The following is a 68,857-nucleotide window of genomic DNA, read 5'->3' as shown; positions in this document are numbered from 1 at the left end:
TCCTTCAGAGTGGAGCCAACAAGAGAACTGAGCATTTTATCTCCTTGACCCGTTTAAATACCTGCAGAAGCTGGGCTATTGGGGGGAAGGCATACAGGCAATCACTGGGCCAATCGTGGGGCAAAGCATCTTGCTGTATCGAGAAATAAGTTGGGCAGTGAGATCTGTCTTCTGAGGCAAAGAGGTCTTCTCCTACCTTCCCGAAGACAGACAGAATTTCTTAAACCGTATGACTGGCAGGAAGGTTTTCAGAGCCAGAAAAACTGCTAGGAGCTCAGTTTATATACAGGGGCCGTTCCGAAGCTGATCAGTGATTTCTGGAGTTTGGAGGCAAAAATCTAAATATCATGATTGCATCTCAAACATTTCTTGTTAAATTATAAATGTTGAAAATAATTGTGCTAGATTATCATATTATATGTATTTTTTCGGATTGTCTGATGGATAAATAATTTAAAACATCCGCAAATCCTCTGTAGCATTTTAAATGTCATAATATCATTCTGATCAATTAAACGCATCCTTGCTGAATAAATGTATTATTTATACTCACACCAGCTCTTTCTGGTCCTTGAATCTGATTTGCTGATTTTAGTGATGCATTTCAAACAGATATGGGTAGAGAATGAGTCGACTAAAAAGCACACCCTGTTATTTTATTTTGTTGATAATGTGAGTGTACACAAATAATGTTTTGTTAATATTGTTAGTGTACACAATTATGTATTACTCATATATATGATCAAATATGACTGAGAATTTTAAGTTATTTTCGCTGTTATCTTTAAAATCTGCAGATGGTTAAGGATGTATGTAATATTGTAAACTATACTGTATTCACTCAAATTGAATTTCTCTTGTATTTCCTGCTTAATATTAAATGTTCATCTTTTAACTATTGCCGTTACCTCTAGTAATTCTGTTTTATTTATTTATTTATTTATTTTTCAGTCCATTTTAAGCCAGCAATATAATAATTTTTAATCAATAGCCGACTTAAATAAAACAATCCAGCGTGGTGGGTAAAACATTTAACCCAACCAGCTGGGTTATTTATTTATATACATATTCATTTATATATATATATATATATATATATATATATATATATATATATATATATATATATATATATATATATATATATATATATATATATATATATATATACAGTACAGACCAAAAGTTTGGACACACCTACTCATTCAAAGAGTTTTCTTTATTTTCATGACGAAAATTGTAGAGTCACACTGAAGGCATCAAGGGCTATTTGACCAAGAAGGAGAGTGATGGGGTGCTGCACCAGATGACCTGGCCTCCACAGTCACCAGACCTGAACCCAGTCCAGATGGTTTAGGGGTGAGCTGGACCGCAGCAAAAGGCAAAAGGACCAACAAGTGCTAAGCATCTCTCGGGGAACTCCTTGAAGAATGTTGGAAGTCCATTTCAGGTGACTACCTCTTGAAGCTCATCAAGAGAATGCCAAGAGTGTGCAAAGCAGTAATCAAAGCAAAAGGTGCCTACTTTGAAGAACCTAGAATATGACATATTTTCAGTTGTTTCACACTTTTTTGTTATGTATATAATTCCATATATAATTCCACATGTGTTAATTCATAATGCTGATGCCTATAGTGTGAATCTACAATTTTCATAGTCATGGAAATAAAGAAAACCCTTTAAATGAGAAGGTGTGTCCAAACTTTTGGTCTGTACTGTATATATATATATATGTGTTTTCTGATTGTATATCAGACTGGTTTTAGTTCACTTCTCTATTTATTTTTTACTGTTTCATTCTTAGGCATTGTTTAAAAGGAGATGTTTGTTTAAAATGTTAGAGGAAAATAGTGTTTGGACAGATCCAGAAGAAAAATGGTTACAAGTGGACTTAATGGTTACAATGAGTGACTGGATGGACAAATAGAGATTATAGCGCCTTGTTTCTACTGTAGGTGTTAGTGAGAAAATCCCAGGAAACCTTAAGCAACTTTGGATGCAACTGTTTGTAAATGACTGTTCCTACAGAGCAACCAAGGAATTGCCTACAATAACATTTGGTGAAACATGTAAAGTCTTGTAAAGTCATAATATGATGATTAATATGATGATATATTTTTGGCCATGACTGTATATAGCTGACTAATCTTGCTAATCTACCTTTATATACTGTAAGTACTAGCTATATACTGTAAGTACTGTAAGAAGTAGGGGTGACACGATAGATGTATTCATACCGAACCATAACGGTAGGACATCTCAGTTTTGTGCATGAGGCCTTACAATGAATACAGGCAATATACCCCCAATTCAGAAGTGGTCACCTGCTTCAATGCTACACTGATTGATAACCGGCTGAAGAACAGCGAATGCCGTGAGTTGCGTACTTGAAAACAAAGCCCACAAGAAAGTGACCATGTACTAACTCTGCACCTGTCTCTCACAAACTGGCAAAGAAGTATATTTTAAAGACTTGTGCTCTCAACTGTTTGTGAAATGGAGCTTTATGCTCATATATCCCACCTCTCTCATTTGGCACAATAAAATCACCTCTCTCATTTGGCACAAATCCAAATATTCCATAATATTTCCATATTTGCGTTGTAACGTAATCTGAATGATAAACTATTATTTATTAAGGAAAATAAAGGCTTTGTATTTTAGTTTCAATGGTGACACAGAGGTGGGCGTGCTGATGTTTGGTTCACTGTATTTTATTTTGATAAATTACAAACTGTGCGGTCAAGTTAGCAAAGCTGGAACTGTTATACCAAAATCGTATTGAACTGTGACCCCCAAACCGAGGTATGTACCAAACCGTGATATCTATGTACCGTTCCACCCCTAGTAAGTAAGGGTTTGGACCAATTAAGGATGCAAGGCCATTTACAGTACAGTGGGGGAAATATTTATTTGATCCCTTGCTGATTTTGTAAGTTTGCCCACTTACAAAGAAATGAAGGGTATGTATTTTTATGGTAGATTTTTTTTTTTTTTTTTTTTTACGGATAGAGACAGAAAAAAGAAAAATCTTAAAAAAAGAAAAGAAAAAAGGATTTGATCCCCTACCGACCAGAAATAATTTTCTTGGTCCCACAGACTGGTTATGTGCCCATGTGGAACACAGATCAGTCCTGTCACCTTAGAAGTTATTACTAATGTCAGCTTGTTAGGTGTATAAGATCTCCCACCACCATGGGCAAGACCAAAGAGCTGTTGAAGGATGTCAGAGTCAAGATTGTTGATCTGGACAAGCCTTGAATGGGCTACAAGACCATTAGCAAGAAGCTTGGTGAGAAGAAGTCTTAAAGGATTACAATGACCCAAAATAGAACGCCAAGGCAACAAAGGAGTGGCTCAAGAAGCAGTACATTAAAGGGGTATTTCACCCAAAAATGAAAATTCATCCATCACTTTTTTTTTCTCACTTCTGCTGACCGTGGGGAAATGGAAGACATGCAGGCGGATGCTGTAGTTCGACAGTGCTGCGTGGTAAGTGACAAGCGCGGAGAGAGAACAAAACTCTGGTCATGAATTAGAGTGTCATGCTATCTGGTCTCTGTTTCCCTGAGTCTCCACTGTGGTCTTACTTCCCCATAGGCAGCTCACCGTAGGCAATACAATTCCCACAAAGCCTTGTCCTTTCATCACATTAATTGCACTCCTGTTAATTGCACTCAGGTGTCTTTACTTGTTAGTCATTATCCTCCCTATATTAACCAGTCTTTTCCTGTTTGTCTTGATGGAGTCCTTTCATTCCGTCACCCAGTTTCGTCGTCTTCCAAGTTCCTCGTCTTCTGAGTTCCTGTTCTCATTCCTGTTCCTTTCCTGTTTGTTTATTTGTTGGATGGATTTATGGTTATGACCCCTGCTTGTTGATTTCTCCTTGGATTACCCATTAAAACCCATACCCATACCCATAGGGAAGTCGTGGCCTAATGTCGTGGTTAGAGGGTTGTGAAGTCGTGGTTAGAGGGTTGGGCTCCCAATCGAAGGGTTGTGAGTTCTAGTCTCGGGCCGGATGGAATTGTGGGTGGGGGGAGTGCATGAACAGCTCTCTCTCCACCTTCAATACCACGACTTAGGTGCCCTTGAGCAAGGCACTGAACCCCCAACTGCTCCCCGGGCGCCGCAGCATAAATGGCTGCCCACTGCTCCGGGTGTGTGCTCACAGTGTGTGTGTGTGTTCACTGCTCTGTGTGTGTGCATTTCGGATGGGTTAAATGCAGAGCACAAATTCTGAGTATGGGTCACCATACTTGGTTGAATGTCACTTCACTTCACTTCACTTCACTACTGTGATTGGATCTCTCGTCTCCTGTGTTTCACTGTGTCTGCGATCGTAACAGAAGTACTCCATCATGTCGAGATCCAGCGGTGTGGGACTTCATACCCGTTCCCCAGCCAGTATGGTGGAACAAAGGGCAAGATATGTCAAATTGACCACTCCCGCCAAAAGGGGATTGAGGTGTGTGCTATAGCACAAATGTTCTGGACCCTAGCGGATGGTTTGGGATATAATGATGTGGCCCTAAAGGATATGTTCAACACCGGGCTGGATGACCCGGTTCCCAGACTTGAAATGGAGCACTTGGGTGCCTATAATTTTTTTGTATATATATATATATATATATATATATAGGTGGCTATATATAAAACATTTGGACATTATTTATAAAAATTACATCAACTTAGCACCAACAAGCTTGTTAGCTAGACAGTTAGCATCAGCTAACAATATTTACTTATTTTCAGTACGATGAACATTCATGTCTGTCTACTCGTCTAGTTAATCCAAACAATATACATATGTATAACGTCAATGTCGATAAACAAAATAAAAACAGACGTAACATAGGACATTTTAATAAAACTGTTAACATTACGGCAGCGGTGAATTTGAACGTGCACGAGTTATTGTATTTAATCTGTTTAATTTCATGGGTTTTTTGTTGTTGTTTTTTACCTAGAATTGATGTGTATGCATCGTCTGCACTCGAGCATTTCAGTGGGCTTAAACAGATCACTCTTTACAACGAAATTTAGTTTCCAAACAACTGACAGTTTTGACCTAAATATGATATTCAGTTACAATAATTAATCCAAAATTTCGACATTAATAACTTACTTTTAGCAACGTCAGACGCACGCGCGCTCACAAGATCTCCCGGTTCTTACTTCTGGTGACTCGCACTAAACGGTTCATTTGAATCAGCCAGTGGTCGAAACCAGAACAGCTGCAATCGGATCATTCTAATTCGTAAACGAATCGTTTGGTGTGATTCGCGATCCGATTTAAAAGTTTATTTTGAAAAGATTCAGTTCGTTCATGATGAGTCAGACACCGCTTCTGAGTGTCGGAGCACGTGATATTATAGGGAGTAACGATATGTTTTATGAAATGTAGTGAAGTAAAAAGTACGATTTTATGCTTTGAAATGTAGTGAAGTAAAAGTAAAAGTTGATCAAAATAAAACTACTCCAGTAAAGTACAGATACTTGAAAAATGTACTTAAGTACAGTAACGAAGTAAAGCTACTCCGTTACTGTCCACCACTGATGATTTAGAGACAATCTGTAAAGAGGAGTGGACCAAAATCTCTCCTGAGATGTTTGCAAACCTGGTGACCAGGGGCGTCGCTAGGCCCTTTTTAGGGGGGCTTCTGCCCAGACTTATGCCCAGCCCCCCTAAAAAATTATTTGATTAATTAATTAGTGATCGCTTCAGTCCCCTTTAAAAACTCATTTGAGACGGTGGCAAGCTGCATCAAGTTCCGGCATCTCCCCTTATCTGAGTCTGCATGGATTCAGTGCGTTTTTCAATCCACAGGGGCGCCGAGCAGAGCGAACATCAGAGAGTACAAGGTGTGTGTGTGTGTGTGTGCGTGCGTGTGTGCGTGTGGTGTGTGTGTTCTCGCATCCAATACCAGTACGTCTTCGCTGCGTTCACTTTCAGCCTTTATCACAGTGTGACAGATGTTTTTTCTTCCAACAAAAATGAAGCGATAAACACCCATGAAAACATGCTTTAGAAAACGATCATGATTTATTTTAATTTACTTTTTGAAATTGAAAACATATTATTGTGTATTTCGGCATTACATTATGCAGCCATGCAAAATAAATTATTAACGACACACATCATTGTCTGAAAGTACTAAATGGCACAGAGAGAGAAACATCATGTGGAGTTATTTTGTTTTCTATTATTAAACATAATTTTGTATTAAGTAATAATTAATCATTAGTGTATCATGATACATATATTAGAGTAAGAGTAAAGGGATCTGTGATTTTTTTTTTTTTTAAGTAATTGATTTATAGAAGTGGCAAATTGATAATGATGTTATTTTTAATAAATATAAATAAATATAGAACAGATTAAACATATTGCCAATAGACAATTACATTAATACATGTTTTGTCTATATTCTTAATGAATATTAGCTGGTTAGTTAAATGATTTGAAATGAAATAAATGTTCAGGGGCTGACTTGATGTATAACCAACCGTATTGTTGATTATAAAGGCTAAAAAGCTAAAAATTAATAATAATAATAATAATAATAATAATAATAATAATAATAAAATATAATAATTTATATTTCATTGTAGATGGATATACAACATTTTTTTTGTCGTGCGGGAGTAGGTCTGCAAATGAGCAACAGTCAGGTGAGAATAGAACAGACAGCCTCACACACACACACACAATACCACCGTGTTCCCAAGATTCATTGCAGTCATTGAACCCTTATGTTGTTTTAATTTTCTGCCAATTTCCACGTACATTTCATAAGAAAAAGCAGTGGTATCATCAAAGGATAAACATGAATGTCCTAATACTGAATCAGGAAGTCTTTATTGTAAAAAAAAAAAAAACAAAAAAAAAATATCTACATTCCCAATTCAAAATTTTCCAGTGACTGGTCACATCTAAAAAACTGTATTAGTTTTTTTTACAGTGTTATATATGGCTCAGTCAGTACTCCTACTCCCATATATGAAATACAGGGAATACAATGGAATAGTGGATTGCAATAAGATTAGTAGTATACAACCCTACCCTAATAGTAAAATAATATTTTTTAATCATACCCTTATTGGGGGCTGAGCCCCCCTAAAATCAAAATCTTAGAATCGCCCCTGCTGGTGACCAACTACAAAAAATATCTTATCTTCTGTGCTTGTCAACAATGGTTTCTGCACCAAGTACTAAGTCATGTTTTTCTTTGGAATCAAATCGATATCTAACCTTTAGATAATGTTTTTTTTTTCAGGATTTTTTGGTTGGTATTCTGTGTCTCTATATGCTAAGATAAACCTACCATAAAAATTACAGACTCTTCATTTCTTTGTAAGTGGGCAAACGTACACAATCAGCAGGGGGGTCAAATAAATATTTCATAACACTGTAATATACAGATTAAATGGTTAGGAAATTGCTGGTTAGCATTAACCAGTTAGCCCTGATAGACAGATGCCATTCTCGTAACTTAATCATTCAAAAGTAGCCATTTGTGATGAAATTGTGTCATCTCATGACATCATGACAACTGCCACTGAGATGAATGCTAACAGACTTTGATATTATAGATGTCTTCAAAGCTATCAAATACCACACCCTCTATTAAGTACAAAGAAAGAACACAGGAAATTCCGGAGTGCATTTAGTTTAACAGGTCAGAGAACTTAATTCTGAGTTAAATACTTAATTATTAAGGTGTATTAATAAGCTGTAACAGATCATTTCTGTACCACGTGAATCAATGAGTAGCTATTTTAGTTTATTTAATTACAGTTTATATGTTGAGGTTGTTTTCTGATATTTGGTGTGTGTATAAATGTATTTTTTTACTTTATGGAGACATTTTTTTCTATTTACTGTATATAAAAGTTATTCAACATGCATACAGCAACAGTAGCCTATGTTATTATTTATATTATTTTATTATTTTTTTATCATTAAAAACAACTTAATATAAGCTACATATTCAATAACACTTGCTTTGAGGTAACGAATGAAAATATCTGACAACTACCGCTCACTGCAGTGTCTACAGAGGCATTAAACCCATAATTAGGAGCTGCACTGCTGGGCTCAACTGTCACCACAGCTGAGTTCTTCAGTTTTCCAGGAATCATTACTTCTCAGAAGCTCAGGTGGAAATGTGACGTTGTCTTCATAACTAAATAGGCATAACAAAGGTTTTACTTCCTGGGCCATCTCAAGAAGTTCATCACTGAATGTTACCTGAAACAATCCATAAAAATCTGGTATACAGTAGGTCAGTCACAGCATCTGACTCTAGCATATTATATGCTCAGCTAAAGAAATCATTGGCTACAATCTGCCCATTTGAACCACGATTCAGAAAGTGGGCAGTCAAGATCATCAACAACCCGCATAATCATATTCTTCAGGTAGTGCTCATTTTAAGTACCTGGGGCACTTTCTTCGTTATAATTTCAGTCATTATTTTGACCCTTGTATGCACGTCTGAAGGTTTGAGGTTCTAAACTTTTTAACACCCACAGAAGCACTGCACAGAAATATGAGTCGCACCAACTGAAGAGAATCATCAATGATTCAAACACAATCCTCATGTTCTATTTCTCTCTCTCTCTCTTTCTCTCTCTCACTCACTAACAGATACACACACACACACACACACACACACACACACAAACAGACACAAAGACTTAATTGTCCTGTCCCCAGCTTAATCTGAAGAACTATGACGTTTTGGTGGAAAGTTAGGCTATTGTTTATTTTAAAAGTTCTAACTTTTGACATTTGAAAACCTATTTTAGAGACTACATTTAGTAGGTTACTTCAGTTGCTGTAGCTACTGTTGATAACCAACTTTTAATAGACCGGTTTTGTGAACGGTAGTAACAGAACAGTTAATCTTCTAAAGTATTTATTTTTCGAATTATAAACAACTATTACGCACTCAAACCGGCTTTTCAGACTATTGTTCGTGAGTATTGTTTAATTGACGGAATGATGCTATTATCTTAAGAAGTTGTCTCAATGATCTCCGTGAACATTGTTGCCAATTCTCGCAAGATAAATAAGCAACCGCTCCTTCATATATATATATATATATATATATATATATATATATATATATATATATATATATATATATATATATATATATATATATATATATTTACCATCAATATTTATTATAAATTATTTATTACCAATAATGGAGCCTGCACCATATTAACCTGAAATCACTCTTTTATCTGAAAAGCAAAAACAGAAGTTATTTTACGAAAATCAGCCAACTGCAACAAAGTGGGAACAAAACTCATCTCCAATCACCTGTGAGCAGAATAGATTTGGAGAAATGGAAAGGGAGAAAAACACAAGCTTCAAATGGGAACTGTAACATAGCCACCTATTTATAGCCTACTAAAATAAGCGATTCGAACCAAATGTATTAACTCTTATTAATAGTAGGCCTATCGGAAAACTGTGATAATACATTAGCTACAAAAAGTCATCCCACTCCTACTTCTATCATCACTTGGCTTACAGCGTCACGCGAATTCTTTTTGAACGTGATTTTTCTCCAGAGAGGGGGAGGAGGCAGCGGAACATTTGGCAAATTACGCTGCAGCACTTTAACATTATTGCACGTGTTGGCTATTAACTGTGAGCAGTGTCAATCAATGCATTGGAGGAACACGGTGAATATAATGAAACTAACTTGCTTGTCAGATTTTCCTAACAAGCAACCATATTTAAAAAAAATAAACCCCCAAAAAACGTAAACCTGGATTTTTTCACGCAACTATACAAAAGAAGATCTAAACCCAAAATCGCGTATAATACGCGGACTTGGCAACTCTGTCTTTGAGTCTTTACCGTCATATTTATAGCCCAACTCTGCCTAAATAGAAGCGCCGTGATGACGCACCTCAAATGCAAATACCTGTGTCGACAGAGCAAACAACGCACCTGACACTTCCCAGGGGATTTGACTCAGGGAAGGCCGAAGTCTGTCTATTGTTCTAGCGCTTACACTGCTATGGCTGGACCACTCCCTGTAGTGACTGTGAAGTGAGGTTTCGCATATCCCGCCCTCACTGGAGTGATACACAACGCCCCATCTATTGGGAAAACCACCTCGCCTGTTGTGGCAAACGGACAGTTTATACCGGCCAACACCATTTGTGGATTTATGTAAAAGTGTCAGAAGCTCAGAAGAGCGAGGGGACGTGAATTTCACAGACGAGCTACCGGGTTCACCTGTACAGGTAAGCGGCGAAGGGCGGCGTTTCGGTTTAGAAACAGGTGTTACGCGCAACAGTCTTTAATACAGGTGACATAGGTGTGTCTTTTGGTTTCTCTTTTATTTTGCGGAGATGGCTGACATTTAAAGTTTTTGCACTGCATGTGACGTTTTGAAATGTCGGTGTCCATTTGAAACTGAGCTCACTTTCATTATATGGTTTTTATATAAAGGCTAAAATACTGTATCACGATCTGTTATAGTACCTGTCACTTGGTGTTTTAAAATTAAATTGTTTCCTTAAGACTGAGGAACAAGTGAGCGTTCTGATGTGATCTAAAGATTTACCTGTTCATCACTTTTACCTGCCCCATTCATTAATATTTAACAGGCGAGTGATACGCTAGTTTAGCAGGGGCACCTTGCATTAGGACTGACATTCAGTTCCCATTTAACATCCATCTAAAATAAACTAAAATAAAGAGATAATGTCAGTTCTGATTGAAATATCTCTTCCTATTCTCCGTTATGTTTTTATCTGTTATCATAATTTTATTGTAAAGAATAACATTTTTGGATAAGGGGTTACATGTTTATGGTTTGACTCACTTGGCCTGGGACAAGTGTGGGGTGTTTTTACCTAAAAAAAAAAATAAATATTCTTAATTGAAATATGTGTAAAGTGCCTGTTTGGTATATAACTATATAGGGTACTGTTTAATTATACAATTTATAGACCTACAAAATGTTACTGTAAGTCATGTAACCAGTAAAAATCGCTTAAACAGATGTACCCTGGATACACAAAAGTGTACACATATTTTTTTTTTCCTAAATATAAGTTTAGATTTTTTTTTTTTACTTTAAATAGGATTAGCTTAATGTTGCTCCATTTGACTTGAACAAAATGTGCCATTTGATTAAAAAGCATAATAATAATAATAATAATAATAATAATAATAATAATAATAAAATAAAAAAACCTTGATGGTAGTTTAAAGGGGTCTCTCTCTTATGGATTTCTTGTCACATGACAACAAAACGGCTACCTGCATGCATGGTTGTGCTACACTGATTATTCAGACAAAACATTAAAAAAAATTAATAATATTAATACTATATTTAAAATGAAACAAATACAAATAACAGATTATGTCAATCTACTTATGTCAACATTGAATCCAGGCCAAAACATAAACATGGTCAATCTAGGTGAATGCAATGATAATGTTGCTAATTTTAATTTTGAGTTTTTCTTCAAAATCAATATCATATGTGAGTCTCCACTTCAGTGCTGGTAAGTGTCCTGTTTAATGTAATGCAAACTAAATAAAATAATATTAAAAACTGATATTAACAACTCTACACCAGTTATCAGCTCTCATTCATTTTTATCAATCTTGTCAAGCAATATGGATTTAGATGGCATTTAGTAAATGTGTTATGTGTGCGGGGGAAGGGAAGATCCTGTTAGGCCAGTTTAAAGTCTGAGCGCCTGTTGTTTGGACTCCTACAGTTTGCTGTCATGATACCTGTGTGTATTTATTGTGAGATTCTACGAAATAGAACTAGGATTAACCAGAAAAGGTGTGATTGCAGAAGTCCAAAGGCTGGGTTTATTATTTTGTATATAAATATATTTTTTGGACCGAGATTATCCTTAACTCTTTGTGTGAGGTATCTGTTTTCCATGACATTAGGATTAGTACTTTAAGATATGATCAGATGTTTTCTTGTCTTGTGAACAGAGGACATCTTTCATTGAAAAGGATGTGGCCTAGTGGGTTTTGCATTTCTTTGCATATTGAAAGTCCATTCGAACTCGCTGATCACATGCAAAGCATCCATTAACCAATCGCTTATTCTAACTAGCATCATTCTGTAGTGTCTTCAGTGGGGGTCTTAGTGGGGGTTTGTTCATTAAGCTCTGAACAAAGAAAGAGTCTTTTTAAAACGTAATTTCCTAGAATTAGTTTTCCACTGGATGTCTGTAGTATTTCATTTGTGCAGCCATAGTGAAACATTAGCGATTTAGATAAAGTTCATTTGTTGCCTAATTGAGCAGAAAAAGGCCTGTGATGGTCAGTTCACCCCTGCTGATTTTATGAATCATGTACCTTTTATTCAGTCTTAAAGTATCAAAAATAAAACATTCTTTTCATGAGCAGGGAAATCCCCAATTTTGGTTAGAGAAACCCAGATACATCTAACACACATTCACCCTGATCACACCATGTGAGTTGTTTGGGTTTGTTCTAAGATTGTCTGGGCATTGATTATCTCTTATCAGTTATCACAATCATAATAATGTGTCACTTAACCGTAGCACACACAAGTTAATGTGACAAAGTCTTGAAGGCATGTAAAATGCCCTGCTGATAACATCAATTGATTTATTCTTGTATAGATAACATCTCCCTCACTCCTAGAAAGTTCCTGTTTAGTCTATATAGACTGACACATGCACTTTTTTAATGTACAGTGTAGTTTTTCTCTATAAATGTTACTGTAAGATGAGAATCGTGCTAAATCACAAATGCCCTTAATAAAATTATTTATATTAATCCTAACTTTTGGCTACAACAACCAACTACAGGTCTTTGATCTCTTGTTATTAAGAAAAATGGAATGCCATTTTTAGATAATATAAATTTTCTAATAAACTAATTAGACTGATAAACTGAATTTTAACAATGTTTTTATTTGTCCCAATATATTCACTTTTTTTTCCTTATATACACTTTTTTGGACCATTTAGATCACACAAACTATAATAACAACAATATTTATTTGTATTTTACAAACAAAGTATATTATGTTTTTATTGTGGTAGTTTAATGATCATATAATTATAACTGTCAAAAAGCAATTTTGTATCGTCTAAAAGGAGAACAATGGCTGATTTTAAATGCAGAGCAATGCATTATAAACTAAGTTTACAATAGTCTGGAAAATATTCGGTAGCTTTTTCAAGAGAATAATTTTTTATCTGGGTTTTTTTTTTGTGTGGCAGCCTAAACAATGAAGTGATCACATTATCAGCTTTATCATTCATCTCAGTGTTTTCCATGTGTTTAATAGCGAATGTTACTCCTCCTGATGGGCAGGAAACCTGAACCACCCATTAGTAACACAAGCTATGACGTTGCTAGGGTACAGCTTGACTCTGGCAGGGTTGCCATGGCAACCATCAACTGTCTGGTATAAAAAAGTTGTAATAGTGATAGCCCACCTGAAACTGAGAGAGCCAAATGGTGGAAGGGTCACATTAGAAACAACAGCCGTCATTTAAAAGCAAGGAACATGGGAAATTTACCTCAACAGCTGGCTTATATGGCCTGGGAAACATACCTTTCTCAGGTCTCCTTGTTCTCCTCACTGAAGCTTCACTGTGTCTGAACACCACTAAACACCTGTTTGTTATTTACAGGTATGGGTTTTATAGATTTATTTAATCACTCTTGACATTTTAAGGACATTATCCAAGGACAGTCATTCTTATTTGTGGAGCGTTCTGTAAATATTAAATAAAGCAGTAACATTCCTAGCTTCCAATTACATTAATGGCTTCATTCATCAGTTCCTGACAGGGACATTGCTTTTGTTTCCTATGGAGGGTCAAATGCAGCATTTTTGTTTAAGCAGTCTGAGAGATTATAAATGTGGCAAACATCATTTGAATGAATGCCCGAATGAGTTGTTTGTCAATCTATAAATGCAGACCACTCAGGGCCCTGTCTTCCTTAGAGACAACATTTCCTTAGCTTTTTTGTTCTTTACAATGACATACACCTGTTCATTGGATCCCCAGACACGGCCTGTTGTAGGTTATGTTCTTTAATTAAGGTGTGAGACTAAAGAGATGCTTAAAGATGAAAGTCAAGAACACCAAAGCCTTGGGGATTGTTTAAAACATGCTATTAATGTCTAGGACTGCTAAGGCATGCAGATGTTTTTAAAAACAGTGCTTAACTGGTCATTTTAATTGGTTTATTGTATTTTTAAGGCACCAACAACTATAATTATTTAATTTATATGTAATTAGAGAAGTCTTATGACTTACAAGCTTGAAATGTTGAAGCAGAGATTTAATGATTACAATTTTAGATTTAGTAGCTAAAAACAATGTTAGATTTGGTAAGTTTGAGGCACTTAAACAAGATTAATTTGTGTCATTATTTGAAAATGTACATGTTCTGGTGTGTAGGTATATAGGTAAATATTGTTCTTCATTATTTTATTTTGTTAAATTGGTACAAACAAATGAAAAAGTCTGAAATATAATTCTTCCTTGTGTTCAATTGATTGAAAAGAGTGTGGGAAAACTGGACGAACATTTTTTACAGTCTTGAACCAGCAGATTGAATCAGTAACTGATTGTATTTGTACCCACTGCCAAATTGAATGATTAGGTTTTGAGCATCATTGCACTTTTATGGCTATGCAAAAGCTTTTTTTTTTTATGAAGCTGAGATTCAGGTGAATGGCCAGGGCTCATAAAAAACACATTTTACAATCATTAACAATAACAGTTATTAATAACTATTTTTTCCAGCTTAAGCTCATGCAACAGTAGCCTAGTTAATGAGTCCGAAGTTGCTAATTTGAAAACAATCTTAGTCATTCTGAGGCTGTTAAAAGGTGAACACTACCATTAATCTAATTTATTGTTTTGTGATAACACTTGCACTACAATGCTAACTAAAGACCACAATGGACTTTCAGGTTGGGAATATGGTAGTTTAGCATTGCTTGTATTGTAAGATGTGCTTGCATGGATACTAAAATGCTGACAATGGTAATATTTTATTTAAAGGTCCAAATTTTGCTATTAAGAACTATCGACTTTTGCCACAAAAAAAAATAATTTGTTACTTATTAATAATAACGTAGTTGTTAAGTATTAGGTAAGATTAGGCATGTATAATTTGGTCATGCAGAATTTGTGCATTATAAGTACTAATTAATAGCCTGTATGTTAATAATAGGCATGTTAATAAGCAAAAGTGAGAATTGTTCCCTAAACCTAAGTGTTACTTTATTTATGTAGTTGCTCAGTACAAGAGTCAGTGAATGATTGAAGTATCACTAATCATTTGTTGTCTTTTTTTCTACAGCCATGAAGGTTTTTTTCCTGCTTGCCACATTGCTGTGGTGTTTAGCATCGAGTTTCTCATGGGCAGCTAAGATTGTGGTAGTTCCTCCAATTATGTTTGAGAGCCACCTGTATATATTTAAGACCCTGGCCTCTGCTCTTCACGCTGAGGGCCATGACACAGTCTTCCTGATCTCCGAAGGTCGTGAAGTCCCACCTTCCAACCATTATCGTCTCCAGCGCTACCCTGGAATCTTTAACAGCACCTCAGCCGATGACTTTCTCCAGTCAAAAGTTCACAACATCTTCTCAGGGCGTCTCACAGCACTGGAGCTTTTTGATATCCTGGACCATTATTCTCAAAACTGTGATGCTGTTGTTGGGAGTGCTTCTGTCATGGAGCAGCTAAAACGTGAACAGTTTGACCTCCTGCTCGTTGATCCCAATGAAATGTGTGGATTTGTCATAGCTCACATTCTGGGTATTCAATACGCAGTGTTCAGCACAGGACTGTGGTACCCTGCGGAAGTTGGGGCACCAGCACCCCTATCTTATGTCCCAGAATTTAACTCTCTATTAACAGACCGTATGTCATTGTTCCAACGGGTAGCTAACACAGCAGTGTACCTGGTTTCCAGATTTGGGGTCCAGTTCCTGGTTCTACCCAAATATGATCGCATCATGAGGAAATACAACATCCAGCCATCTGTGTCCATGCATGATCTGGTTCAGAACAGTCGACTTTGGATGCTGTGTACTGACATGGCGCTTGAGTTCCCACGACCCACTCTGCCACATGTTGTCTATGTAGGTGGCATCCTCACCAAACCCCCCAGCCCCTTGTCACAGGTAAGAAATAAGTGCTGTTATGTTTAAACGATCTCTAAACATTGTTTTACTATTTTTTTTATGGCACCACATTGAGGTATGTACAGGATATTGGAACTTTACTATAATGATAGGAGCAATTAAGCTGAAAAGCAAGCATAACTTGAGTCAAGTCAAGTCACCTTTATTTATATAGTGCTTTTGACGATACAGACAGTGTCAAAGCATCAATTATCAAAAACAGTATCAAATAGGAAAATAGTGTGTCAATGCAAAAGGACAAAAGTAAACACTCTTTTAATTGTAAACACAATTTTCAGTTAAAAGCAGTTAATCATTGAATTCAATGATGTCATCGTCCAGCTCATTTCAGTTTATTCATTTAGTATCTTTCAAGTTGACGATATCGCTGGAAATTAAGTGTCCCCATCTAAGCAAGCCAGAGGCGACAGCAGCAAGGAACCAAAACTCCATCTGTGACAGAATGGAGAAAAAACCTTGGGAGAAACCAGGCTCGTTTGGGGGGCCAGTTCTTCTCCAGCCAGACGAGCCAGGAGGTTAATCTATGCTGTAGCAAAGTTAGAGTGTATGAGGGCTCCTTTGATTCTGTGGTCTTGTCCCGATGGCTGTCTAGGAGACAAGGTCTACAATGAGGATCTGTCTCTGGGGCTCATCTAGTTGTCCTGGTCTCTGCTGAAATTCAGGGCTGTAGAGGTCGTCTCTAGGAGCTGATCCACCATCTGGACTGGATACGAACTGGATCCGGGTGAACACAGTGGAGTCAAGCAATGGAAATAAACCAATGGAAATGCTCCTGTGCACAAGTGTACTTAACTACTAAATTCAAAGCTAAATTCAACTGCTTATTCATTAGTTACTTAATGCATGAACTACCCCTTTGATTTGAATCAGCTGAGTCATTTTTTTGCCACTTGTAAAGGTGTGATGAATCTGACAAAGGGGATTGATGCTGTTAATATAACTACAGTTGAATAAGTCTGTCCGAGTTGGCCTTTCTCAGCCCTCTTCATGGTTTCTCTAAAATCTCTAAAATCATACACTGTCTAATGGTATGACAAAATCCAAATTTTACATTTGGACTTCTCCTATGGGACATTACACACTGAGCAATTTGTGGTGCTCTTTCTTAGCCACTGCATAGAGTGTATTAACACATGTGCTTCATATTAGCTACAGTGGCTTGAAAAAATATAAATATAGAACTGTTTATTTTTTATGAACGCTAAATGGCGAGCGTGATTTCACCAAGTACAACAAGTTCCTAGATCAACTTCCTTGTTGATCCTGGAAAAAACATTCCAATCAACCAATCAGAACAGAGATATAACTTTTCAGAAAATATCTATTTTGGGCTTGCAATCAGAGTTAGGTGCTTCTACACCCTTATTAATGAGCTATTATTTCCCACTGATTTTGGGAATATATTATGAGTGAGGTTAGGTTTAGGGGTAGGGATAGGGTTAAGTCTATATTTTTGTACAATAATGTTGATCCATGATCATCAGAAGATGTTGTTCCAGGAACATGTCTTACTTGGCAAAATCACGGCAACCGATCACTAATAAACACAAAGTCGGCTATTGTGCAATTTGCTCGTATTGTGATGATGTTTCCTGGACACCATAGAAGATGCAGTAAAGCTAACCATCAGGCTTTATACTAGAGGCAGTGGAATAATGGAATCCAAATTTTCTTTATTATGGACACTTGAACGGAACGGATATTTCATTCATTTAAAACAGTTTTAGTGTCTTTTTTATTTATTTATTTTTAAGTCAAATTAGCACATAATTGTATTATCACCCATTTATCAGTTTTTGGCCATAGCATGAAAATAATTTAGCCTATATCTGTTATTGCCTACTAGTTCACATTCTGGATGGAAAACTAATGAACTAATGAATATTTGGATAAGATTAACCAACAACATGTGTTTGCCTTCTCCACAATTCGCTGTTGGTACTTCAGTTGCAATTTCTATTTCTAAGTTCCCTTGATCTTTCAATAAATGCATGGTGTGCACATGCAGTACTTTTGATGCTTGAGTGCATGAATGGCAGTAAAATTACATCATTTTCTGATAATGGGGATCGACTGATTGCAGGAACCTCATTTTTATTTCAAGATATTCAGGATTGCCAAATATCTCCAGCCTCACACAAAATGGCAAAAATGCCACAACCCACTCCCTCAAACAAGTGACCAAGGTCCACTTACCAGTTTAAAAATCAATAGGCCGAATGTGGTGAAAATAAACAAGTAGCTATAAAAACATTTATCTAGAAAATATCCAGTGTATTTAAGTCATTATTATCTCTGTTTTAGCTCATTTAACTGGTAATAATATGAAGTTTTGATTTTGCCACCAGGGTGTTATGCTCACAAAGGCTGTTCTTATCAATGCTTGTGATAGTGAAGAGCTGTCCACTGAATAGGAGTGGGGGTTTTGAACCTTAGCTTGCACTTTTGGAATACCAAGCGCCCAAATGGCCTCATTGTATGCTGCGGAGCCATAATGCAAATAGCGTGTTTGTCGGTGCAGGGTGTGTGAGCGTGTGTTTATGTGTCTAAATGTGCCTATTGTTGGGTGTGTATGAAAGACACCAGTGTGAGGAGCGGACAGTCAGTGCCAGGAATCCCTCAACCAGTATTTTTTAAGCTATGCTAACTGCTGATACAAAATGCTTACACCAAGTCTCATTAATACCATTAATGTTTTATGTTAACAATTGCACTACAGTGCTAACAATGCCCTTTCTACTTAACATAATGCATTACTTACCATAATGACCAAGAGTTGCTTATCATTGTTAATATTGTAATAGGCCACAGTCATGCCTTAATGAATGCTAAATGCTAACACAAAGCTTTACTTGTTTTAAGATTTTTATCTTGCATTTTTTGGAATATGTGAATATGTAATATAATAATCAACAGCCAAATCTCAGAAATTTGTACCAACAATTTAAAACTAATTAAAAGGTTAAAATGGCAAGCTCATGTTTTTGGTAAAGCACCTATTGGTCACAATAATTTATGTTTATAATTTGACCTTTAAATCTGTCCTTTTTAAAATAGGCTAATAGTTTTTGTTGTAGGAATACTTTCTAGATGGATTAACTTTTTTTACTCAGTGTGATAGAAACATTGTGTCCTTTTCTGGTAATTTTGTACATATTTTGTGATATTGCTTGGTTTAACAACATTATTTTGCAAATGAAGTATCCCTGTTGAATGTGATGACTGACCGCATTTTCATACCCTCACATGGCTTGCTCTCGCTTCAGTGTAGAATTATCTGAAATCAACTGACAAAATATTTTTTGTCTAATACAACTGTCCCAGAGCCGTCTATTTCATGTTCCCATCTTGGAGTTTAATATTAGCCATACAGTACCTCCTTTTAGTCTTAACTTTGTGTTAATGTTCTGCTTCAAGTGGCTTATTAAAGTTAATGTCATATTTTAATACTAAATCCAGCCAAGAGCTTTAGTATCTTTTTTATAGATTGTTTATATATATATATATATATATATATATATATATATATATATATATATATATATATATATATATATATATATTTCTTTTTTTGTGTGTGTGTATGTGTGAACATTAACTACATGTGCACTGTGTGCAATCTAAATTCTTTTAGTAATCCTTTTTATTTGCCCCAGTATTAGTTATTAAAGCAGGATAACGTGATCGTGTGCTTTTTTTAGGCTCCAGATTGCTGTCCATGGTTGTACCGAGGTTTAACACCATTTTTAAACATCAACTGACACAAACTGAGGTTTAGTCCAATCTGGCTCTTGTTTTAAAGTGGATTTGAATCTGGTCTGAAGTCTTATTTACACCACTTAAAAAAAATACATTTGTACATCCTATTTATTTCATTTTCCACTGTGGTGGCATTTCATTGCCGTTCTCTGTGGTTGACATAAGGGGTAAAACAGGTTTTGAGAAATCCTACTCATGATTTTTTTCATGTTGAAGGATTTTTAAACATGCAGTCTGTCTTTGTCAAACGTAAAGTAGCTTGAGACATGTCCACACCTTAAAAACATTTTATATTTTGAACCAAATGTTTTCACATTGTAAGAAATAGAAAGTTCAAAGCTATCAATGTTAAGCATTGGACGAACTATGGTGCAATGTGCTGGTTATCACTGATAATAAGTTGTAATCTTCAGCTGTTTTATTGCATGTTTACAACATCAGAACCTCATAAAAAATGTCATATTGTGTTTATAACAAACCTTATGTTCTACTCTGTTCAAAGTGCTTACCTTAATATCAGATGGTAATACTATGGTACCTTGTGTACTTAGGTACTGAATACTTACCAGATTCATATACAGTGGTTTTTATGTGCAGATGTTATTTTACGGAGATATTTCTAGCTTATCTGAACCCTAAAATAACTTTTATTGTATCCCAATGTAGTCATTTAAAATTTATATTTTCAAGTCAAACAAAACCATTGAGTTTAAATGCTAACACATCTACCATGAAATTTCCATATAATGTTGAATTGCTTTGTCTTGATCTAGGACCACAAATGTCCTAGATCAGTGGTTCTCAAATCTGTCCTGGAGTACCCCCAGTCCTGCACATTTTGTATGTCTCTCTCATCTATCACACCTGATTTACCTCATCAGCCCATTAGTGGAGACTGCAAGACCTGAAGTGGGTGTGCCAGATACTGGGAGACATACAAAACATGCACTGCTAGGGGTTCTTCATGGAGAGGTCTGATAACCCTTGTCCTAAATTGTTTAATTGTCTATTTGATTTGCGTGTGTACAGGAGTTTGAAGCCTGGGTGAAGGATACAGATGAACATGGTTTCGTAGTGGTGTCATTTGGTGCAGGAGTGAAGTATCTGTCAGAGGACATTGCTCAGAAACTTGCAGGAGCCTTGAGTCGTCTTCCGCAGAGAGTCATCTGGAGGTACAGCTGTTCTTTTCTTCTTTCATGTGATCAGTGAACAATTTTTCCAAAAGATCAAACCACGAGCTTATAGGTTTTTTTCTATTTTTTCTCTCTATCAAATAGTATCCATTGGCAACTGACCTGTGGTGGCCGGTTAATGATAAGCGTGTGGCTACAAATAACTTTTGTTTTCCATTTTCGAACCAGTGAACCCTCGTTCAAAATTATCTGATGGTTTCGTTAGACTTTCCAATGGTTTCTATATGCAAAACTTTATGAATTCATTTTGGACTAAAGCATTGTACAGATTCACTTGTTTATTGAGAGTATTGTCAGTAATTAAGATAAATCACAGTATGTTTGTTTTAGATCCCAATAAATCTTCATCCTTTGTTGGCAGTGGAGGGACATTTGATCCTTTGAGATGGTGTCATGTCAGTATCCTCTTAAAATCTTAAAAAGGAAAAGAATATGTGAAGATTATTCTGATTATCATTTTGTATTTTGTTTTGTTGTGTTGTAAGAGCATAAATCTTTCTCTGTAATACACATTCATTACAATAGGCTCGGTGGAAAATACTCTCTAAAATGGTTAAAAAAAAAATTTTTTTTTTTTTTTTTGAAACCCCAACCTTCATTTTTATAGGAATCATGGGGCCCTTTGCCCAAAAATGAAAATTCTGTCATTATTTACTGTACCCTCATGCCATAAACAGTTTAATTTTATTTCTGTGGAACACAAATATAGAAACTCTATAAATAATTGTATGGTTTCCTTTTGCTATAAAATTACAATGAATGGGTACTGTACAAAAAAGTAGAGCATATATACAAATCATCTGAAGCCATATTAAAGCTTTGTTTGAGGATAGACAAATTAAACTATGCTACAAACATGGAAGCACTTTATTGATAATCATTTTGCCAACTTTTAAGCTGGAAAGCCTCACTCCCCATAAGGGATTCATTTTTTGGAAAAGAGTAAACACAGTGAAAGAAATAAAGCATGGAATCACATGAGGGTTAATAAATAATGGCAATATTTTCAATTTCAAGGGAATGATTTATTTATAGAAAATTGTATATGAAGCAGATTTGATAACATAATTTAGGATTTGAGAGTTGATCCTTTTATAAGTTAGCGCAGCTCATAAATATGTCACTAGTACTGCGTTTCTACACTCTTACCATGGCATGTAAACTTTGAATTTCCCTTTGGATTAATTTAGTTTCTTTTATATATATATATATATATATACACTTTTCATAAGTGAACCTGCATGGTTATAAATAGCAGCACCTGTTGTTGTCATAGGTAGTCACATTGTTATGACTCCTGTAGTCATGCCATAGAATCTCAGTTGCGTTCTTGCATTCATGCAAATGTGCCATGATAAGACTTCACTAATGAGGACACAGATGGGAGTGGAAATGCCCAGGGAACACACACATAAACATACTGTACAGACAGACAAACTCTAATGAGTTGCAACAATACAGAAGTCAACATTTGAAGTGGATCAAAAAAATTAATCTTATTCTAGAATCGGTATTGTTTTGGTTTTAGGAAAACTTTGAAAGGTTTTGATCCACTTCAAATGTTGACTACTGTATACCACTCTTGTAACGTATTCAGACATGAAGTCATGAACATATGGTCTAAACTCTTTCCTGTCACACTGCGCATAAATTACAGTAAAGGTAATTAGAGTCACTGACTGCTGTCAGGTTTCTAAGAAACTGTAGAATGTTTGTCATTAGGTTTGGCATATACTGGCCTTCAGGCTGTGTGTGTTTGCTCACCATTGACAGAGAACCCCAGCTCTTTACTATCTCAAGACAGACTTCAAGACAAAGGCTTCATATAATCTCCGCTGGAGTCCTCTTGTTGTATTGTTAGTTTAATAATTTATTTAGTAGATGTCCAAAGACTCTTAAAGACAATATAAAATCACATGCTGAAGTAACATTTCTTATTATTATCAATGTTAAAAACAATTGTAATGCTTAATATTTTTGTGGAGACTGTGATGCATTTTTTTTTTATTCTTTGATTTAAGTTGCAAAGAACAGCACTGGTTTGAATTAGACATCTTTGTAGCAATACATAAACGTTTTAAGTTCACTTTCAATTAATTTAATGTGTTCTTAATGAATAAAAGTCTGAATTTCTTTTAAAATAAATCTCAAAACTTTTGAAGGGGTGTGTGTTCCTGGTGCTTTTATACTGATTTATTAGTGCATCAGACAAATTGATTGTTCTCATAATCTGCTTATGTAAATTAGTCCATATGTTTAGCAAAAAATGCTAATCAACTGCGTTAGTAGCTTTTCAGGCATTGTTTTAGCCTACTGTTGTAGGTAAAGCAACCTTTCAATAATGATGCCAGTAGTTTCTTACCACAGTAATTTAACTTTCAGATCCCATCCCACATTGTTTTTGCTGTTTGAATATTCTGTTTCATTTGGAAAAATAAAAAAGCCATCACTTTACATAGTCAAATGGGTTGTGAATACTGTTTCATGTTGCCTTCAATGCCTTTCTCAAAAGTACAGTGGTTTTAGCTCTTGATGTTTCGTCAAACCTCATGTGTAATGTTTATATGTAGTATAACTATAATTTTTATATATAATATATTGAATGCATTACTGCAATAACGTCTTTATGAGCTTTACAAGGTAGAAGTCAATATGATTCTTGTCCGATTGTTTTTTTAAAATCTTTTTTCTTTTTATTTGCCTTCTCAGTGTAAGCTTTGATTTTAATCTATGCATGCAAACTATTTGGTCTCTGTCTCTCTCATATCTTTGTCTCTAATGCACTTTTACTTTCCAAATCCAAATTCCTGATCTCACTAGTATCTATGACGCTTTAAATAACTAGCAAATTCTTCATTCTTGTCCGCTGAAGATTGTCTAATCCACAACGTTAAAAGAGTTTGTAGAATGGGAAGCTTGTATCTCAATGAGTTTAATCTCTCTGCAGGTTCTCTGGAGTTCCTCCCTCCAATCTGGGCAACAATACTAAACTAGTGGACTGGATGCCACAGAACGACCTGTTGGGTAAGTATCACTGTAGCTCTCACTAAGTGACACTGAGAATTCAGAAATGCATAAAAAGTTAGAATGTTCCCCACTACAAAAAAAAAAAAAAAAAAAAAAAAAAATCAACAACAAAACCATTATATATATATTTTAGATAATATTATTACATTATTAATTATGGAATATTTTTAAGCACTGAATCGGCTTATTAGAATGACCTTGTTTGAAGGCTTTTTATATATTTTTATTGGAAAACTGATTATTTTTTTTGCAGTGTGTGCAGGAGAGAGAGAGCTCATTCTCCTCACTGCTCTTTTTTGCATCTCTTAGGATAATGTCTCTGTTGTATAAAGGACACAAAGCCTGTGCATGTGTTTGTTTGTGTGAATGAGTTTCTGTTTCACCACGGGTTTGTGTTCACAGAGGGCCTTTCTGTCTCCATCATTCTTTCTTTTCTCTCTTTCTCTCAATGTCTTTCTGCTGTCCGCAACATTTCATGTTCTCTGATGACCTAGTTGATGCATTCTGTGCTTTGATTAAATCAGTTTGGATTGATCATCCAACCAAAGAGAACCACAAGAAAAAAGTCTGATACACAAATTTAGTAGACAAGATGGACCCAAGGCATTTCTTTTCTGAGGAAAAAAACAACAAACACTTACTTGTTTAAAGTTCAGCTGTACCGAACTTCAAGGTCAATGACACATGGTCAGCACTGTCACAATAAACAACGGTTGATTTACCATTTTTAATCAGAGTGCAAAATGTGCTTACATACACTGTATGTAGCTTTGTGCATAAAATGAAAATGTCCTGTCTCGTGTCAGTACCAGTGAGGAAGTGATACTCTACAAACCCCACCCTATCCGTGTGAAACCTCGGACAAATTTACAAAAGCGAATGCAAAATTCCCTTTGATTTTCCTATGTGTCTTTAAATGTATTTTTAAAGATATGTAAGGGTACTAGATGAGCTAATGTACAACTAGTGACTCTGAAAGGTCAATTAAACGTTTTGTTCATTCCCTTACGAAAAATAAGTTTATTCAAATGTGCTATTAGTATACTTCTTTTAAACTAAAAATAGGAAAGTATACTTTTAGTTTACTTTTTATGTACTTCTCAGAAATGCTCTTTATGTACTTCTCAGAAATATACTTAAAATTACATTTAAGTATACTTGACTTATACTTACAAAAAGTCTAAATATATTTGAGCTATTCTCCTAGAATCTGTGTTTATGGTAGAGGGTGCTAGTATGCATCTTCTGTACAAAATTTTCAAAAATACACAAGTGAAGAAGAAAAAGAAACACCACCCAGCAGGCACAGTACATCAATGTGACGTCAGGAAGACGTTGGACTCCAACTAATCCAACGTCAGTCAGACGTCATATTTTGGTTGAAAATTAAAGTCAGGTTGACGTCTAAATCCAACTTTGTTTGACGTCAAACTCCGACATCAGACAGATGTTAAATTTTGGTTGGATTAAGCACCACACTGCAACAATGGGTGAAATGCATGGCAGCACATTAAATATCTCAAGATCTCAGTAGAGGAGGATTAAACAACTCCACAAACAGCATTACCAGCTTGACTTATTACTAACCAGACTGACTTTATTTCCGTCAGACGTCTACAAAAGCTCTTATTGAAAATTAACAGGGGTTTATCTCTGTGTTTAATTTCCATAACTGCATAACAGTTAAACACCATAACAGTGATTAGTGCTTCCATTAGTTGAGCTCTTAACACTTATATGTTTTGGCTCTAGTGACAGTTTGTTTGTCAAGCACATTTGCAGCATCAAAGAAAGATAAAGTGACATGAGATCAAGTGATGGCTGTTACCTGTTAATGGTTTTATAATCATCATGAAATAACCTGATTCGCTGATGTTTTTTAATCTAACAATTATGTTGTTCCATTAGTACATTCATATTACAAACCCTGTGTTTCTGCCACATAAGATCCAGCGGTATTATAACAATCAGTTAAAATCTTTTAACAAACTTGAGCTCCAAAAACTTATGCTGATACACACAGACATGAACAATCAGCGTATGAATCTCAAAAATGGTGACATGCTTCATGCAGCAATGCATGCTGGGAGCCATGCGTTTTATACTATGTCACCATTGTTGAGATTCATACGCTGATTATTGATGTCTATGTGTCTCGAAAACTTTTTCTCCCAAATTGTATTTAAAAATAAAAATTCAGAATATCTGATTTGAGGGAAGAAAGTATTGTCTCTTGAATATTGTTCATTAATAATGAATAACCATTTTGGTCAATGACGACAAAAATAATTTTCCTCAATCATTTTTCTTCATGATAATGAAAACTATATCACCTTATCTTTGTTTATGACTCCTTTTATAACAAATTATGTGTTTTGGTAAATATTATTACAGGAACCACAAACTTAGTAAGCCAAGAGTCAAACTACCCAACTAAAGCAAACACTGATCACAATAACGGTGACCAAACATTTTCAAATAAAACATCAACATCTAAACCTCTGTTAATTCTCAAAAATAACTTCTGTAGAATTCTGACAGAAATAAAGTCAAACTGGTTAGTAATAGGTGAAGCTGGTAATACGTGTACTGCCATGCATTTCACCGTTTTTTTATGTTTTATTTTTATTTTTTGGTGGGGGGGGTTCCAGACAAAATTCTGCATCTGGCCAACATTGGAGCTTAATGTCAAACAGTCGTTGGATTTAGACGTCAACCCAATTTTCATTTTTAACCAAAATCCAACGTCTAACCGCTATTATTAAGTTTGAGATATCAATCACTGGTCGATGACCATAATGTTTGTATAAACTGTAGGTAACAGCTGGTAAAATGTACACCTAGGTCATAAAAACCATAATAATACCTACACTTAAATATTTGCTTTCTCAGCCATGTCATCAATTGCTCTTGAGCGAAATCTCCTCATCCGTTGTCTGATTGGAATTTTGCAAGGATTTCTGTGTAGTTAAAGTGTGCATAGCCTGCATCTATCAACTTTTTTTTTTTTGTAACTTACCCCCATTAAAGTGTTTAAAAAAAGAATGCATGAAGCTAGAATGAAATGTTTTTGTTTACAAGCAGATACACTGTTCTTTCTTTGTATGTTTTGCATGCTCAGATATTCATGTAACAAAATTTATACAAATTCAAACCTAAATAGGGACATAGTAGTCTTAAAGTATGATATAAATTTCACTTAAGGAAAACTTAGGAGTATACTTGCAGTATAAGTGTATAAAGTATTTAATTAGTAAACTATCAGCAAATCAAGTTCACTTTTATTATAATTGCAGTACAAACTACAAACATAGAGGTAAACTAGTTGTGTACTCAAAGTTTGCTACTGTTATACTTAAAGTATATTTAAAAGTATATTTTATATACTAGAAAGTTGGCCGATTTAGTCCCAAGGAGTATTGAAACATTACACTTACAAGTATACTACTAGAACACTTTGTATACCTGCTACATAAATCATTTTGGTCCAGTAACCACTCGGAACACAAGGGAAAATGTGTTTTAATAGTTTTAATGGTGCTGTATTTCATATCAAATATTATAAATTTTGTATTAAAGAAATAATAGTTATTAATGCTACCATGATAAAGAGGAGCCATCCATGCCATTCAGCCATTCATGCGATTCATGGCATTTTTTCAGTAATTGAAGTTTTGCTCTAATACTGTATCTGTTGTTCACTCACAGGCCACACAAACACACGGGCCTTCTTGAGCCACGGGGGCTTGAACAGCATCTATGAGGCCATGTATCATGGCGTTCCCGTGGTGGGTGTGCCGCTGTTTGGAGATCACTATGACACCATGACACGAGTACAGGCCAAAGGCATGGGCATAATGCTTGAGTGGAAAAGAATGAGTGAAGAAGACCTTTATACTGCCATGGTTAATGTCATAACAGACAAAAGGTATTTCAAATCTGTATAAAATGTCTGTGTAAACTGAATAAAGTGTAACACACACGCACACGCACACAAACAAACACACAATCATCGTAAAAGGTCTATTAAAAAACAGGTAACACAAATCCAAACCCTCACACACAGAGCTTGGTTAATGTTTAATGACTGTGGAATTGGGGTTACTCAAGTTTAATGATAAACAAGACCTGTTGTAAACCCCACCATGGTGTCAATATTTGCAGACCCATGGTATTTTAACAAATTCAAGTGAGTCAAAGAGCAATGTAGCCTAAAAAGTTTTTATTCTACAGGCTGAATTTTGTGGTATTTCATTTCATGTTGTTCCAAACCTGAATGACTTTCTTCTGACGTGGAACACAAAAATAGATATTTAGCAGAATGTCTAGGCTGTTTTTTTTCTCGATAAAATGGTGGATTGAAGACCATTTAATATTAACATATTACTCAAATGTTTACAAAATTGTGTTAATAAAAATGAACTTTTTTTATTTATTTTGACATAAAGGCCACAAGATGGCACTGTACCATAGCTCCATGAAACCCAGCTTAAAGATAGATCTGATCTTCATATTTTTGTGAATGAAAATATTTTTTTTTTATTAATAACTAGTTTATAATAACTAAAGATCAGATCTATCTTTAAGCTGGGTTTCATGGAGCTATGGTACAGTGCTATCTTGTGGCCTTTATGTCAAATCAGCATCCTGCTATCTCAGATGTTCTGAAACTTCTTCATCTCTCTTTCTTTTAAGGTATCGTGAGCGAGCACAGTTGTTGTCTCAGATTCATAAAGATCAGCCTGGTCATCCAGTGAGTCGGGCAGTTTATTGGATAAGCTATATACTCCGTCACCGTGGCGTCGAACACCTCCGCTCTGCAGTCTATGAGATCCCAACCTACCAGTACTTTTTATTAGATGTCGCTGTGGTGATAGGAGTGTGCATGCTTCTACTTGGCTACTTGCTTTACCGAATAGGCAAGTGCATCCAATCACGATTGGGGCGAAGTTCATCTCCAGTGGAGAAGGTGAACGGACACTGTCATAATGGAATTCCAAATGGCAAGCACAAAAGAAATGGCCATGTTAAAAATATTGAGAAAAAACTAAAGTAAAGCACTAGGAGAAATCAACACTAACGCTTCACTAAAGAGAGGAATTAACTACTCTTCACTCAAAGCAGGGCCTATCCAGGAAATAAATACATGGGTCAATAAAGAAACAAACCAACCATGATAACAACAAACTGTAAGTGGGAAGCCAAAGTAAGGAAGAATGGAAGGAATCCAGAAAACATATATGGAAAGCTTCTGTGGACGTTGTTTTCCCTGTTGATTGAAGTTAATGTTCAGTTGTGGTCCTGAATGTTGAGTTTATACTTGTGGAAAAAGCAATGGTTTAGAAATGTATGTTTTAAACAAGAGGCTATCAAGCTATGGGGCATCAGGTTTTACTACATCCAAATACATAGATCTATTTATATAAATTTCATACATTTTGTTCACAGAAAACAGTTGACTGTTGTGCACTGAATTCAATGCATATTCTATATTTATGTTTTACGCACTCCGTTCCTACTTTGTTTTAATTTCTTCAGAAAGACGTTAGCAAGCTAGCATATTTGCTAGGGTTTATGTTGCCAGCCTTGCCTTAATAATTAATATGCTTTTCGTTTTGCTAACATTACAACCAGAACTAGCTAATGCTGCTAGTTATGCTAACTATAGAAAATGCTAGAGATTTTGTTAGGTATGTTAAACTTTAAATCTTCTATTTACAATAAGTTTGGAATGCTAGGAACCAGTATACTGGTATACTAACAGTCTTAAGAGCATCTTAGCCATTTTCCTGTTTTGTTTTTAGCAAATTTAATTAATTTTAGCTAATTAATTAATAGCAAAACTGTAGTTTCTCTTCAGACAAGCTGAAATCCCTTCACACTATCCTCGTGTTGACAGATATGGGTTCAAATGAGTCAATTTTACCCATTGTGTTGCATCATGGATGTTTAGGATTTGAAGTAACAATTTTTCCTTACTGCAGTCATCTATATTGAAAGGTTTATTTTATTAAGCAAATCATGCTTAGAAGGATTTTTTTTTTTAAACGGGGTGGGGTAGAGGGGTTGGGTTTACAGTAGTTTTTATGTGTGAGTGCCTGTGTGTCTTGAAATGTCCCAAACAAACCATCATTTTTATTAGAACCTTCATTGGACGTGTGATGTTATCAAAGCAAAAGATTGTTTGCTGACATGTTCCCACAAATCAGTAGTCCTAGAGTGACCTGGAGGATTTGGTACTGTAATGATTGTTTCCCATGGTGCTCTACTGGTTCTTTTAACCTTCAGCCATTTTCATTACCATATTTTGGTAACATGTCAATCTAACATTAAGTTGTGTAACTTTTCACCAGTTTTTTTGCGGTGGCAATAAACTGTACTTCTGTCAATTATTTGTGCGTTAAAGTGCATTGTCAGTCTTTGAGGTTTTATTTTATTTAAAAAAAATGCCACTGGACAACCTGTTATAAAATCACATGCTGGTTTTACAACTCAATGTCAGACTGAACTGTTGCCAGTAATACTCTCAGTGTGATTGTTTTAAATGTACCACAAAACTGTTCATATAAACATTATATATCCAAGATCAATAAACAGTCAAATCACCTTAAGAACACTAGGAATCACAACCAAAATGACTTAAAAGAAGATTCACTGACATTTTAGACATTTGAAGCTGTTTTTACCATGAGGTTTAAAGCATTTCTTCAGCCAAGCACTGTTTTAGACTGTCCATACTTGAAAATACACTGGCTAGAATTAAGGCTGTAAATGCATCAGAGCTATGACTGGTTAAACAGTGACACACACTCACACACATAGAACGTTATAGTTGTTTTGTATGATTTTCAGTATTAATATTTGATGGATAACAACAGACGAAAAAGCTACAGATGGGCTCTAACCTTAAAGGCTGTGTCTGTGAGTGGTTATATATTGTAATTTGGTATATGTGAGGTGTGTATGACTGTACATTTGAATGGGGTTGCATGAGCCAACTTGTGTCCAGCTTTGGCTTTATATACTGATCATTTAAAACCAATGCTCCAGTTCACTTACAGTACATCGATGCCTTTCTTTGTCTCTCATAGTCGGTTTCCTGATAAAGTCCTTGCAGAAGTAGTTAAAGGCTGCTTGAAGGAGTTTACTCTATTTTTTTTTTTTTAGGTTTTCTTTTCATAATGATTTAATGTGTGTCTGTGTTATGTAAATAAAAAGACAAGCAAAAATACTAATGGTAAATAAACATAAAATATTTTGTTTGCTTACTCCTGTGGTCTGATGATTCTCTCTCAATTGTGATGTAAAATAAGTAAAAGATGCTGTAACACCAAAGGAGGTACAGTAAGCTAGTCTGAAAGTTACAGAGCACATGTGTGGCATCTCACTTCTGTTCTCAAGTTACACTGTCCCGAAGTGGTTTGTCTCATGACCTCATTGATAACCCTTATTCTGCAAAATGTTCTTGCATGAGCATTTGGTGCTATCAGGTTAATATGGTTTGCTAACTCATTATTTTTATCCTGTGAAGAGCTTTGAATACAATTAACTATTTGCAGTAAAGAACAGCAGGGTACTTTTTAGATGTCTTAGTTAATAAATGACTGCGGCGGGGGGTGAGGGAGTGAAAAACTACACGCAGGTTGGTCGGAAGGTATCAGGTGTTGTCCTAATGTTTTCAGCACTGTCACATTAGACGGCTGTGTATCCTGAAGATGTGTGTGTGTGTTGATTAAGAGATAAACTGACACTTCAGCCCATCTTTCTTTTATTTATCCACTGACAGTTTAGCATGTGATGTATGTGTCTTAGTATGCATGTTTGTGTATGAAGACTGTTTAGTGCTAATTAGGGCTCATTGGAAAAACATGCCTGTGCTGATGTTTCTGCAAACTGATACTATGCTGCTTCTTGTTTGTGACACTTTTAAAGTGTGTATTTAGTGAGCTTATTCAGTTCATGAACAATGTTTTATTGGTGTACATTAAAAGCTAAATGAACAAAAGTGGGAGATAAGTTGTATTTGCTTGTTTCTAAGTCCTTTGAGCTCTTTTATCACAATTCATGTTTTACCGGATTTGCACCCAGTGCTGTACCACGTGAGTTACTGAGCAAGTTTACTATATTAGAAAAGCCAATGGAGATGATGTAGTGATGCAAATGTCAAAATGTATTATTTTACAAATCGTGCACTATGGTTATAACATAATATTGTGTAAGGAACTGTTTAAAAATTCTGTCTTTAAAAATGAATAACCAGGTTGTGTAATCGTAAATGATGTGAAGACTAAAGGTTGTTGATGTTTTACTACCACTAGTGTTCATTTCAGCTGGAAACTGCAGTGAATCTTATGTGTAGGTGTGTTTTTGGAATTTTGCAAAACTGTATAAGTACAGGCACCTGTTTTCCAATGAGCCTTGGTTGCAATTAGAAGATCATGCTTTTGGTAACATAAACAGTAAGTGGAAGGTCCAGGTGTGATGCTCTTAGCTCTTTTGGAGTCCTCTCCCTGCAGTCCTCGAGTCTTCAGTGAGTTCAGAAAATGTATATGTCCTTCAAGGTGGCAAACTTCATTCAATTTCCAGGTCAAAGGCTGAATGACAGAGGAGCGAGCAAATAAGCATCAGTTAGAGTCGTGAGAAGCACTATTTCTTCTTCATTCAGAAAGGTGCAATGATTTTTGCCTGAAAGGCTAATGAGGGCTCAACCTCTATAACCTAGCCTGATCAGCCTGTCAAGCACAAAGTGGGGCACCTTGCATGCTTTTGAGCCAGTTACCTGAGCCGTAAATGCCATGACACCTTAGAACAACCACTTTAGAACCAATGGGAAATTATGTCATGACAACGTTGCCTGGCTGATGGTGTCACAGGGACATGTGGTCCCAAGCACTTCTCCTAAAAGGCAGCAGGGAAAAAAATAAGACCATAGTGTGTGTGTGTGTGTGTGTGTATTTATATATTAGTGCTGTCAAACTTATACTTAGAAAATATTTACATGTATATGTTTATATTTGTATTATTTATATTACAAATAAATATATTTAATATATAAACAACATATCCTTCTTAAATATTTACATGTGTGTATTTATATAAACATAATAAATATACACAGTACACACACATATTATGAGAACAAAAACTAACTTACGCGATTAATCGTTTGATAGTATACTAAAGCTTAAAATGAACACTGCAAAAAAAAATCAAATTGTTAATGACAATAATAGGATATAATCAATACTTGGTTGAGTGACATAGAGTCATGTATGGTGACCCATACTCAGAATTCGTGCTCTGCCTTTAACCCATCCAAAGTGCATACACACACAGGAAAGCCATTTATGTTGCAGCACCTGGGGAGCAGTTCAGTGCCTTGCTCAAGGGCACCTCAGTCATGGTATTGCCGGGCCAAGACTCAAACCCACAGCCTTAGGGTTAGGAGTCAACCTCTCTAACATTAGACCACGGCTTCCTTATTAAATTTAAAAGTAGCACTGTTACATTGTATTTGCCTTATTTGTTTTGGGATGTACTGATTGTTCTATAAAAAATATATAGCCAATATAAACCTTTTTTTATCTTGCTGTCTTTATTTATTTAGAAAGAAAACCACACATTTGTTTTATCTTTGAAAAAATTAATAAGAATAAAAATAAATACTATGTATGCTCTGTAAAGCAAGGAGGACTATAACAAAGAAAATCAATTCATTAGCATTCTCGTTCATCTTGATTACTGTTGCTTTGTTGGCAGGACCCGTCTAGAGCTGAAAATGCCATGCAACTCCTTGTGAAGGAAAATGGTGCCATGACAGCACTGTCTGGCTGATGGCACCACAAGAATGTGCACAGCCTCAAAACCATTCATTAACAGTTATTCTGAACTGTGATGGCAGCAGACAGGTAAAAATATGTCAACTTTGTCCTTATACAGTACAAACTGTTTAAAAATAATCAATTTAAAATGTAGTGCAATAGCTGCTGTGTATATTTTGCTTGCAAAACAACACCAATTGTCAGAATACATGACCACTTTTGAATGGCAATGAAGAATGATGCATTCTGCAGCCAGATGGTGTAATTACAATTGATCAGCAGGGGCTAATGGGGCCATGCTAACCAGCCAATCCTTGACCATTTTGCTGTAAATATTAAAAAAAATAAAAAATATTCAGTCAGTCGGAAAACCTATCCAAATAGAGACTGTGCTCTGTTGTTGGCTTTTACATGTTGGTTTAGCTGATCGGTCTTTTGAGGGTGTGTGATTGTGGTTGAAGTTTACAAAATAATGACAAAATTAATAACAAAACACCTTACACTGATTACAGCTTTTTCACACTCAGAAAAAAGAGAAAAAGAAAGAAAAAAAATGTCGCTGTGCTACCCTTTCAAAATGTAATATACCATTCAGGTAGGCTGCTGATATGTAAACTAACATTAAGGTACTACTAGGCACCCTTTATCACCACAACTATTGTAGCTATTTTGAGAGTTTTAATATGATCTGATTGGATTTTGAAGTTTAAAGATTTTTTTAAATATTATTATTATTATTTTTGTGTGTCCTGTCGATTCTACTTTCCCAATGTAATTTGCAAATTTCTACACAAGGGTTCAGGGTCCTAAAGATGTCGTATTTCTTTGCAAACAGTAGGTGGCACTGTTGAATTATAAATGTATACAGTCAGAACAATATGTTGCTTTCAATGTCAAGTAACAATTTACCTTACAAGTGAGGGATTAGAAAGATGAAGCCATACACTGATATTTCCTGTTTAAGTTCTGGTGCTCTGTTCTCGATTCATTAATGCATCTCATGTCCTCAATGAAGAATTAGTGAAGGGCAGCCTTTCTGATGTAAACTTCTGCAATATTAAGAATAGGCTAAGTGTGTGAGGTATGTAGTGTATTAAGCTACTACCATAATATTGCTGTGCATTTAGATGACACTGCTTTATTTCAGCTGAGAGACTCTTTGCTGTAATCATCTAAAAGCATCTGCTAGCCTAGACACCTCACCTTGTGATTAGACCAGTTAAAGACTAAAGGTTGGGTCAAATACAGGAGCTGCTAATAAAAATGCTAAACTCACACACACATAACTGTTCTCACTATCAATTATACATCATATAATTATAGTTAATACCAGATAATAGTAGCAAAGACATTAGCAACACTTATTTTTTTAAAAAAAGGTCCTTCAGGTGAGTTTTTATAATGAGCTTACTATATTTTCTTTCCACTAACCTAAGGCCAAAAACATGGCTAAATAAAAAGGTCAAAGTAAACATGGTAAGGGAAAGTACGCAAACAAAGGCACAAGCTCTAAAAGTTGCACAGCTGCAAATGCTACGCGTTGAGTCTTATTTATTTATTTTCTTCATAGCGGTAAGCCTTCAAAGGGGCGATAGAGTTACATTCAAGTGACTGATAATAAACCTGATGATCGAAACTTTCGCGCGACCCTATCCTCCTATTGTCTCTTACGTTAAGCCGGATGTGTTAGCCTTCAGGTAAGTAGCTATAAATGCACCAAACACAATTTAGCTAACTTGCTAATCAAAGTACAGTTTACACTACATGTAATTATCTATGAAGATTCGGGAGGAGCGCGTCAGATACTTAGCCTAATCATCACAGGTGGACCACAATCAAGTAATCAATCCCACAGTATAAATATCGCTGACTTACCTCTATCCATTGACGGTTTATCAGCATGCTGGTTCGCTTCGTCAGTCACCTTATCACAGACCCAATTTTCGTACCAACGAAGAGCGCTAAACAGGGGATTTATAAGACCCGTTGCTTTTGCCGGACCCGAGATCATTTCTACCCAGCCAAACACGGCCGTTGAGCAGCATTAAGCGTCATCGCGACAGCTGCTATCCTCGCCAAGCCACACATCGTGGCCAATAGACCGTGCAACTCCGAGCTCGTCTTGCTCGATAGACGATCGTGCCGCCCGAGACCGAGCTCTCGTAGAGCGCTGGATTGCAGCAGAAAGAATCCAACCACGGCTCAGCCTTTCACCACGGCGTTCCGGCCGAGTGGCAGTGTGAGGCCGCTTCCTCTAGCGGCGCAGACTAATACATTTCCAGGCGAAGACGCTAAAAAACAGGTTCTTCTTTTTCTTCATTGGATTTTTACGGCAGTTCGCATTCAAAGTGTTGCATCTAAAAGCAGTTTTGCGGCTAAAGTTTTGTTAAACTACGTCTTGACGTAGTTCTGTCTTCTTCTAGTAGCGTTTTATGGCGGTTTCGGCAAACCAACGTAAAGGTGCATTACCGCCACCCGCTGATCCGGGGCGTGGATCCCGCATAGATTTGGACTACAGATCCACCGTTCCGTCGGATGATGATGCCACTTTTAACCACGAAGCCAAAGGCATTAGGTTAGATTATCGTAATGCCTTGTTCTCAGGCCTTCCAGCTAAATCGTTGAGCAAGCTTCAGTATTCTGCCGCACGCTTGTACTTCTCCTCGCGAACACATTACCGGTTCTTTCACAATTACACGGGCTTCCCGTAAACGTGAGAATTGATTTTAAAATTTCTATCTTAACATACTAGGCACTTCATGGGACTGCACCTGAGCATCTTTGTGAACTCATCAGTCCTTATATTCCATCACGCTCTCTTCGCTCTACTAACTCTTTCACTTCACCAGCCATAACGTGAGCTAAAGACCATGGGGCAAAGAGCCTTTTCATATGAAGCCCCTAAGCTATGGAATGTACTTCTTCTGCACGTCAGATATGCACCTATGTTGGGTCACAAGTCACATTTATTCAAGACTGTCTGTCTTTAATGAATTGTTGTATTGCTTTTGGCGTTCGTTTCTACAAATAAAATGCATTCTTATTATTATTTACTATTATTGTTACATTCGCCTTACCGCGCACGTTTAAACCTCGCCGAAATGATACAGACATAAGTTCAAAAAAAAAAAAAAAAAAAAAAAACTTAAGTCTCTGTATAAAAGCGCCTGCTAAATGCTTAATTTAATTTTAAAATTTAAATTTCCATGCAAGTCTCCTGGTAGGACCAAATCATTTAGGGACCTATTTTACCATTCACTGGCGTGATCACTCAAAATTAATCTAAAACGCATCTGCCCTCGTGTTTAGATGCAGGATAGCAAGTGTGAGTAAAATTACCATCGCCTTTTAAGGACCGTAATACGAAAAAACCGGAAAGTAAATCTCTTTAGAAACCACTTGGAAGCGAATAGCACATAACTGCTGTTAACCCATTTGCTGCAAGCATCGCCAACGCCCCCAGTCTACGTTTCATTTTTACAGCACGTTAAACATCACTCTCTTACTTGATCTGGATAAACCGCGCATCAATTGAAGTCCAAAGACTTTGGCTTTTATATTTGACCAATATTTCGATAAAACATAATTCCAGTGATTAATTTTCCATCATGTCAGGAAAACTATTCCTATTCCTGAACGGTAAACGTCAATGTGTTAGCTCATGGACAAATGTTGATCATGGACCTAGTCAGAAAGAATCATGAACAGAAACATCTTTATTTTGGGTATATAATTTCTGCCTCCATGCCAAAAATGGGGGGTGTCTGGTAAGGGGTTAACGTTACTGCTATAATCATGTCTTTCGGTACAACGCCTTAAAAAGACTAAACATGCTCAATCGTTTCCAAAAGCCTCTGTTTCCACAGTCCATAATACAACGTGAAAACAGCGTTCCAAACGTATCCGCTCGGGAGTCCGTCTAAAGAGCCCGGAGGCCAAATGAGAGGAAAGATGCTTTTCCAACAGGAACATAATAAGGTGGACAAGGCCTGAGGAATTGTCAAATCAGGCAACAAATTGCTAAGCTGGTAACACAGTAGGCTACCCATCCATTTTTAGCTTGCCCCATCAAATATTACTAACACTTTTTACTCTTCCCACAGCCAACATCTACAGCAGCCGAAGCAAGTAGCCTTTTATGTACCTCCTCACTGCCGCAGCAGTGTCTGCTCCCGCAGAAGCCTTTCCTGTACCTCCCCACCGCCACTGCAGTGTCTGCTCCCGCAGGAGCCTTTCCTGCATCTCCCCACCGCCGCTGCAGTGTCTGCTCCCGCAGGAGCCTTTCCTGCATCTCCCCACCGCCGCTGCAGTGTCTGCTCCCGCAGGAGCCTTTCCTGTATCTCCCCACCGCCGCTGCAGTGTCTGCTCCCGCAGGAGCCTTTCCTGTACCTCCCCACCGCCGCTGCAGTGTCTGCTCCCGCAGGAGCCTTTCCTGTATCTCCCCACCGCCGCTGCAGTGTCTGCTCCCGCAGGAGCCTTTCCTGTACCTCCCCACCGCCACTGCAGTGTCTGCTCCCGCAGGAGCCTTTCCTGTATCTCCCCACCGCCGCTGCAGTGTCTGCTCCCGCAGGAGCCTTTCCTGTATCTCCCCACTGCCGCTGCAGTGTCTGCTCCCGCAGGAGCCTTTCCCATATCTCCCCACTGCCGCAACAGTACCTGCTCCCGCAGGAGCCTTTCCCGTTCTCCCCACTGCCGCAGCAGTGTCTGCCCCCGCAGGAGCCTTTCCTATACCTCCTCACTGCCGCGCAGTGTCTGCCCCCGCAGGAGCCTTCCTACACCTCCTCACTGCCGCGCAGTATCTGCTCCCGCAGGAGCCTTTCCTATACCTCCTCACTGCCGCGCAGTGTCTGCTCCCGCAAGAGCCTTTCCTACACCTCCTCACTGCCACGCAGTGTCTGCTCCCGCAGGAGCCTTTCCTATACCTCCACACTGCCGTAGCAGCCCCACTGCTGTAGCAGCGTCCGCTCCCGCAGGAGCCTTCCCTACACCTAAATATATAAAAAAAAAAAATAAAAAAAAATAAATAAATAAAAAAAAAAATAAATAAATAAATACCACACATCACCTCTGCCTAAAGGCATGCAATGCATCCGAGCTTGCGGTGATAGCATCATGTATCGAAAATAGCCAAGACGATATTAGGCCCATTTTCCAACCAACGTTTTTATAATAATCATTAGGCGGCCTACCTTAAATCGGCTATCAAACTGCTCCGTTATCCCATCTCAGCACTGCATTTCCCGCTCGCCCGTGCTCTCAAAGGATGATGTGAGCCCGTAGGTTAAAAAAAAAAAAAAAAAAAAAATTCACTGGACAAGCGAGATGACCGTAGTGCCGACTACATGACCTAGCAGTATTTAAATATAGTACTTATACTTAATACCAGTGTATCAGTACGTCCGAAAGTATATATATTTTTGATTATTGGTGATTCCATAGGCTCTTTTCGTGCATCTGCATGGTCAAAATGGTAAATAGTAAGCTCAGAAAGTATAAAGAATCTTTCTCTTACTCCACCCATGCACGATTACATCGTCGATATGTACCATCGATCTCACGTGCTGACAATGACCACATTGCCGATACATGGCACCTATTTGGGGTACACTGGCACAGGAAATCCAATTTATTTTTGCACTCTTAATTTCGGATACTATGACTGCACCAAGATTTTTTCGGACTCATTATCGGAAGCAGCTCATTGGATTTGCTAAACAATTATTCAAGTAAGCCTCACAGCGTCTACCCTCGTAGACAAATAAATCTTTAGTATCGAACTCCCTGCCAGGCCCTGCAAGAGGGCTCCCGGTTGAACCAACCTTTGCCTTCTCCATTCAACTATCAGCAAAGCTTACTCGTTTGACATCGCAAGTATTACAATCCTGCCAGATGCTTTCCCACTTAATCAATCTTGGACTTTCCATCCGACCACCAGCGAAGCTTACCCGATTAAAATAGGCCGATTAACCAAAAAAAAAAAAAAAAAAAAAAACGACATTTACCTATCGAACACCAATGAGTACATTGCAGCCCAAACAAATTTTCCCTTCGATGGCAAGATGTACCCATCCAATACCGCAAGTTACGCTTTCGCCGAACACTAACGAGCTCTTCGCAGCTAAAACAATCTCAATTTTCCCTCCGATGGCTGGAGAGACTACCCATCTGGTGTCGCAATTTTAATAAATATAATAAATAAAAATAAAAATAAATATAGAAAATAAATAAATAAATGATAAATAAAAAGACACCGGATGCTGGCCATAGCCTCCCGACCAGATAACCTTACCTTTTTCAATCCTATGGCCGGCAAGGCTTCTCTCTTCGATGCCAAGAGCTTGAGCTCCCATCGGATGCTGACGAGAGCCTCCTGGCCAGACAACCTCACCTTTTCCATTCTGCGGCCAGCAAGGCTTACCCGTTCGTTGCCAGGAGCTCACACTCCCTTCGGACGTAGGTGAAAGCCCCCGGCTACCTGCTTTTCCATTTCTGTCTTTCGTACGGAGAAGTTTACCCGCCCAACGCATGGAGTCAAGGCTCCCATTGAACGTAGGCGAGAGCTTCCCGGCTAGACAACCTTACCTTTTCCGTCCTTTGGCCAGCGAGGCTTAACCGTTCTATCCGGGAGCTAAGCTCCTGTCGGACGAAGGTAAGAGCCTCCCGGCCGGACAACCTTTTCCGTCCTTCAGCCAGAGAGGTTTACCCGTTCGATTCCTGGAGCTAAGCTCCTATCGGACGTCGGTCCGAGCCTCCTGGCTAGACAACCTGACCTTTTCCACCCTTGGCCAGCGAGGCTTACCCGTCCGATGTGAGTGCTCCCATCGGACGCCGGCGACAGCCTCCTGGCCAGCCAACCACGACCCTACTGTGTGTTTCAGGTTACTAACCTACAAGCAAGCTGCTTAAATGCTGCAAGTACCTAACACACAATAAACTCTCCTTCCTTCCTATGGTCACCAAGGCTAAACCGTCTCTTGCCAGGAGTAGCAAACTCCCTTAAACGCCGACGACAGCCTAACGACAGCCTAACGACCACGCAAACTTACCTTTTCCAACCTACGGCCTGCGAGGCTCACCCAGTTTGTCCCCGCCGGACGCTGGCAAGAGCCTCCTGGCCACCTATCGTTACCTTTTCTGTCCGCCATCCGGAGAGGCTTACCCGTTCGATGCGCGTGCTCCCTTCGGACGCCGGCGAGAGCCTCCCGGTTAGACAACCTTACCTTTTCCTTTTCTATGGTCAGCGAGGCTTACCCGTTCGATGTGTGTGCTCCCTTCGGACGCTGGCGAGAGCCTCCTGGTCAGACTTGCTTTACGTTTCCACCCTACGGTCGGCGAGGCTTACCCGTTCGATGCGTGTGCTCCCTTCGAACGTCGGCAACAGTCTCTCGGCCACACAACTTACCTTTCCATTTGACGGTAGGCGAGGCTTAACCGTCCGACGCCACGAGTCTCGTCCTCTCGCCAAATCCTGCACAAAAAAAAAAAAAAAAAAAAAAAAAAAGCTACCCTCAGCTACTCTCACATCTTTTAACCCCGTCTGGCGAGGCTTACCCGTTCGATGTTCTGAGTTTGAGGCCCCATCGGATGCTGCGAGAGTCCTCCCAGTCGGGTTTTCCTTTCCAACCCTCCCCGTCCGCCGAGGCTTACCCGTCTGTCGCGTGCGCTCCCTTCAGACGTCTGGCGAGAGTCTCCCGGACGGGCCTATGCTTGCCAGCCGCAAGTGAATCTCATCCAGCCGATGCCGTGAGTCGGGATCTCCCTTCGGATGTTGCCAGAGTCCTCCTTGTCGGCTGGCCCAAAAGCTTTTTATCTGCCTAACCGAGAGGACCCAGACGTCCGTCATCCTGAGTCTCAATCTCCTGTCGGAGGCTTCATGGGCCCTCTCGGTCAGCGTTAGGCCCTTCACCCACTGAATAGCAGGGGCTATCAGCCAGTAGGGCCCGTACGCCGACACCGTGACCTATTCCGGTCGAGGCAACTCGGGTCCTCCCGGTCGGGCACCACAACCACGCCGCTCCTCCTCATCGGCCGGCAGGGCTCACCGATCCAACGCCAAAAAACTCCAGTTGAGCATCGGCCCGAGCCCTACCGACCGGGCGCCAACAACCACGTAGTTCACTAGCTGCAGCTGGTAGGGCCTACTCTCTCAACGCCCAAGTCGCTCCCTCCGGAGTACGTAGGCCCTTCCAGCCTGCCAACGAGATAACTTCTCAGAAACCAAATCAGCCCCCGCCAGTACTCTGCTTTTTGGGGGGCATTCTTTAAACTGGCGGCTGTCCTCCTGTACATTTGCCTTTTTGGGGGGTACTCTAGCTTCGGGCAATTCCCGAGCTCGGAGCCCTTCCCCGGACAGCACGCCAAATACGCATACCATACCTCAGCTAATTATATGTAAGCGTGAACTAGTGAAATGTAATTATCTATGAAGATTCGGGAGGAGCGCGTCAGATACTTAGCCTAATCATCACAGGTGGACCACAATCAAGTAATCAATCCCACAGTATAAATATCGCTGACTTACCTCTATCCATTGACGGTTTATCAGCATCCCTCCTCCACCCCATCTCCTCACTTCAAGTTCACTTTACAATATACGGGGAAGGGGGGGTACTCTAGCTTCGGGCAATTCCCGAGCTCGGAGCCCTTCCCCGGACAGCACGCCAAATACGCATACCATACCTCAGCTAATTATATGTAAGCGTGAACTAGTGAATTACCCTACAGCACAGGGCCGTGCAGAGACCTTTGGAGGGGCAGGTGCTCAAAGTATAAAAGGGGCACATGGAACAAGGCTTTAAATAGCGTGGTTCAAAATAGCAATACAGCAATATATTGTGAAGCATTCCTTGCCGATTTGCGTATTGATATGGATGATTATGTATTGATATGGCAGCAAATGCTGTGATGCAGTTTTGAAAAAGAAAAAGATTAGAAGAGACAATTTTAAGTTTAAAATTAAAAAAATAAAAATTATTTCCACCTAATAATAGCTCTGGGATTAGAAACTGAAATGTCTTAAATTGTCCCAACCTGAAGGCTTTTTCTTCTCTGTTCTACAGAATAATTAAGAACAGCTGTTATAGTAAAAACTAAAGGAAACACTCTACATTTTCCTCTTTCTCACCAGCCTCTGTCTCCTGGCTTGCTTACCTGCTATTTCTGTCACTTGTGTGTCTACATTTGCCTCTTTTTCTTCCTCTATCTCCATCTCCTCATCTGATCTATTACTTTCCAGTCTCTGTCCATCTACAGTAAGAACAAGGCACAATCTACTATTTCATTATCAATCTATTATTTTAACCATCACTACTATTCTTGCACCTAATCAATAAGTCCACCTTAAATATTGATACAAAACAATAAACAACTGAGTCATGCTATGAAAGCACTGTATAACTTATATAGGCTTATGTTTTATTTATTTTTCCTTTTTATTCAAAACAATTCCAAACATGCTTAATATATCAGGAAATATCTCGATTCTCAAACGTAGGCTATAAGTAAACGCGTTTTGCACCTTTATAGATTGTTATTTGATCAATAAATGGAAAGGTGTAATCTATTAACTACACATAAAACCCCGACTTTTTACTTAAGTGCCATATCATGCCATAAAATATTTTTAATACGACTGAATTTGCATTTAAAGTAAATTTTACTTTCATTTCAGAGAGTAAAGAACATTTACATTATCAAATAAAATTTTCATTCAGTTTAGCCAGAGTTCAGGCACTCTCAAAAACTACCATTACAATCACTGAAGCACTTTACATTACATTATGCACATCGGGATTTTTTTTAAGTTTTTTTTCTCTCTCTCTCTCTCTGAAGAAAGAATTCGCTAAATAATTCAGTCAGCGAGCAAGTGAACAAAAACACCGCGTTTCATGACTCTTCTGCACGTCTCCGATTGGCCATTGCATTCGTGCAACAGAACCGTTGATTGGTTATCATGAAGCGTTGTACGAACGTCTCTGGCTCAGCGCCAGCCAGCGAACACAGATTTGAATTTAGCAGCTGATGCTGAACGATCTAATCACAACAGTGTGATTATGTCAAATATATAAAAAATAATATTCTGCTTGGTTTTTTTTTGGTCGTTTGGAAGCTGCATTTAAAATCAACTTGGCTCAGAAATCTTTGAATGGGCATGACGCCTCTGCCCTCGATGCCTGTGAAACATTTCTCCCTCAAACAGCACGCTAACGTTACTCTACACTACAGGCTACACACCGCAATATAAACAACATATCGGCATGTTCTCACATCACGTCGTTCTTGTAAAATAATAATAAGTAAATAAATATAAAAATGACTTCGCTGAGAATGCAACACCACTTACCAGCTTCCGCGGTGTTGAAAATAATATCCTCTGACAATTAAAAAATGCGCATGCAGCGTGACAAATCGTCCCAGTTGGATGAGGAGGTCGTCGTGTTCAGGTCAAAGGTCATGTTGGTCATCTTATTGACGGCTAAGTTATTATTCAAAATTTTACTAATATTTAGATTGGGCATGAACAGGCATTCACAAAAGGAAACGTTATGACAAAAAAAAAAAAAAAAAAAATTAGAGGAAATTTTGCTTTGACAAAAGGGCACTTTGGGCACCAAAGGGCAAAGGGGCAGGTGCTCAACATGACATTTCTAAGTGGATAGACCTATTGTAAAACATACTCCAAAAATACTCCTTTACAACTTTTTTTTGTGTGTGTGTAAATTAGATTATATCATCAGTATTCAAGTATTCAATACAATTTGACACTTATAACATCACAACTCTGCAACATATTCATCATCTAGAATTTATATTTTCCCACTCATAAATATGACTTCGCTCAGTTATTCATGTGCTCAGAACTTAAAATTACAAATCCACTTGAAGGGCACATAACACTCACACAAAGTGATCTACATTTGAATGTTTTTGTATATTTATGACGGTTTTAGTTTTATCGTCCTTGTGTGGATATGTGTGAAATTAAAATTACTATAAAGTATACTGAATTTACCTAAACAAACCCCTATAGATTGTGACAACTGAGTCACACTCGTGTCAAGTGTGTGTGAGAAAGAGTGTGTTTGTGATTTATATTTACAGGTTGTGTGTAGATTGTAGATTAAATTCTTCATTTCCAGCAGTAGTCGTCTTAGTGAGATTTAGCACCGAAAACAGCTTAGACATGACATGCACGTACACACACACTCAGGAATCATCTCTGGGAGGTTTAATGCTGAAATGAGCTGGAACTACACCAGGCGACACACGCACATACTTTCACACACAATAGAGAACTGGAAGAGAACCAGTGGACATGGTCAGCCAACTGTTGTCCTGGCTCTGATTATACCAGCCTCAATTCTGCAGGCTTTTCTTTCCCTTCCCTGTCATCTCATGCAGGGTATGGTGACCTCATCAAGACAAATCGTTTATTTGGGGAGTGGATATTTCAGCACAATGGCAAAGATGGAGAGTGAAAGAAAGGACAGGATTCTGTTCAGTAAAATTGGAGTCAGGGGCAAAACATTGGTGAGAACACAAACACACAAAGACAAAAAAAAAAAAACATACTAACAATGTAGCAGCAAAAGGATTTAACCCTAAACCCTCTTGTGCACTGATGTTGGTATAGCACATTTGGTAAACAGTGGTAGCTTATAACTGTTGTGTTAAAATTCATATGTTCTGGTTGCAATACAAATTAAGCTCAATTGACATTATCTGTGATATATTGTGGATTGAGACCGAAAGTAATTTTCATTCATTTCACATATTGTAAAAACAAAAATGTGTTTTAGAGAGTGATTCACTTGCATTTGTATTTTGTGGGGCAAAACGTATAAGTGTTTAAAATGCGAAACGTTATTATAGTTTTGTTAAAGCACGTAACTTAATTCCTCTCTACTACATAAAACTAGTAGTTAGTAGTAGCTAGTAGTTATTCAGCAGTACATTTATTTAAATCAACATTTTGGAACTACTTTCCTAAGTAGATGAATGCCTGGTTATGTGTTTCCAGCATTATTTTACCAGATTGTATTGGTCTGGTTTCCTCCCACAGCACTAAGACATGCAGGTTAGGTTAATTGAACATTCTAAATGGTCTTTGGACATGTGTGTATAGACCATGTATGGATTAACTGGTCCATGAATATAGCCATAGATGCTGGATTGGTGTTAAGAAAGAAATAAACTAACAAAACCAGAAATGTTCCCCTTTATGGTAACCTTCCATGTATTTTTTGTAAATTTGAGGGCTAACATGACTCTAGTTATGGTGCATCCCAAATCGTGTACTTATGCACTTTTTTATGACATTTTGTTACTGAAAATTCCAAAGAGAAATAGTCTACCTTAAATACCTGGATGACACATGTAAATAACCGAAAAAAAAAAAAAAAAAATATATATATATATATATATATATATATATATATATATATACATATATTATGTGTGGAATGTTGGACACTTTGGCTGCATCCGAAAGCTCTAAAATGTTGCTTTCGGAGGCAGCATTCCAAGGCATGAATGAATCAAGGGACGTCCAAATCCAAATTCTGCTTTACTTCCTGTCTCCAGAGGTACCTTCTTCTGTTCAAATTTGAAGGCAAATTTGAATTATCCTTCACTGCCTTTGATATCCCACAATCCTGTGCATTCTGTTCCATGTTGGTTGGGCTAAAAAATAAAGATGAAGTCTGAAAGTTACATTTGGTGGTCAGTTTGTGTGTAAATGTATATTTTGGATGAAATTTTTACACGTCTGATGTTATTTCTAGCGAGAAATCAGTATTATAGTAATGAAATATTAATTTTTATCACCAAACCTCATTCTACTTTTTTTGTTGATCATTAAACCATTACGCTGCCTCAGAAGCCTGTCTGAAATCAGTTTTGTGAGCTGCCTTTGTGCAAAATCGCTGCCTGCAAAGTCATTGCCTCAGGCTTTCGGGTGCAGCCTTCATGCACTCAACTGTCGCAGCTTTAATTACGTTGGCAACGGGGAGGGGCTGTTAGACTGATTATTATTGACAAAATTACCTTATAAATTTCATACTCTACATCAGTGGTTCCTGACCACGTTCCTGGAGGCCCCCCAACACTGCCTGTTTTCCATGTCACCTTAATCAAATACACCTGATTCAAATCATCAGCTCTTTAGTAGAGACTTCAAGACCTGAATTTGGTGTGTCAGACAAAGGAGAAATGCAAAATGTGCAGTGTTGGTGGGCCTAGGAATGTGGTTGGGATCCACTGCACTACATGGTTGAGAACACAGTGCTTGTTTCGTTTCGCAATGTTTCGTTACCGAACCGGAAATCACTAAACTGCTGTGTTTTGATATCACACAACAGACACAGAAGAGAAGACAATGCTGAAAAAGTCGTAGTTTTTGCTATTTTTTGGACCAAAATTTATCTTTCGATGCTTCAAAAAATTCTAACTGACCCTCTGATGTCACATGGACTACTTTGTTGATGTTTTTCTTACCTTTCTGGACATGGACAGTATACCGTGCACACAGTTTCAATGGAGGGACTGAGAGCTCTCGGACTAAACCTTAAATATCGGAAAAAAATAAAATATCTTAAACTGTGTTCCGAAGATGAACGGAGGTCTTTCGGGTTTGGAACGACATGAGGGTGAGTCATTAATGACATAATTTTGATTATTGGGCGAACTAACCCTTTAAGTACATAGTGTGTCATTTGGGATGCAGTTACAGTATTTTAATGTTTACCCTGGTATAAATAGACCTCTTCATAGACATCCATTTTAAATGTATAATTGAAAAATATATACTACCGTTCAACAGTTTGTTGTCAGTTTAAGATATACTGTATATGAATGTTTTATTAAAAATGCAAAAAAAAAAAAATGATTGCAAAAAAATCTTATGCTCACAATTGCTGCATTTGATTTTCATAAAAATACACTTTTTTATTTTATTTTATTTTATTTTATAAAATGGATAGTCCCAGTCATTGATTCTGATTGGTTGAGCCACATTCTAAGCTGTTGTACATTACACTACAAACATGTACCTTTTTTACTTCTGCGTATTAATCGGCAAACACTTTGTTGGAACCACAACTGTTTCTTAGGAATGGGCTTTATGCACAGTCACTTCCGCTTTTTTCCTCAGGACCCTTACTTACATCCGGTGCTGTGTCGGAAGTCATTGTTCTTAACAAAGATCTTTCAAAATTACAGAGGTGAAGATGACTTTTCAGTTTACAAGAACTTCCCTGGATTATTGTAAATGTTGTCCAGTGCATTGCGTGTCTGCCAGCTGCCACACCAAAATGGAGATAGGCATTTTAAAGAGTTTCAAGTTACTTCGACAACATTAGGGTGAGTATTGTGCTATTATATTCTAGAAAATCTAGCTAAAAAGACTGGACAATGCTGCATGATTTCTGCACCAATTTGATCAGCACTTAAATAGAGTTTAGCTTTAGATGTCATTGACTTATGACCCCTAAGACAAACTAGCAATAACAACAGAGCTCCGGAAAGATCAGAAATGGTTAGAGGATAGGGATATCCTTTACAATTTTCTTGAACACAGAGTGTATTGTGTTTGTAATATTATATTTTTCATAATTTAATTCAAAATATATGTTCATTTACAATGTAACAGTTTAACATTCAACTTAAAGTAATTCAAAGCGCATCTTAATTCAATTCATTATCTAACCCAATTTAATTATCTTCACAGATTGTTCCTCCTGTACATAACTGCACTGAAATGGAGCAGAGTTGGTAAGTGTAAGAAAATGATCAAATACTTTAATAAATTACATATATAATGAATAAACTTTGATTAATAATATTTACATGTCCATTGGTATGTGTAGAGAGTCAAGCCAGGGCTTGTCAGTGGGATGGTGGTCCAGTTTGCAAGACTGAAAGAAAAACTCACTGAGATGACAAGGAAGGAGTAGACCATAAATCTATCACAGTCTAATATTGTTAAATTATCTTTTCTTTTCTTGCTATATTCATAATATATACCGTTGCCTATATAATTAGGCATGCAGAAAAAATATTTATAATTCAGGTAAGAATATAAGAATTATATTTACATGGTATCAATGGTTTTAATATTTATATGTTTAGATTACACTGGTGAGCAAGAAACAGAATTGAAGTTATATAAACATTTACATTAAATTCAATTTACATTTTATATAACAGTTTGTACAAATAAACACACATTGTTGAAGTGTTGTGTGAAAGGCCAGATCTCTCTGTGGATGAACGACTAGAAGGTGGGCCATGAAGAGGAAGAAGTCATCATGAGACTGTCAAAATACATTTTAATTTATGATACATATAATGCATGTAATGTGTGCATCAACAGAGAAAGATAAATATAAATAACATTTATTTTCTCTCTGTGTCAGAAATATTTACCATTGCATTGCTTGTTATTCAAAATTCATCCATTGCTCTGGTTATATTCTAAAAATACAATTTATAAATATTAGTTTATATCAATCGACTGGTAATGCATTCACGCTACAAGTGAATATAGACCTGAAGCTTTTAAGCGGCTTGAGATTTAACCGGAAACACATAGGCTTCATCCCATGCATAGAGCGCATTACATTGTATGGTGGAAGAATTACTGTTTTAATTTATATCATTACACTTTATTTGCTCATTATTTATTCTATTCTGTGAAACCTTACTACGTATATGGAATAACCATTTTATAAAAACAGTAAGCTCCATAAACCACGGCTTCTTGGGGCTTATTGCTTTATTTTATATTAATACAATTTGCAATGGCGGGTTTTCATTTTAATATGTTTTAAAATGTACATTTATTACAATGATGGCAATGCTGAATTTCAGCAGCCATTACCAGTTTTCAGTGTCACACAATCCTTCAGAAATCATTGAAATATTTTGATTTGGTGCTTAAGTTATTTATAATTATTGACGTTAAAAAAACAGTTGTGCAGTTGTACGTTTTTCCATAAGTATTTAAATCATTTAAAACAAAAGAACAGCACATGGTAAGTCAGGTGCAGGTAAAGAGAAGGATAAATGTATGCTAAAGTGTGTTAATGAAATGTCTGTTTTACTTTCAGGTGGTCTCATAAGACTAGAGTCGTGAGTCATTCTCTCTGTGCTGACCACAGGCCATTCAGATGGGCTGATGATAAAGTCTGGAGGTGTCTGGAGAGGAGAGGTGACTGCTGAATATGACCCCTCTCTCTTACTCCTTCTCTCTCTTTCCATTTCTCTCACACATACTCTGTCTTGCTCTCCTTTAGTAGTTGGCACGAGGGAGGTTTGATTTTATCTTACCACCTCTATCAACCCTTCCTTTGGGCTCTCTCAGCTGAAAGGTTCAGATGTTATCTCTGCCATCTCTGTCTCTCCTCCAACCCATCTCTTGACCTCCATCAGCCTAACAGCATCCCTTGTCTCCTTTCTGTCTCTTATCTCTAAAAGAAATGAAGTTTTTAGATTGGCTTACGACTGATCTTAACTGACTGCTTATTTACATGGATTGTTGATGTTGATATCATCTAGTGTTTCTTTGACTTAATGGCATAAGGTCTGGTCCCCGCTGCACCTTATACAAGCCAAAGAATGCCCATTTAGACAGGAAGAGACAATGTTAACCAACTCATCTTATCTGCATCCTGCTGACATAAAAAGAAATAGAAAGATTTTTTTTCTTATGTGCTTTCACAATTTTTTATATCCCTCCTCATTCAAGCTTTCCTCTGTGTTTGAAACTTGTGTTATTCCCTCCTTAAGATGAATTGCTTGCTGTGTTCCTCTTTTGTAAATCACTTACAAAATAATCCACTAAACAAGTAAATGCATGTTTATCACAATTTACTTGCTATTTAAAGCATCATCATTTCTGTTTTTTTTTTTTTATACGTTTAATTTAATTTCAGAAAATGGTTGAAAATATGCTGCTTTTTGTTGTATTCTTAATTTGTCAATTACTTACTGTAGGACAACAGCAAGCCCTCGGTGAAATTTAAATGTAATTACTTAATTTTTTTTTACTTTTTACTTGCCATTTAAGGTATATTTTCCTGAAATAGATCGAATAGACTAACAATTTATTTCTCCCCATGTAAAGCTATATTTTTTTCTGAAATCGATTGTATCCTAACAGACAGGCATGGGCCCTCATTTATCAACAATGCATAGAAAGATTTTATGTTGTCCTACGAAATTTTGAATGTAAGTTTAAAAAAAGAAAAGGAAAAACATATTTATCAAATGTGCTGCCGCGGTTCTTACACACACCAGTAAGTAAACATTGTTGATAAATCCCACACGTTCTTAAGCACCATGCTCATTCACGTTCATGGTCATTTGCATTCAGAAACGCCTCAAATAAACTATATATGGTGACAACAACTCCCTTTATAAACCACGTGAATGCATAATGTCCTCACCGAAATCATGGGAAAGAAAGTGATACTGACTGAGAAGCTATTCTGTGCTCTCACTAATCAGATCAGCGATCTTTGAAATCGCATTCTCTGCACAGCGCATGGTTTGCTAAATCTTCCAGCAAAGCGAGATCAGCCATGACACTATAGCTACATTTTAAATGACTTTCCAGCTGCACGACAAAAAAATAAATTAAATTAAATAAAGGCTTATCTTACTTATTATTTTTGTCTGGTTTCTAGTTAAAATATCTAAAAAGTATTTAATTAAGATGCATTTACTATATTAGCAAAAATATATTTTGTCTTTAATAGATATGTAACAGATAATTTAACAGATAAGTAAAATTATCAGCCAGCGGGGGTTAAGAAATATTTAGTCTTGGAATTTAAAGCATCATTATTTTTTCCTAATTATAGATCGTCATGGAATCTTTTTACATTTAATTTGATTTCAGAAAAATGGTTGAAAATATGTTGGTTTTCTTGCTGTATTTCTCAATTGTAAATTACTTAGAATAATAGTGTGTCCTTAATGAAATGTAAATCTAATACCTTTTTTTTTTACTTAAATAGATTATATCCTAATAATATACAGGCATTGGAATTGTTTAAATTTTTACTCATTTTAGGAAAATATTTTGGATTTCTTCAAATTTTTCCCTTTTATAAAGTTAGTGACTTATTCGACAGTCGTATTTTTAAATAAATGGGATTAATGCAGAGCACTAATTCTGAGTATTGGTCACCATACTTGTCCACATGTCACGTCATTTTTTAATGTGACAGACCTGCCAAGCAGATTTGAAAGTCATGGTGGTGGATGGATGAACATATGAAAAGTGATCAGTTTAAACGTCAAGCTGTATTTTACTCCCTGTGATGCGTCTTCATCTCCAGCTTTCTCAAATGTCATCATACTCAGCATGAATCATCTTTCTTTTTACCCCTACACTTGTTCCTTTTCCCTCCCTTTTGCTGTCTTTGCCTCTTTGTCTTTTGTCTTGTAAGACATTGTGATGCAGCTCTCTGATTTGTGCCTGTCATGCTCCTTTTATCTGTCTATTTTTTTTAATTATCGGTAATTCAAATCAGTATTTTCCTTCTAGTTCCTACACTGTCTTTTCTCATCTTATATAGTCTCATCTCTTCTAATCAGCATTTTTGTTGCTCTGAAAAAGATGAGGAAATTTCTCACCCTTGACGATAGTCTAACTCGTCTTCTCCATCACTGTCGATGAGTTCCAACGTTGAGCCAGGATTTGATAGATGTTTCTCCTCCAACCTTTTTTGTGACGCTGTTTAAACCCTGCTTTGAGAGCCTACCCTCATTTGTCACTTAGTGTGAGATGTCCTTTTAAAGTACATTGGACTGAGGACAGATTCATGCTGTCATAATCCTGGTCCCCCACCCGAAGACAAACCTCATTTCTGAGATGATACCAGGCAGCCATTGTGGGAACACAACATGTCCGTAAGTGAAAAGTTACACTTTCCATAACTTTAAGCCTGAGATCAGAACAAAAGATAAGAGGGAAATGGCTTCAAATTAACCCTGAATAACCTTATCATACTCCTATTCAGTTTCACTAAATTGTGTCTTTAACTTGAGAGCAAGTGGGTTGTGAGTATATCCCTCAGGCTTTAGTTTCAGTATGCTATTTTAACGTAAGTCTGTGGGCCTATGTGTCCTGAATTTGACTTTGTAAGGTTCATATGATTAACCTTCTAAGGTTGCTCTTTTGAAAATTCAAAATTCAACTCAGAGCTTCTGAAATGCATTTAAAAGGGATGGTAGTACTATTTTGAAGCATGCTTCAGCATTTAACACAACATAGGCTTTTTCACCAAAAAGTGAAGCACTTATTTTTCATCATAACATCAGTTGTGAGGAGGCAGTGCCTCCAAATTGCTGTGATTGGCTGATTAGTCAATGTAACAATGCCCGACTATAATGTTCACAGCTGTTTTGCCTGAGTAAGTCAAACTAATGGAAATGGGCAGACTAACTAAAAGTAAATAGCTCACCCACTTAGACATTATCACTATTGATCTCATCTGAATGGAAATTACTTGAAATGAAGATCTATGAGCAAGTTTTTCTTACAAGCACTAAGCTCTTTTAAATTAAAGGAGTACATTGTGACTGCTGTCATCATTTACATTACATTTCACATTTATTAATTTAGTAGTTGCCTTCATCCAAAGTGAATTACAAACGAGGAACACTGCAAGCAATTTATCATTACAGCCAAGAATATTTGCTGTACACAATGCCAAGTTTCAAGTATTAGCTATTAGATTATTATACAAGCTAAAGCAGATGCAGAAAACAAAAGAGAGAGAACACAATTATTTGTGTGTGTGTTATTAAAATAATAGCTTTTTTTTACAGTTAGTGTTTTGCAAAATATACTTGCTTGCTGTGTTTACAGTAATTGTTAACTGAGGGTCAGAAAAGATTACTTAATTATAATAGTCCGTTACTGTAATAAAGACACTACATTGTGGTCTTCGTTTTTTGATGATTGTATATGGTAACATGTTGCATGTGCTTTAGTTTAAACTGTAAACCCCTCATTTGATTGTCATATTTTCAGTATACCATATGTCTGAGACATACTGCAACAAAACAGCACCTTTCAAAGCACCTTTCAGTTACTACCACAACAAAATTAACAGCTGCTGTGATGCTCGGACACTCTTCAAGACTTTCTCTTCTCTTCTTAATCCGCCGCCTCCACCTCCTCCATCGACTCTTACAGCGGACGACTTTGCAGCTTTCTTCACAAATAAGACAAGATCCATCAGTGACCAATTCTCCACACCGCAGACTGAGGAAAACTTCACAATGACCGATGCACACTCTTTATCCTCCTTCTCCCCACTCTCAGAGATGGACGTCTCCAAAATTCTCATGTCCAATCATCCTACTACTTGTCCACTTGATCCTATCCCCACTCACCTCCTTCAAGCGATCTCTTCTTCAGTCATACCTTCACTTACTCACATTATCAACTCTTCTCTTCAATCTGGAACATTTCCCTTAGCATTCAAGCAGGCTCGGGTAAGCCCACTGCTCAAGAAACCATCTCTAAATCCAGCGCTTCTTGAAAACTACAGACCGGTATCCCTGCTTCCATTCATTGCAAAGACACTTGAGCGGGCTGTGTTCAACCAGCTTTCTATGTTCCTTGGACAGAACAACCTCCTGGACAGCAACCAATCTGGCTTCAAAAGTGGCCACTCAACTGAGACTGCTCTGCTCTCGGTTACTGAAGCCCTGCGACTAGCAAGAGCAGCTTCAAAATCCTCGGTACTCATCTTACTAGACCTGTCTGCTGCTTTTGACACTGTTAATCACAAGATTCTCCTGTCCACCCTCAGAAAGATGGGAATCTCTGGAACTGCTCTCCTGTGGGTTAAGTCCTACCTCTCTGACAGATCATTCAGTGTGTCTTGGAGGGGTGATGTTTCAAAGTCACACCACCTTGCTACTGGGGTTCCTCAAGGCTCAGTACTTGGACCACTTCTCTTCTCCATCTACATGACATCTTTAGGATCTGTCATTCAGAAGCATGGCTTTTCTTATCACTGCTATGCTGATGACACCCAACTCTACTTCTCATTCCAGCCTGATGACCCGACGGTAGCTGCTCGCATTTCAGCCTGTCTGAGTGACATATCTAGCTGGATGAATGACCATCACCTTCAGCTTAACCTTACAAAGACTGAACTACTGGTGATTCCAGCTAACCAATTGATTCATCACAACTTCTCTATACAGCTAGGCTCGTCAACCATAACTCCTTCGAGGACAGCCAGAAACCTAGGAGTTGTGATGGATCATCAATTAAGCTTCACTGACCACATTGCTACAACGACCCGGTCCTGCAGGTTTGCCTTATACAACATTAGGAAGATTAGACCCTTCCTGTCAGAGCAAGCAACCCAACTTCTTGTCCAAGCTCTTGTTCTCTCTAGACTGGACTATTGTAATGCTCTCTTGGCGGGCCTTCCTGCATGTACTGTCAAACCCCTGCAAATGATCCAGAATGCAGCAGCGAGGGTTGTCTTCAATGAGCCAAAAAAAGCTCATGTTACTCCTCTCCTCATCAGGTTACACTGGCTACCAGTAGCTGCTCGCATCAAATTCAAGGTACTGATGCTTGCCTACAAGACGACCACTGGCACGGCACCAACTTACCTAAACTCACTGGTTAAATCCTATGTGCACTCAAGAAGTTTGCGTTCTGCAAGTGAACAACGCCTTGTGGTGCCATCCCAAAGAAATTCAAAATCACTCTCACGGACTTTTTCCTGGACTGTGCCCAGCTGGTGGAATGACCTCCCAATCTCAATTCGTACAGCTGAGTCTTTACTCATTTTCAAGAAACATCTAAAAACTCATCTTTTTCGCCTGCACTTAACCTACTAACACCAGTACTTTTCCTTTTCTTGTCTCTTTTTTTCCATTTAATAAAAAAAAAAAAAAAAAAAAAAAAAAAAAAAAAAAAAATTATATATACCTGGCTATGTGTTCTATACTAGACTAACTGAGACTTGTCATGGCACTTGTATTCTGTTGTTGTTCTTTTGTTGACCTGACTGCTTCTATTGTTCTCATTTGTAAGTCGCTTTGGATAAAAGCGTCTGCTAAATGATTAAATGTAAATGTAATGTTCAAAGGGCTTCCAACAGCACCTTTATTCTGACTGTTCAAGGACTGGCAATGGGACAATTTGGATGATTGTTCACTGAGATATGAATTGCTGTGTTTGTATAATTATAAGTGGTTGCAAAAATAGAAGCTGGTTTAGTTATCAAAATATCCAAAATGCAGTTTGCAGTCACTGTCGATTATGGTTTCAAACTTGTGCAGACTATAAATAGAGCTCTGGGTTGAAAATGATGCATTATTATTTATTTAAATATGTATGTTTGTTTTTGAGCACCTCATTTGCCTAACTGTTTCTCTGATTGATTGACAGTTGTGTTTCCAACCCAGCCGCATCATCAGAAGTGTCACAGTCAATTTTGTCCCCTATCAGTTCACCTCGAGTGAAGAGACAATGGAACCATGGGTAATGATTCCAGAACTGAAAAGCAATATTATAGAATATTACAAATTCACTTTAGAATGTGTTTGAATGATTCTTTCATTCTGTCATTTGCATCATAATGGCAGAGCCACTGGTCATGCATGGTTCCTTGCTCTAATAGGGGACTATTTTGCCAGAATGGGATGAGGTATTCTGGCAACAATTACTGCCTCACTTCATGCCGATGAATATAAATGGAATTGTAGCATGGCAGAAATATAGTATTGATGCTACTCCCCCACATTGACATTACAGAAGGTTAGTTTCATGTTTTCGGTGGGTTTGACCTTTTGCCCTAATGATTCCCATGTGATTACAATTTGCTGTGGGTCAGGTCTAAATATTTAAATAAAAATGTATATTACACAACATTACATCTATTTAGGGGCATCATGCAGCTATTTATTTTCCTGGATCACTTCCTGAATCCTAGATGAAAAAATAACTCCTTTTACAACTTACAAGTTTTTCTATATGTAAGCACAAGATGAAGGTGTCTAGTAGAACAGGCTTGTTTAACACACGGGGACATATGAGTTAAAATTCTGACTTAATGTATAATATATTTTTTATAAACTGTCACCAAAATTAACATGACAGCCAGTAGTAATCATACATATTCATTCTATGGAAAATAACAACTCTCACTTTTTATTAAGTGGTCTTAACTACTGTGTACTCAAAAATCATCCAAAATTCATATTGTATTTCAAAACACTTTTGCTGCTATTGAGGTGGGATACGGGTAAGGTTAAGGACAGGTTGGGTATAGGTTTAAAGGTCAAGAGGGTCTGGCTGCAGACTTGTACTTGCATTCTCAGACTTGCACTCTCAGACACTTACATTCCACTAGTGACGTCACTTGCAGTCTTTATTTTTTATTTTATTGATATATTTTTTTTTTTACGTTTTGTTTGAATTTCCCAAAATTTTATAACAGTAGCCAGGTGGGAAGACAAGAAAAAAGGAAACTAAATTACAATGTCACTTGCAATCGCTACTTGCACTCTCTGCTTCGACATTTGCAATCGACACAAATCGTGCATGTTGCCAATGGAGACAAGAAGCTGTGGTGGTGAATAAACGCAACGCGCAAAGTTTCGAGTTAAGCATTTTTCCATATAGAATAAACTGTCTACAACTCGCTTATATCACTGTCTTTGTCCATTAAGCTACATTATGTGTTTTATTTATAATGATTTTCTATAGGAGGAAGACGTTTATTGTACAATTTAATGCACTGCGTTTTGTACTCTTCTACTTGCCTGTACGGATCCTTTTAAAATCACTTAATGCATTTCATAATGCACGTTCATATTTGCTGGTCTATATATACTTTTAGTCAACAACAAGACATATAGGCTATGCCTACTGAACTGTCTTTATCATCTTAGTCTGTTATTAGGCCACATTAAGCGTTCGCATTGTGTTCATAGCCATCTGCTTGCCTTGTTGTACATTAAATAATAACTATATATCGAATTTGGTCTTTTAATTGAACTTAATGTATCCTAATACATTATGCCATATTAAGTGTTTGTTTTTTTCCATAGGAGGAAAACGCTTAACGAAAGACTTTGTTTATAGTAGTAGGCCTACTAATTTAGTTTTAATCGTTTTGTGTTGACCAATGCAGTGTTGTGTTGACTGCAAGTGACGTCACAGGTAGCGGAGAGTGCAAGTAGCGATTGCAAGTGACATTGTAATTTAGTCTTGTCTTAACCACCTGGCTACTGTTGTAAAATGTTGAGAGATTCAAACAAAAACGTATAAATAAATAGAACAAAAAAATAAATAAATAAATAAAGACTGCAAGTGACGTCGCTAGCGGAAGCACAAGTGTCTGAGAGTGCAAGTCTGAGAATGCAAGTAGCGATTGCAAGTGACATTGTAATTTAGTTTCTTTTTTTCTTGTCTTCACCTGGCTACTGTTGTAAAATGTTGAAAGATTCAAACAAAAAGTTATCAATAAATAGAAGAAATAATAATAATAATAATAAAGACTGCAAGTGACGTCGGTAGCGGAAGCACAAGTGTCTGAGAGAGCAAGTGTGAGAATGCAAGTCTGAGAGTGCAAGTGTACGTCTGCAGCCAGACCCTTCTCGGGTTAAACGGTAAGTTACGGTGTAAAGGATTGGGTCAACAGCATGGCCGTAGGTTTAGGGGGGGACGCAATATTTAGGGGGGGACAATCAATATTTTGAGACGACTAATTTGTCCCCACCAATAATTAGCAAGCTCCTTTGAACTGCTATTTGGATTTTTGCATTTGTTATTTGGATCGATTCTAATGGCCAGGACGACGATAGTAAAAGAAACGCTATAATTTGATTGGCGGCGGGGTATCTGACAGGCTACACGCGCGGACCGGGACTACTTTTGTGCTTGCACTAGTAGCGAGCGGGTGGTTTGTGTGCGCGCGCATGTTGACGACGCTGACGGTAAGTTATCAGGGCTGTCTCTCTGCCACATACAAAGGCCAGGGTAAAAACATTTTAATATTCTGTTTTTTTTTTTGCCCCTTATTGTACTTTGTAGATGCCACCAAAGAAGAAGAAAGGGGACATAAGAAGCTTTTTCATAAAGCAGAGTCAGAGTGTAAGTAGGCAAAATAACTAGCTAGCCACACAAATAGACTAGCAGTAGTGACTGACCAGGCTTTCAAATGCAGATTCTACTGTGGAAATAGTATTATATTAACTGGTGATAGTATGTGTTACCCAGGACGATAGATCATAGAATGCTACGTTAGCAAGTAACTGAATGTCAATTAGCCTGTACCTTAACTTAGGTGTATGGGGGTTTCCCCACCAAAGCTGAGACCAAACCTACGCCCATGGTCAACGGTGTAATTACAAATGTAATTACAGAACCTAAGTACAGATGTAATTACATGCAGGTCTTTTAAATATAATTACAATATAAAAACGTATGTATGTATGTACACAATAAGTGCACTGTATCAAATTATTAATTTAAATGTAATTAATATAAAGTGGGACTGACTTGAGGGATGATTTTAAACTTTTTCATCAAAGATGCAAGTACTCTTTTGCATTCAAATTCCACATGCCTCCAAAATCTGAAGGGTCCTCTTTTTAGTAGCCTCCGAAGTCTAAATGCACTGTTGTTGTTGTTTTTTTCTTTTTTTCTTCTTGCATATTAACTGTAAAACATGAAGTTAAACCATGTCATTTTACCTAGATGGGCACTATATAATCTGAGCTATTACTATGAGAACGTACAGTTCGAACTGACACCTGCAGTAATTTAACCCACTTTAACTCTGAACACACACTTCCCAAACTTGTCTGCGTGCTTTGCTGACAGCCATTCCCACAGAGTGAGAGCAAGCAGATGGAAGAGAAAGAATGAGATGGGTAGAAAATGTGCAATGTGGAAAAAAATGTACAAGGGAACCGTAGGAGAGGCACAAAATGCTTTCAAGTGCTTAGCCTTTGACATCCCCCAGCTGAGGATGCAATGTCAGATGCAATTCATAAAGAGCAGTGCTAGTATGACTGTAGAGGTAGTACATTGTCTACTAATGTTTGATATATATGTAAGGCCTGACATTACAGCTAATTACTAAATTATTAAATTACTAAAATATTAAAAACAAAATCATTTATTATTAAATCAGCAACACCAATTATAAATGCAGTTCACCTGGCATTCACTGAAACTGTATAATATAAGAAATGTAAAAAAAAAAAAACCTATCCCTAATATTTACATTCAATTGAAATTGAGCAGCTCTAAGAAAATGTCTCTCAGTGAAGAGGCTCTCAGGTTCAAATGAACCTGCTTAGATGAAAACTAAGAAAGAAAACAAGAAATTAAAAAGGAAATCGGGAGTCACATTAAAATAATAAAATCTCTCTTTTAAGCTTACCTCAGATAACTCTTGATCTACTGGCTCACTGGTGTTTATATTTGTCATAAAACTGTGATTGCATTTGTTGTGCGCTGGGCACACAGTAAGCAATAATATTTACAGCCCTCTGTAGTCTATTAAAGGAACAGCCTTGGAGGATAAGGGCACGCAAGCAATCAATAACCCGGATGAGGCTGGGATCCGATTGGCTGTAAAACATACTAAACAAAACATTAAACAACAAGACAGATAAGCTGCATATGAGATAAGGTTCTCGCCTGGTTTAAGGGAGTGCTGTAAAAACCTAACCATATGCTCTACAGTGTATTACATCACAGAGTTATTTTATTTAGGCGGCAGTTTTTCGCACTGAGTGTAAATAGTAATAGAGGCTATTTAGACTAAGTGCAGATACCAGCATTTTTTAGTGATATGCTATTTACACTAAGTGCAAATAGCTATAGATTCTATTTACACTATGTTATAATTTTACTGCTTATTGCAAATAGAGGCAATTATCTGCACCTCATTATTGTAGTACATTGTAAACATTATGCAGTATTAAGAATTTAAATTTTATTCAAATTAATAAATGGATGCCACCTTATTGGGACAATAAAGCCCTTCCTAAACCTATCCATCCCTACACGAGACTTTATTTTATATACTTTATAGACTTTGATTATATTCTTCATTTTAACTGAAAATTAATTCTTTTCTGATGTCATTTGAAATTTTAAAAAAAGTTCGCCAAAAGGCAGATTCGAACCCAGGTCGATTGCATCAAAATGTGCTGTACATATCACATGTTTTACCATCTGCACCTCTAGAGCTGGAAACTGATGGCTGTCTTCTGTTGACTAGCTGAATCACATGTTGGTGGGTGGAGTTAGTGTAAATAGCTTCAGCCAACAAGGCGGGCTATTTGCACTTACTGTTAATAGACTATCCATTTTATTTATCATTATTTTTTGTCCTGTTTGGCAGTAAATGTATCTAATCAGATTCAAATGAGAAAAAAAGAGTAAATACTTCAGCAAGCAAGATTACATATTAAGACTTCTTTTTTGAGAACACAATAATATAATTACAATCTGGAGTTTATTTAACCCAATTGCAAATGTTGCTTTATAATCTTGTTTTAAGCATAAATGTACCAATAATTAGCGCCGGTTATTTTGAAAATAAGAGAACATTTGCCAGAGGGTAAGAAAATGAATCAAAGAAAAACAAAACAAAAAATAAAACCATTAAATTCTGTTTTATAACTTCTGTTATATTATGGATAATTTATGCGTGTGTGTGTGTGTGTATGTGTGTTTGTGTCCATTAAATAAAAGTCACAATATTGTCTTTTGTGTTTTACAGAATATAGAGAGCCATACAGGTTTGGAACACCATGAAATTCAGTAAATTATGACAGAATTTTAATTTAATTTTTAGGTGAACTATTGCTGCATTTGATTTGTCATCAGAGGTAGGAAATTCAGAGCTCCATGATGGGGTTTTTGAATGGAACACTCACACAAGTCTGAGTTCCTTCTTGGGACCTTGTTTCCCAACCCCTTTGTTTCGTTCAAACCCAAGTTAAGAATTCAAGATGGCTGCTCCCTATGTGAAAAGTAAGTAGAATATTTATAAAACTTACAGTATGTTATATTCAAGTCATTATTGAGGCCTGCACTCATTACTGCCCAACTTCTATTTGTGAACAAGATGCTTTAGTGTGTGTGAGTTTCTGCGGTTACAAAATGTGGTGTAATGCTCAGTTTTTGCTAACACTGTTAATGTCAACATGAATGAACTCCATTACATCCACTTGGGTGTGATGTCATTTCCAGCTTCGACTTCTGTGGTAAATCAAATTCTGCACATCACTTTACAGGTCAGCCATCAATGAAATTTCTGTCTTGCAAAATAGCACATGGATCTTATGGACTGCTTTTGCATTACTTTCATTGTGTTTTTCCAAGTTCCAGTTCCCATTTATTGCTAATTCATGGAATAGAGTGACCAGTGCCCCCCCCCCCTAAAAAAAAGAAAGTAAGAAAGAAATTCATATGGGTTTGGATCATCGTGAGCATGAGTGATTCTTGCATATATTTTTTGACATTGCACTTTATAAAATAAATTTATCTTCTTGGACATTGATCCATTTTTACTAGAGGGGAAAAAAAGCTTTTTATTTTTTTTGGAGTTCACATGTAACTCTTCTAATCCATATGCAAAAAAAAAAAAAAAATCTGTTGTGACTCATGAACTGAATTTGCCTTTCAAATATGACGTGCACTTAAACGTGTAGTATGGAATTTTTGGCCACCAGGGGTCACTCAATCAAAATAATAACATAAGACGTACTTTGATGACGTCGGGAAAGAGCGTAGGCTCATGGGAGTTGTTGTTCATTGGAACGCGCTCTGTCGCTCCCTGTCATTCCTCACTCATTCTAACTTAGTATTTTGACAATCACGTCTTTTCGAACGGATGAGACCCCTATCAAATCAATATTCCATCTAGCTAGTAGTAATATATGTTAAAAAACACGGTCGCCTTTCGTTAATAATTATAATTAGTTATACTATGATATCGAACAAGTTAGAGAACTGCATTTGAAGCTACTTTATTCAGCTAGATATAGAACAAATGTAGATTTACATGAGAGCTAGTGCGTCTGCGTTTTACACAAGAAATCATCGTTTCACAAAATATACGGATAGATACAGTTACGTTAGCTGAATGGGTGCATACCTGTTTATCAGAATGCAAGCGAGTTCGGCATCTCTCTGTAGTTTCAGCTTGTCACGAAGCTCTCTCTATCTTGGAAATGCAACTCCAATATTTACCCGTGTCTTGTTGCTTCTCTTGTCCCAAAACCATCTCGGGTCATTTATTTCACCCGTGCGTTTGCGCTTCACAGAACGTTCAGGCAAAGCATAATCATGATCCATAACTAAGTTATAGATTGAGGTTTAAATATAAATATAAACAATATAAATATAAAATATAATAGTCTCGATAAAGGCTACTACTTTTTCTTCTTCGTCTCGTCTTTGTTTCTGTTCGCCTTTGTATTTGGCGTTTCCGCAGGAAGTTAGATAAACTAGAGGGGTCAAAGTTTATATGACGCCATAGACGGGCGACAAAACAGAAATAAAGAAACGTGCCGTGTCTTCTAATTAAACTATAATTTTCTCCGGATTTGAAAGTTCGTGGAAACTGTCGGGATGATGTAAGTACACAACTAAAAAATATATATAACATACATATAGTGATTTCTGCTATTTTTAAAGCAGAAAAATTACATATTGCGCCTTTAACTAATTGTGTCATCTGGTTATTTCACATAATCAGAAGACATCAGTGATGAAAGTCTGGAGCATCTGTTTCTGTTTTAATGAATGACTAGTAACCATGTCTGAGATCACATTCTGTTTGGTTAGTGGTCTTCAAAGAGCTCTGTCTCTAGACAGATTTCTTTCTCTTTTTTTGGTTCAGGCATCTAGCATAGCTCTGTTGCAGCAAAAGCCAACTGATGAGCTGCTAATGTGGTTGTCATGTTCGAGGGTCAGTGAGTGTCAATGATTTTTTGCAACGGTCTGTCCACCAAGCAGATGGCACTCAAATGTGCGTGTATAAGTACTTCTTCTGCGTGTGTGCACATTTAGTAGCCTGTCTGGATATCTGATAGACAGAGGCACTGCACTCCACAAACACTGATATTAAACTATTGATCCATCTGTCACATCAGATCATAAATTATGTGTGTGTGCTGTGGCTCTGCAGAAAAGTCAGCGGTTTGTTCCAGGGTGTATATGTGTGTGAAATTAATGTGTGTTCTTGGAGGTGAAGGCTAAGACAGGAGCTGCATTGATTGTGGTAGAGGGAAGGCTACAAGAAAAAGATGGCTGCAGCTGTTGGAACCTTGTCACAGTGACACACACACACACACACACACACACACACACAGACTAATCTCTTTATGGACAAGCTACTATACATACTCTCACACACACAAACTCTAATACAAAGACAAACACAAACCAGTGCTTCCAAAGACAAAGAGTACAAATCGAAAACAAACAAACAAGAAATCCTGCCATAACCCTCGGTTGAACAAATGTGCTCACGGAAACCTTTTTATCTTCTGTAAACAACAGTGAAGAGTCATGTCCTCCTGTATAGACCGCAAACAAAGAATGTTCTCCATGGCTACTATGTACAAATAAGACTTGGTCATACAGGGAAAAAAATGACAAGTGAATAGAGAATGTTGTAACACAGATTGTGTGTGCCAACCACACACTGGCATCAACCTACAGGACATTTAATTGTCTATGCCTTTCCGAATAAGAAAAATGCAGACACAGTCACTCCTCATTATCTTTCTAGGTAACAGGTGAGCAAGGGTATAGAACAATATTATACATTAACCTCTAAAATTAGGCTACTATGCAAGAATGAGTAATAGTGTGAAGTGTATGCATGTAAACTATGAATTAAATGAGCCATGTTGTCTTCTCTGTGCGACTCTCAACTAAGATACTGATGGTACACAACAATGATGTACTAAAAACAAAAGTTTTTACTTTGTGTTTTTGAAAAGTTTTCCCTATCCCCATTTACACAGATCCATGAAAATGACTAAAATCACTGTATTATGCATGCCAGGCCAGTAGTTGGCGATGTCACTTTGTAAAAAAACACTACATGCCTGCGCACCTATAGATTGAACAAGTAATTAGTATACATATCACCTTCATTTATATATTCATAGATAACTTAGATTTGCCTTTTTATTATTTATAGAAAAATTTGTTTTAGCAATTTTCAACTATTGAATGTATTTTTTTAAACTTCCATGTTTTGGAATGAGCCCTCTTATTATAACTGAAAAATATATATCCCCCCCCCCCTTTATTTATTTATTACAAGCTATTTTACAAATAAAAATAATACATTTTTATTTAAAATCATAATGCTATTAGTTTTTGGCCATAAAACAAATGTAAAATATGAGGATGGGCCTTCTATGTATCCTCTTCATATCTTCAGTTAATACCATAAATTGCAAATGCATGGTCTATCTTTTATTACATAAGGCCGGACATTCACTGTGCAATTTTTATTTTATTTTTTTCAGGCCAAATTTCAGCTGTCGCTGCATTAATGGCACATATTCACCCAGAGGGGGCGAGAGATTGGGTAATGGGTATTGACTTTATCTTCTAAAAATATTTCTTATGGCTGATATAGTCCATAGTGAAAAAAACAACAACAACAGAAACTAAGTATTTTGTGTTAAACAAGTTGTTTTCCTGGTCTGAAATAAAGGTATTTTCTTCATTGATGAATGATTATTAAAGTGTTCGGACATAGGCTAGGCCTACTTTAGGTGGTTGAGAATTTTAATTATAGGCCTATACACATTGTGTAATATATCTAAATGTTAAAATATTTTCCAGTGAGGAGTAATCTAATTTAATCTTTTATTATCCGTACCTCAGTTAAAGCTGCAGTAGGTAACTTTTGTAAATATATATGTTTTACATATTTGTTAAACCTGTCATTATGTCCTGACAGTAGAATATGAGACAGATAATCTGTGAAAAAAATCAAGCTCCTCTGCAGTTACGGACCGCTCCCGGTAAGAAATCAACCAATCAGAGCTGCGGTCGGTAACTTTGTTTGTGTTCAAAATGTAGACAAATGTATATAATAAGTGAGTACACCATGAATCCATTTTCCAAAACGTGTTTTTAGCTTGTCCTGAATTACTAGGGTGCACCTATAATAAGTGTTTATATTCGGACTATTTTAGATTGCCTCGGGGGTACCGCGGCTGAGTAACCCAGTACCTTTGTGATTCTTCATAGACATAAACAGAGAGAAGTAGTTCCGGCTACAATGTTCTTCCGCAAGACACAAGCAGTTCTGTTTATTAACCGCTAGAGCATCAAAAGTTCCCTACCGCAGCTTTAAGCGGTAATGCACAATGAAATGATTACAGAGCAAATTAATTGTAGTAGACCTATACATTTTGAAATAAAATTACCATAATAATAATAATTATAATAATAATAATAATAATAATAATAATAATAATAATAATAATAATTGAATAGGCTACATTAATTGATACATGCCAAATCCGATATCACCGATATCTTTTAGATCACTTCTTCACTTTTTTTTTTAAGATATCGTCACATGCTCAAGTCATATTTGCTCTTGTGCAAATCATGTGAACAGTTTCGGTTTGCTAAGTAGTAAGGCATGGCAAAAGCCAGTAAATTACTTAATTACCCGTATCCAAGCACTTGTTAGAAGAAACAGTCCAGCAGCAGAAGAGGACAGTGTTTTTCTTTTTTTTTTTTTTTTCGGCTTGCTAAGTAGTAAGGCATGGCCAGCTGACTTCAATAACAGGTAATCAGGCAAACATAAAATTGGTTATTTCATGGCATCAGCGGTCCTGGCAGCTCTCGTGTGAAGACTGACAAGTGTAAGGACCATTGACTCTACCTGCGCAACTCCACCGAGCAAGGACACTGACAAGGCACTTGAGTATTGCTTTTCTCCCCTATCTCCAAACTCCTTACTTGGAGCTGGATGTGTTACTATCAAACTTTCCTGAGGATGATACTCCTCTGGTACTGCTCTGTGACTTAAACATCCACCTAGAAAAACACCAGGCTGCTGACTTCAACACTCTGCTCGCTTCATTTGATCTCAAGTGAGTGTCTACTACAGCTACTCACAAATCAGGTAACCAACTGGACCTCATCTACAGTACATACACTATTGCTCCACTGACAATGCTTTAGTTAGTTCATTACACACCTCAGACCACTTCTTCATCATTTCTAACCTCACAGTAACTCCTGACACAGCATACACTCCTCCGCAGATCACCTTTGGTCGTAACCTATGCTCACTCTCTCCTTCTCGCTTATCCTCAGTGGTTTCATTCTCACTTCCTTCACCCTCGCAGTTTTCAGCACTGGACACAAACAGTGCTTACTGACACCCTTTGCTTCACTCAAAAATCATGCTTAGACAACTTTTCCCCCCTTTCATCCAGACCAGCACACACTACTGCCTCTGCCCCCTGGCTGTCCGATGTTTTCATGATCATCACTCTAGACTCAGGGCTGCAGAGAGTAAGTGGTGCAAATGAAAAAAAAACTCTAGCAACCTTAGTGTGTATCAGTCTCTCCTGCTTCCCTGCAAATGTCTCCACTGGTAAAATTGACATACTACCACAACAAAATTAAAGGGATAGTTCACTCTCAGATTAAATTTTGATATGTTTTAGCTTACCTCAAGGACATCCAAGATGTAGGTTTCTTTGTTTCCTCAGTATTTTTATATTTTTAGGTCCAACCGTTCTTGTCTGTGACTCACATAATGGATGTCTATGGTCACCACCTCAAAGAGCATGCACAGAGGAGTCAAAATTAAACAATTCCCCATCGTAAGTACACATTGATGACCTAAGACACAAAACGAGCGGTTTGTGTAAGAAAACGAACAGTATTTATATAGTTTTTACCTCTTGTACACAACCACGTCCAACTGATCTGAGTGCACGAGTGCTTCCCGATGTGACATGCCCGCGCACTCTGGTTTTAGTCTGTGCAAGCGTGGAAAGCCCCGGATGTGCTCTCTCGCGCATGCACATTACTGTGAAAAATCGCTTGGGTATGTACACACAAGACGCGTCAAAAAATGCTAGCGATAAGTGCGTGATAATCGTCTTGGTGTACACAAGGCTTAAAGCAGTGGAAGCAAGCCAACCTGTGAATAAGAATGAACTGTGTATGACTGAAAGATTGCTGTTCTGCCTACTGTTCAGCCAGAAGAGAACATGACTGAAGTCTGCCACTGGTGCGTCTGCCTTGAGAACTAATGCTTGTTATTAAATGTGTTTCTCTCTTCAGACAACTTTCCTCTGTAAGGCAGAATGAGTTTTGAAATTGGAAACAGTGCTGTGTTTGGCTCTGTTGAAATCCTGGATTTGGATCATTTTGTGCAAAGCGATGCAGGATTGGCGCAATAACATTGTGTTTTGGGATTATGTTGGTATTGGGATTTCTTACTTATAGGATTTGCCAACATCTGTTCCAGTGTTCCGATTTAAATTTAGGAAAACAGCAGCCTGTGAATAATAATAAAAAAATGCCACCATTGTGTTTGAATGTGTGTTTATTTTACAAAGATAAATGGTATATGAGAGGGAATAGTGTGTATGTGTTTACAACAGTATGAAATAGAGATTGCATGTGTGTACGCGCGCGCGTGTGTGTGTGTGTGTGTGTCCTGAACCACAGGGAAAAATGGGTGGATTAACCTAAATGGAAATTCTCTGTTCAGTGTTGCTCTCAAGGCTCTGCCTGTGTACAGGGGCCCTTATCTAAAGCAGGTT

At 37.3% G+C, this 68,857-nt stretch overlaps 1 protein-coding gene and 1 long non-coding RNA gene across 4 annotated transcripts; one reads left to right on the top strand and one right to left on the bottom strand.

Moving 5' to 3' along the window:
• Positions 1-9,888: 9,888 nt before the first annotated feature.
• ugt8 (UDP glycosyltransferase 8) lies at positions 9,889-31,402 on the top strand. Its single transcript, XM_026204002.1, has 6 exons — positions 9,889-10,275; positions 15,368-16,194; positions 21,004-21,146; positions 24,115-24,191; positions 27,903-28,122; positions 28,890-31,402. Exons 2-6 carry the CDS (start codon positions 15,370-15,372, stop codon positions 29,248-29,250), a joined length of 1,626 nt encoding a protein of 541 aa, XP_026059787.1. The 5' UTR covers positions 9,889-10,275; positions 15,368-15,369; the 3' UTR covers positions 29,251-31,402.
• Positions 31,403-31,642: 240 nt separating this feature from the next.
• On the bottom strand, positions 31,643-43,250 carry LOC113044225 (uncharacterized). 3 transcript variants are annotated; one of them, XR_003275859.1, is made up of 4 exons: positions 43,166-43,250; positions 34,925-35,064; positions 32,974-33,092; positions 31,643-32,788 (listed from the first exon to the last, which is right to left on the bottom strand). It is a non-coding gene; the product is annotated as an uncharacterized LOC113044225 (long non-coding RNA). The 3 variants fall into 3 exon arrangements; XR_003275858.1 differs by lacking the exon at positions 43,166-43,250 and adding an exon at positions 42,733-42,773; XR_003275860.1 differs by lacking the exon at positions 34,925-35,064.
• Between the last annotated feature and the right edge of the window lie 25,607 nt (positions 43,251-68,857).

This window comes from Carassius auratus, chromosome 26 (assembly GCF_003368295.1).
Source record: "Carassius auratus strain Wakin chromosome 26, ASM336829v1, whole genome shotgun sequence".
NCBI lineage: Eukaryota > Metazoa > Chordata > Actinopteri > Cypriniformes > Cyprinidae > Carassius > Carassius auratus.
The sequence above is the reverse complement of the archived record's forward strand: the minus strand, read 5'-3'. Positions and strand labels throughout refer to the sequence as shown.

Bases quoted from the DNA above. Each gene is read 5' to 3' on its own strand.
- ugt8 (XM_026204002.1), top strand. From the start codon at position 15,370: ATGAAGGTTTTTTTCCTGCTTGCCACATTGCTGTGGTGTTTAGCATCG. The intron at 24,192-27,902 runs GTAAGTATCACT...GTTCACTCACAG, and splicing joins GCCACAGAACGACCTGTTGG to GCCACACAAACACACGGGCC. The intron at 28,123-28,889 runs GTATTTCAAATC...CTTTCTTTTAAG, and splicing joins AATGTCATAACAGACAAAAG to GTATCGTGAGCGAGCACAGT.